This window comes from Nelusetta ayraudi, unplaced genomic scaffold (genome assembly GCF_046127955.1).
Source record: "Nelusetta ayraudi isolate G7.1 ecotype Tasmania unplaced genomic scaffold, CSIRO-AGI_Nayr_v1 ptg000153l, whole genome shotgun sequence".
NCBI classification, from domain to species: Eukaryota; Metazoa; Chordata; class Actinopteri; order Tetraodontiformes; family Monacanthidae; genus Nelusetta; species Nelusetta ayraudi.
This window is the reverse complement of record NW_027466203.1, coordinates 74029-140000: the sequence shown is the minus strand read 5'-3', so window position 1 is coordinate 140000 and position 65972 is coordinate 74029. Positions and strand designations below refer to the sequence as shown.

General features: G+C 50.8%; 4 protein-coding genes across 11 annotated transcripts; 3 read left to right on the top strand and 1 right to left on the bottom strand.

The window, feature by feature from the left end:
* The first annotated feature begins 28625 nt into the window (after positions 1-28625).
* On the top strand, positions 28626-31815 carry LOC142880034 (cilia-and flagella-associated protein 96-like). The gene is made up of 7 exons (XM_076013649.1): positions 28626-28741; positions 28820-29039; positions 29474-29611; positions 29714-29789; positions 30324-30509; positions 30587-30750; positions 30949-31815. The coding sequence occupies exons 1-7, from the start codon at positions 28642-28644 to the stop codon at positions 31001-31003; spliced, it is 939 nt and encodes a 312-aa protein (XP_075869764.1). The 5' UTR covers positions 28626-28641; the 3' UTR covers positions 31004-31815.
* A 222-nt stretch (positions 31816-32037) lies between these two features.
* Positions 32038-40371, top strand: LOC142880035 (NLR family CARD domain-containing protein 3-like). Of its 8 annotated transcripts, XM_076013655.1 has the most exons (11): positions 32039-32455; positions 32911-33279; positions 33382-33681; positions 33843-33908; positions 35236-37027; positions 37407-37577; positions 37750-37926; positions 38173-38346; positions 38627-38800; positions 38931-39104; positions 39490-40371. In XM_076013655.1, the coding sequence occupies exons 1-11, from the start codon at positions 32401-32403 to the stop codon at positions 39521-39523; spliced, it is 3486 nt and encodes a 1161-aa protein (XP_075869770.1). In that variant the 5' UTR covers positions 32039-32400; the 3' UTR covers positions 39524-40371. The 8 variants fall into 8 exon arrangements, with proteins under 8 accessions (XP_075869766.1, XP_075869765.1, XP_075869770.1 ...); XM_076013651.1 differs by lacking the exon at positions 39490-40371 and having other exon boundaries at positions 32038-32455; positions 35242-37027; positions 38931-39483; XM_076013650.1 differs by lacking the exon at positions 39490-40371 and having other exon boundaries at positions 32038-32455; positions 38931-39483.
* Positions 40372-42036: 1665 nt separating this feature from the next.
* Positions 42037-48533, bottom strand: LOC142880049 (NLR family CARD domain-containing protein 3-like). Its single transcript, XM_076013673.1, has 7 exons — positions 48300-48533; positions 47476-47844; positions 47074-47373; positions 46847-46912; positions 43728-45519; positions 43188-43358; positions 42037-42587 (listed from the first exon to the last, which is right to left on the bottom strand). The coding sequence occupies exons 1-7, from the start codon at positions 48352-48354 to the stop codon at positions 42170-42172; spliced, it is 3171 nt and encodes a 1056-aa protein (XP_075869788.1). The 5' UTR covers positions 48355-48533; the 3' UTR covers positions 42037-42169.
* Positions 48534-56345: 7812 nt separating this feature from the next.
* On the top strand, positions 56346-62537 carry emx3 (empty spiracles homeobox 3). Its single transcript, XM_076013646.1, has 3 exons — positions 56346-57187; positions 60512-60696; positions 62036-62537. The coding sequence occupies exons 1-3, from the start codon at positions 56779-56781 to the stop codon at positions 62207-62209; spliced, it is 768 nt and encodes a 255-aa protein (XP_075869761.1). The 5' UTR covers positions 56346-56778; the 3' UTR covers positions 62210-62537.
* Positions 62538-65972: the final 3435 nt, after the last annotated feature.

Sequence of the window (65972 nt, the reverse complement as noted above, 5' to 3'; positions counted from 1 at the left end):
TTGAAGTTTCACATAAAGTATCCAGTTTTTCACGTAGGATTTTATTTATTTGATCATCCAACCAACCAATGGTTAGCTTGATGCTATGAAAATGTCACTTCCGGGGTTGGCCAGCAGGGGGGGGGGGACGGCGGTGACGCAACCAGGAAATACGCCGAAGGCTGGACCGTCCCAGGTGGTGGTGACCGGGGAGGCGGGGTTTGGTCCGGGTCCTCGGAGGACGCTTCCTTCAGAAGGAGGACCCTCGGTCTGAAGGGTGCAGAACCTGGATTGAGACACAGCATGCGTCCCTATTTGGAGGATCCCCCTGCATGTGGGTCCACTGCACCCCTGACGGTGAGGAGTGCAGTGGAAGCTGGTCCTCGGAGGAAAAAAGTGCTTCCCCCCCGCTGCGGTGTACTGGTCACTGGTCCAAACGCTGCTTTCACTTCAACAACAGTCGTACCGTCGACCAATCGGCTGCGTTGGCTGTCCTTCCCCAGGTAGATCCACTTTGGAGACGCTCAGGTGCAAACAGCAGCAGAGTGAAGCTGAAGTTGTGCCGCAGAGTGGAGGAGGTGGAGGAGGAGGTGGAGGAGGAGGTGGAGGAGCAGCCGGCAAGGAGGGCAGAGCAGACTGCGAGGAATGATTGGAGGCCTGCAGGTGCTTTCATATCTTAAGGAGATCGATATCTGCGTTCACTCCAACGCCGACTGTACGGCGCCGCTCCAAATAAATAACCATAATCACAAAACGCCCCGAGATCGACTCTCCAAAGAATTATCATTCTTTTCTCTTTGGCAGATTTGGATATTGCCCCTTCAGGCTTCTCAAATGACTTTGGTGCAGTGCGTGTGTGTGTGTGTGTGTGTGTGTGTGTGTGTGTGTGTGTGTGTGTGTGTGTGTGTGTGTGTGTGTGTGCTCGCTTGTTTTTCTGCGCGTTGAGGGCATTCAGATTTCATTTATGTCAATGAACTATGTGCCTTGCATGAAGTGTGCGCAGGGGCAATCTAGTGACAGTGAATAGATTACTGTGTGTGTGTGTGTGTGTGTGTGTGTGTGTGTGTGTGTGTGTGTGTGTGTGTGTGTGTGCACTGAACAACAGGCCACAGTAATTGAATCTTCATTTGAGCCCTTAAGTCTCACCATTAGAGGAGAAAAAAAAGAAAGCAACACACACACACACACACACACACACACACACACACACACACACACACACACGTGCGCGGCTCGTTGGGTCTCATTACGGCGTCGGAACAATATCGCAGTAACTGCGGCGCCCAGCAGTGGGTTTTGCGCTTCATCATCGAGCGCTGATGGCCGACTGTGCTTCAGCCCGAGGACATCGAGAGGAAGAAGAGTGTGATGAAGAGGAGGGAGAGTGGAGGAAAAGTTGCCAGTTGATGATGGCATCCTGCCATGGATGTGTCGTGTGTGTGTGTGTGTGTGTGTGTGTGTGTGTGTGTGTGAGTCAGGGAAGATGTCCAGCAAGACCCGGCCCGGCCAGTCCCCTCGGTGGAGGTGGTGCCCTGCCTCAGGAGCAGAAGCACACAGGTCACATGACCCCCAGGCCGCCTCCTCCTGGCACTGAGGAGCACAGTGGTGGTCCGAGCAGCCCACGCCCAGGCCACGCCCTCCTAGTAAACCTCAGTGTGCGCCCATGGCTGGAGGGTCCACAGAGAACCACGCTGACCATGACATCACCTTCACATGGGGACCTGGTGGAGCAACACACCAGTAGTTTGTGGTAGTTTCACACTCACTGACTGATAGCAGGAAGGAGATCTTCAGAGGTTCCTCAGCAAAGTTCTAATCAGTCCACCAACACTCAACTGTGAGAGCTTCAACTCTGCTCCAAACTGGTCCTAACTGGTCCAAACTGGTCCAGTCATCTGAACACTGTCACTGAGGAACCATGAGGAATCAAACTACTCAACTACCAAGTGATTCAACTCTTAGCATCGCAGACTCCAGATCTGATTGGCTGTCGCCAGTGACTGTGGGCCGCTCACAGACTTAATGGAAGCTAGCAGCACAAGCTAGCTCAAATACGATTGGGTGGAAACTCTGCTGTCATGGAAGCAGCGCCACCAAGTGGATGTCATATCCTTTGTTATGATATTTACAGTCCTTTCCTCAGTACGGTGAGGCCAGCAGGGAAGCACTCGCTGGTGCTGACGGCGCCCCCCGCTGGAGTCATGAGCTGCTGACTAATACCTCTGTGGGTCAGGGCTGTCTCCTCTCTGCTCTGTAGTCACCACTGCTTTATTTAACTGTTGTCTTAATGGAAGTGTACATCCTCATCAACCTCACTCAGCAGCCCCGCCCCCCGCCCCCCCCTCCCCCCCCGCCCCCGTCTCTCTCTGCCCAATTCTAATTCAGCCCCACTCTGCACAACGCAGTGGAATGGAATTGACTGATCCCCACACAGTGCATTGCACTTCATAATTAGATATCAATAATAATAAATAAACAAGGCTGACCAGCGCCCCCTGGAGGATGCAAGAGGAGTCACAGGCTGAACTTACACTCGGCCCACTTACTGATTCTTCCTGAGGACTCACCTAAAGACAGTCAGTTGTGCAGTGGACCTCCTTCTTCATTGTTGCCCTTACTTTGACCTTGGGATCATTGAAACAGACCGCAGTGGTTGCAGAGCTACACTCGGGTTAGGGTTAGGGGTAGGGTTAGGGTTAGGTTAGGGTTAGGGTTAGGGTAGGGTTAGGGTTAGGGTAGGGTTAGGGTTAGGGTTAGGGTTAGGGTAGGGTTAGGGTTAGGGTAGGGTTAGGGTAGGGTAGGGTTAGGGTAGGGTTAGGGTAGGGTTAGGGTTAGGGTAGGGTTAGGGTAGGGTTAGGGTTAGGGTTAGGGTTAGGTTAGGGTTAGGGTTAGGGTCTGGTATGTATGAGGGTTTGAATGAGCCGCTGAGACCACTGGCCACTGTCCCAGACCAGGATGCCCCCCTCCCCCCCTGACAGTTGTTAAATCCCTCCCATCTTTACATCTCCACGCTCCCCCGGCCCCGCCCCCTGCTCCTCCTCCTTCGCTCCCCCTCTTCCCACTTTGCTCTTTGATTGGTTTTTATTGTGGCCTTAATGGCAGTGTGGTATCTGCCGGGCGGCCGGGCTGGGATGGATGGATTAAAGTTGAAAACAGGTAATGAGTTTCTGGCCGGCTGAGCACCCACCCCCCACCACCACCCCCCCACCCCACACACACACACACACACTCTCAAATTAAACAATATCAAGAGGGAAGACGCTCGTATCCGACTTCCAGCTGCGTTATTGTATTAATTAAAAGAGTCGAAGACACCAAACCAGATCAGCGGCCGAGGGCCGCGGCTCCTTCGCTGTCGGGGGAGTCGCTGTAAACAAGAAGTGCATGAAATTACAGCAACAGTCGGGGGGGGGATTAAGTGTCAACGTCAGGAGATGGGAATGAAGTCAACCATCCTGCTAACGGCCCCACCAACAGACAGCCAACAGGCAGCAGTAGTCATGCAATAATGAGCGTCGTCAGGCCGTGTGTGTACGCTCCATGTGGGAATGTATGGACAGTATTTACACAAACAGCCTCTTTTCCTCTCATCAAACATCCCAGCGAGACGTGTGGAAGCATGTGGCAAAGAACACACCTGAGAATGACTTCATCGTAATTCCAAACGTGGACATTGGTGGTCCTGATGCCTTCGGTGAGAAGCCACGCTGTCAATCATCATCAGAATCAAAGGCCGCTAGTGTACGCTGATGATGTCATGCAGTTGTGCATCATCATTGAGTGATGTTTCCACTCCTGGTGGGGGGAATTCCACTGAGCTGAGATCAGTGGCAGGACAGCTTCATGTCCTGGGTGTGGTGGTCTGGTCTGGGCTCTGGGCGCCGCCCACTGAGACTGCTGCTGGAACTCCACACTGCCTGTGTCACATGGTCTGAACCGGTCAATCAGAATCTCCCAAAGTCTTCCTGCGTGTCAGCGTCGGAGCCGGGCCTCGGCTGTGTTCTGCACTTTGACCCAAAGCATCGTGGAGCTGCTTTGGTAGCCAGTCACTTGTTAGCCCTGTGGTTGATTCAGGTTGACAAACCCCCCCCCCCAGTTTGTCGCCAACGGAAGCACAAGCGGCACTAAAGCCGCTCGTCAGTCCCAACATTCCCGCAGCACTCGGAAGTTGGCTCCGAAAGGCCTCCAATAGCAACATTCACTCGTGTTTCCTCTTCTCTTCGTCTTTGAAGAAGAGAACTGAGGGAGAAAACTCACAAACACCGCGGTGCAATAAAAGGCAAAGTGAGGGTTTGTGTTCTTCCTCCATTGGCAACTCGGTGGAGGACTGAAGCTGGAAGAATGGGACTGGGCTGGACTGTTTGCTCAGGTGGCTGCACAGGAGAACGGCTGGCAAGTGAGGCGGCGGTGGCAGACACATCACACGTGGCCGAGGGGGCGGGGCCTCCAAACGTGCTGCGCTCTTGACAGGTCCACGTGTTTTTTCCTCCGAGATCAAAACGTCACTCCTTCAAACATCCTGCGCTTCCTCTGTGTGTGTGTGTGTGTGTGTGTGTGTGTGTGTGTGTGTGCGTCCACACTTGGAGTTGGGTCTTAATCAGATTGTGGGGCTGAGTGAAATATGAGGAGCTGGTTGATTTCATGAAGCCGCAGGAGTGATGGAGCTCAGGTTCCTCTTCGTCTCTCCTCAGCATCGGTCCAACATCTCAGCTGAGAGCCGGTCTGTCCTCCACACTGTCCCTCCTCCTCCTCATCTTCCTCCTCTTCCTCTTCCTCCCCTCCTCCTCATCTTCCTCATCCTCATACTCCTCCTCCTCCTCATCCTCATACTCCTCCCCCTCCTCTTTCTCCTCCTCCTCCTCCTCTTCCTCCTACTCCTCCCCTTCCTCCTCATCTTCCTCATCCTCATACTCCTCCTCCTCATCCTCATACTCCTCCTCCTCCTCTTCCTCTTCCTCTTCCTCCTCCTCCTCCTCTTCCTCTTCCTCATCCCCATCCTCCCCCTCCTCTTCTTCCTCTTCCTCTTCCTCCTCCTCCTCCCCCTCCTCCTCATCTTCCTCCTCCTCCTCCCCCTCCTCCTCCTCTTCCTCCTCCTCCTCCTCCTCTACCTCCTACTCCTCCCCCTCCTCCTCATCTTCCTCCTCCTCCTCATCCTCATACTCCTCTTCCTCTTCCTCTTCCTCCTCCTCCTCCTCTTCCTCTTCCTCATCCCCATCCTCCCCCTCCTCTTCTTCCTCATCCCCATCCTCCTCCTCCTCTTCCTCTTCCTCATCCTCCTCATCCTCCTCATCCTCCTCCTCCTCCTCCTCCTCCTCCACCCCCTCCTCCTCCTCCTCCTCTTCCTCCTCCTCATCCTCCTCCTCCTCATCCTCCTCCTCCTCTTCCTCCTACTCCTCTTCCTCCTACTCCTCCCCCTCCTCCTCATCTTCCTCCTCCTCATACTCCTCCTCCTCCTCATCCTCATACTCCTCTTCCTCTTCCTCTTCCTCTTCCTCCTCCTCTTCCTCTTCCTCATCCCCATCCTCCCCCTCCTCTTCCTCTTCCTCATCCTCCTCCTCCTCCTCCTCTTCCTCTTCCTCCTCCTCCTCCTTCTCCCCCTCCTATCAATTCTGTTTCCTTGATAGCTTCACTGTTCTATAGGGTTTATGTCCCTCCCTGCTTTGTTTTGGCCTGTGTGCAGTCAAAGCAGAGGCCGAGCGAGTGAGCCAGCGAGCTGACGGGATGGAAGAGCGGGCGAGCGAGCGAGCGAGTGGAGAGAGAGAGAGAGAGAGAGAGAGAGAGAGAGAGAGAGAGGAGAGCAGATTATGTTTAGAAGCAGTTTATTTACTTGCTTTCGCTTGCATCATTTTCCAGAATCAAACAGTACTCCAGGAGGCTCGGCAGGCTCCCGCTTCAACGGTTAAGATACTGGAGCGCACACACACACACACACACACACACACACACACACACACACACACACACACACACACACACACACACACAGAGGCAGAGCCAAGCTGAGAGGAAGCCTGGCTGGATGACAGACTGACAGGCAGACAGTCGTGTCTGAGCAGATCAAACAACAGAGAAGGACAACAGGCTGTATGGTGGAGTTGTGGCTTTGTGTCGTCTCCTCACCAGAGGCTCCGCCTGCAGGCAAAGAGGAGCCCGGTTCTGCTCCGCCTGCAGGCAAAGAGGAGCCCGGTTCTGCTCCGTCTGCAGGCAAAGAGGAGCCCGGTTCTGCTCCGCTGCCCGGGTCCTGACACTTTCCCACTTTGGCAAAGACGCTGCGTGTGTTTCAGGCTCTTGTGTGGAGATTTTTTTTTGGGGGGGGGGGTTTGGTTTTCTGGTTTCTCCGCCGTTAATATCAGGACGGGTGCTGTCACATCATGAGCTGTGAGTCCTGGTTCAACACCACAGCAGAGTCAGCAGTGAAGGCATCACGATCAATTCCTAATGAGAGGAAGGCCTCATGAAGGTGGTCAGGGTCAGGCTCAGGGTCAGGGTCAAAGGTCACCGCAGGAGGAGGACGAGTCTCCTTGGTGTCTGTGTGGCTCTGTCATTCCTGCAGCTTCATCAAAGGTTCACAGTGTGGGAGTGAACTTCCGGGCATCCCGGTGCATTTTGTTCCTCTTCAGCCCTCTTGAGCCGAGGACGCCAGCGGAGACTTTGGCCGACGGTCACGTCCTGGAATGAACCAACGAAGAAGAAGTGCAGGTTCGTGGGCCACCGTAGTTCACTGGCAAGCTCGGGCGGGCGGCGGCGGCGGCGAAGGGGGGGGAGCGCGAGAGACGCTGCAATACGAAATGCAACCACTTGGTGTTGCCGTTTTCGTCTCACCTTTCAGCCGACGGCACCTCAGTTACAAAATGAAGAAACAAAGTCGCACAAAGTTGTCGCGCTGTCTCACACGGCCGCTATTGTGTGTAACAACCTCAGCAAAGACACTTTAGTTATTCCAAACAAGCTACACGCGTGTGTGTGTGTGTGTGTGTGTGTGTGTGTGTGTGTGTGTGTGTGTGTGTGTGTGTGTGTGTGTGTGTGCTGGCTGGGTGGGAGCAGTGAGTTGGACTCCCAGCATGAAATTGTATCGTGGTGTGGATTAGCCCCAGTGCTGCTGGCCTGCCACTGCACCTACAAAGCCCCGGGGGAATTTATTGCTATTTTCGCTGTCTTTTCTTTTCAAAGAACAACATGCTGGATAACAAAGGCGAGGAGGAAGTGAGCGGAGCCGCTCGACTCCCATCTGCTCGTCCCTGCTCCCTGTCTCTGCTGCGAACCCGCCAGTCCTCCCTCCGCACGCAGGAAGTGGACTCAGTGCTCCGCTGAGGACAGCCGAGGACGACGCACCCCCCCACAGCTCCATGCTTGAACCCGTGTGCACCTCCAGCCCCACAGTGCTGCAGTGCTGTCCGATCTGAGATCCTCACCTCCGACCCTGCAGGGTGCAGTGATTCCACTCAGTGCCGGTGTCACCGGGCCTGACACACAGTGTTGAAGCTGTTTCATAGGAAACACAGTCGTGGGGTTGTGTTGTGTTTTTTTAATTATTCTTTCTAAATCACGCCTGTTGCATATAAATGTGGCCATGGCTGCCACTCTGTCGAGTGACTGACTCAGTTTGACCCGGGGGCTCCAGCAGAAGTTGAGCAGAATGCACAGAAGCAGCATAATGAAGTGTAATGTACCTGTGAGAACTGCCAGTGCAGTGAAAAGCAGTCTTTGGATCTCCTCCTCTTTCACATCTGACTCACTTTTCCTCCCCCGAGAGGAGCGCCAGTCCACCCAGCTAGCAAATTAAGCAGCGTGGAGCCATCTCACCTCTCGCCTTATCTCAGAGTGGCCCGAGGCCGCCCCCCCGCCCCCCCGCCACGCCTCAGCTCACCTGGCCGGGCACCTGGAGGAAAGTGGGAGCAACATTACGACAATCTGCTGTGAATAAAGATCTCGCCCTCCAAATGCCTCCTCGCTAGCTCCAGGGACTCCTGCTGCCCCCCCCCCCCCACCCCCCACCCCCTCTCTGTCTACACCCAGCAACACTGCTCTGGTCCACCACTGCTCACTGGCAGCCAGCAGCTTCTCCATCGTCACAGCGTGATGGGATGGCGAGCCCTGGCGGACCTGCTCTCTGGAAGTCCAGGGTGGAGTTGGACCGAGCCGAGGTCGGACTGGGCCTGAACACTCAGGAGACCAAGTCCATCACGGACAACATGGCTCCAGAGCTGAAGAAGCTTGGGGGGGGGCTTCAGGTTCCTGAGCTCCGGGGTCCACTCCGCTCAGCCAGACCTCCAGGTGAGGAAGGCCCAGGAGGGCTCAGCCAGTGTTTGAGCTCCAACCCCCCCCCTCCCTGTACAAACCAAGCCCAGCTTGGCCGCACCCTGAAGGAAAAGTCTCAGGAATCTCCCTGGTGGTTGCTACTACCAAACAGGAGGCTGAATGAGCTAGCTGAGGCTAGCCACGGCTAGCACATGAATGTGTGCATGCACACACCCATTGTCTTCATTATGGACTCCTGTCTGCATGGGCAACCACTGCTACATATGTACACACACACACACACACACACACACACACACACACACACACACACACACACACCCCATGACATTTAAATTCCATTAGAAGTCTTTGCCTCTGATCAATAATTTAATAACCTGAAAGGACGAGTCACTGTGATCAATAAACACGTGCACGTGTGTGTCTGTGTGTGTGTGTGTGTGTGTGTGTGTGTGTGTGTGTGTGTGTGTGCTTGCGATGTGTTGAGAAGGCTGATAATGCAGTGAGAGCTCCCAGTAAATGCGAACGCTCGTAGTTTCTCATGTTCTCGGCGTGTGTGTGTGTGTGTGTGTGTGTGTGTGTGTGTGTGTGTGTGTGTGTGTGTGTGTGTGTGTGTGTGTGTGTGTGGTTTGCCACTGACCTGTGCGATGCTGTGCTGCCTGTGGTTGCACCTGGTGTGTTCTGTCCTGAGGAGGTTCTCACTGCAGTGTTCAGGTTCTGCATGTGTGTGGGGGTACTGGAGAACCCGGGTCATCCCACTTCCCTCAGTGCATGTGTGTGGGGGTACTGGAGAACCCGGGTCATCCCACTTCCCTCAGTGCATGTTGGGAAGTGTAACTTGCTTATTGCGGTTGCATGCGCTGCAGTCCACTGTGTAACAGAACATCGTGTGAGGTTCCAACCTGGAGAACCATGTGACGGCAGGCAGGTGATATGATTGATGCAGGGGGGGGGGGGGGGGACACCTGTCAATACATGCATTGATTACCCGCTGTCCCAGTCATGTGACTCTGGATGCATGATGGAGGCGCTGCTCCGAGACCATGTGACCTCAGGAGAGCGGCCGGCTCGATCCATCAGCTCCATGCAGCGCCACAGTTAAAGGTCCGGTGTTTGATGTTTGGAAACAGCGCCATCACGTGGTGACGCTCTGGATTGCAGGCACTCCCTCTAACCTCTCCTGAGCTGCCAGTGAACTACAGCGGCCTGCGCTCGCTAACCTGGATGCCTGCTCCACCTTCTTCTTCTTGGTTGGTGTATTGGAGGGGCGCCCCCTAGCGTTCAGCCTGACGACCCAACGCTCGGCTGGATTGTTCCCAGAGTTCCCAGAGTTCCCAGGGTTCCCTGCGTCCATGTTGATACCTGCAGCCGCCGCCTTCACGCACCTTCATTGTCATTGCGGCCAGAGTGAAGTGGCTTTAATGAAGTCGCAGCCTCACTCACGCTGCTCCACGTCTGTTTGGTGCTTCTTGTTGTTGTTGTTGTTGTTGTTGTTGTTGTTTTGTGTCTTTTCTTCCTTTCCTCCCCTGCCTGCTCCCCCCCCCCTCATCCCCCCCACCCACTCTGTCAGCATCTTCCTCCCTTTCTTCATTTACAATCTCCCACACACTCCCTCTGTCTCAGATTCCATTGCAGTGTCTTGCTTTGGCAGGACATGCTGAGCCGGTGCCAAGGCAATAATGAGAACTGTCAAGCGGCGACAAATGAACAGGTGAGAGAGGCGCGGGAGAAGAGGGAGAGAGAGAGAGAGAGAGAGAGAGAGAGGGGAGGTGATGGGAGGGCCAGGGAGGGACAGGAATATGAAGCACTGCCTGCCGCCGCGCTGACTGCTGACGGTTCACTCACGCGTGCACGGACACACACAACTGGCAGAGAGCAGAGAGCTTCTCCTGACTGAGGACCTGAACGACCATCTGAAAACCAGCAGGGGGCGCCGTCAGGGCCGGCAAAGGCCTTCTCTGCTGGCCTGAACATACTTTTATATATGATTATACATAAACATACTGAACGCACCACGGTCAGTGAACGCACCACGGTCAGTGAACGCACCAAAGTCATGAACGCACCACAGTCAGTGAATGCACCGCGGTCAGTGAACGCACCGCGGTCAGTGAACGCACCAAAGTCATGAACGCACCAAAGTCATGAATGCACCGCGGTCAGTGAACGCACCACAGTCAGTGAACGCACCACGGTCAGTGAACGCACCACGGTCAGTGAACGCATCGCAGACAGTGAACGCACCACAGTCATGAACGCACCACAGTCAGTTAACGCACCACGGTCAGTGAACGCACCACAGTCAGTGAACGCACCACGGTCAGTGAACGCACCAAAGTCATGAACGCACCACGGTCAGTGAACGCACCACAGTCAGTGAACGCACCACAGTCAGTGAATGCACCACGGTCAGTGAACGCACCACAGTCAGTGAATGCACCACGGTCAGTGAACGCACCACAGTCAGTGAATGCACCACGGTCAGTGAACGCACCAGTCAGTGAACGCACCACGGCTAGTTGCGCCAGCTGATGACATCAGAGAGCAGCCAGCTGCTTCACACTGAACCTCACACAGAGGCGTCCTGTGATTGGATAAGAAGCCCTGAGAACCTTTGAGACTGAGCCTGGAGGTGCAGCTGCCACCAGTGAAGCCACCGCAGCTGAAGGAGAAGATGGAGATCCAGCTGCTGAATCACCTGCAGCTCATTGCCTCCTCCACCTTCTTCCTCGTTGGTTTATCTTCAGGACCTAATGACACGTGTTGTCGGGTGGCTTGATTGTCCACAGCAGGCTTCCATAGAAACATGCTGCTGAAGGCCAGAGCAGCTCCCTTCTCAACAAGTTCACGGTTTTTACAGTTGAACTGTAAAAACACTGCGTTTGGGGGGGGGCTGTGAATTCGGAATTGCAAAAGTCCTCCACAAACTGTCGCGAAAGGTTCGGTCGCACAAAGTCACAGAGCCGTACAAGAGTCCAGAGATAAGAGGGCGAGCGTAAACAAGCCAAACACACGTTCGACAATGGCCACTAGGGGTGCAGGAGTGCGAGTTATTGAGTCCTGGCAGAAAGGAGACCCTGGAATCCATCCCTCAGACAAGCCGGCAGCAAGAGGAGGACAGAAGGAAGAGGGAGATAGGGCCAGATAATGAAGGGGAGTGCGGGATGAATGGAGTGGCAGATTAGAGAGGAGGAGAGTAAATTGAAAGTATTGAGTGGCTGGGACGGAGCGCGGGGTCGAAGAAAGAGGCTGCGGCGAGTGAGGCAAGTTGGCGGTCAAAGGAGAAATGAGAAAGCGAGAGGCGGAGGAAAGTAGGGCTCAGCTCCCAGGTGAGGAGGAAGGTTTAAAGAGGGGGAACGGCGAGGTCGAGGTGAGGGAAGAGAAGAGAAGAGAAGAGGGAGCCGGCAGAGTTCCACATCAAAGCGGAGCAGCGGAGGAGCGGAGGAGTGGTGGAGGAGGAGTGGAGGAGGATAAAGACGAGACAGAAAAAGACCCGGAGAGGGAGAGAGAGAGAGAGAGGGAGAGAGAGAGAGAGGGAGAGAGAGAGGGAGAGAGAGAGAGAGAGAGCATGTAAAGCAATCAGGTGCTTTTATTTCTACTTCTTATATCCAGAAGGAGACGACTGCAGACTCCTGAGAAATGATCAACTTCCAGACTCCTTCACTCCTTCACTCCTTCATCTTCCCCCGACTCTGAGCTCAGGGTCGGGGGGGGGGCGTGTCGGGGGGGCGGGGCAGGGCGACACCCTGTGACAAATCAACCTCCAGACACCTGCACGTGAAAAAGATTCACAAGCGACAAGCGAGTGGGTTGACTGATTGAAACCTTTATTTAAAACACCGCGAGACAACTGAAGAAAGACACGTTCCCTTCAGAATAAAGGTCCAACGGAAACGGTGTTGCCCTCCGGATGAAGTGTGTCTGGAGCTGAGTGAACGGAGAGCTGTGGGAGGATAAGTAATGATTGAAGTGGACCACAGAGATCTCATATCAGTGAGCCGCTGCTGCTGAGTCAGCGTTGGACTCCTGCAGGACACTGACTGTAAGCAGACAGTGACTGTGTCACAAGTATTGCATCATGCTAGCAGTCACACTCTAAGTGTTTGCTTGCTTGCTTGCTTAACGAGCTTGTGTGCAACTTGCACTGTACGGTGTTCGTTCTTCTTCTCTTTTCTTTTTCTTTTTCTTTTTCTGCAGAAACCTTTTTCGTCCGTTTTCCCCGGAAACATAAGTTTGTGTCAGAACGTCACGGCGGGCAAAGCCACAACATCCACAGCACAGTGACAACTGAACAAATGAAGGTACAACAACACAACAAGGAGGGGGGAGGGGGCGGGGGCGGGGCATGAAACATAGAAAGAGCAACAGCCTGAGCAGAATGGGGTCAAAAAGACAAAGAGAGGAAAAATTAAAGCAAGAGTGGAGGGAGGGCAGGTGAGGGGGGGGGGGGGGGATGATGGAGGGTCGCTGCGTGGTGGAGGGGGGGGGGCAGCCGGTGGCGATGAGAACATTATGGCGGGATAATGAAGAGGTTCCACGCTGTCAGCCAGCACCGTTCACCCTGGAACGGCTCTGACCCCAAAGTGTCAACAAGCTAAACGAGCCGGCGAGCGGCGCTTTAGCCGCCCGCCAAGCATGCACACACGTGCACGCACACACACACACACACACACACACACACACACACACACACACACATACGCACGTGCACACACACACACACACACGCACGCACGCACGTGCACGCAAAGCAAACCCACCACCACGACGGACACATCGTGTTTAAGAGGTTTCAGTGCAGTGAAGGGGCGGAGCCAGGGGGGGGGGGGTGGTGCACGCCCACAACCCCTGTGTGGGTCCAACACTGGACTCACACTGACTGTGTTGTGTTGCGTTGTGTTGCGTCGTGTCGTGTCGTGTTGTGTCGTGTCGTGCTGCACAGAGCCGAGATCCAGTTGCTTCACGGTATTCCGAGTCGGCAGAATTCCATGAAGGGAGTGAGTGGAGGTGAGAGTGACACTGATGTTCACTCACTGCAGTCTGCCCCTCAGCCTGGTCACTGTCTGTGTGTCTCACACACACACACACACACACACACACACACACTGCCCAGGCGCTGAGAGTCCACAGTGCTCTGCTTCTGTCCTCCAAAGCCCGTTTTGTCTCATTGTAACAACAAGGGGTGGGGGGGGGGGGGGGGAGTGCGGGGGGGTGGAGGGTGGGGGGGGGGTCACTGGGCTTTGTGATGTTGTGTACGTGCTGAAGGACAAGCACAGGCTGGAGCCGATGAGTTCACCTCAGTACCATCAGTGAACCAGCAGCACTGCCGTTCCACCTCTGGACCAGTGGTCCTCCCCTGGTCCAGTCCCAGGACCTACTGGTTCTCACCGTGCAGTGACCAGCAGTGACCAGCAGTGACCAACCAGCCAGTGTTCTGTCCAGTGTGCAGGGAGTGAATCACTGAATCACTGAACTGACTCGTGGGGTCCAACGGCCGGCAGAAGATCTGCACGTTAGCTCAGTCGGGACCCACGAAGTCCGAACCCGATCCCGAACACGAACACTTGTGGGTCGCGACCCGCCAGTTGGGAAACGCTGCTCCGGACCAATGGCAGGCCAGGGCTCTGATTTGAAGGTTTGCCCCGCCCAGAACGCCACAGCATGAACCTCCCACCAGTGCTGCCTCCGCTGGCCACACCACGCCAGCGCATCACTCACTGAGGCCGCCGCCCCTTTCCTTCTCCCCAGGATGACATCATCACTTCCAAGACACCCGGCATCATTAAAGTGAAATAAGAGATGATGTCATGGAGCCGCGGCGGTGCAGTGGGCGCAGGGCAGGAGTCCCAGGAGGACGCTGGCTGGACCAGCGGGGGGGGGGGAGAGGGGGGGAGGGGGGGGCCATCGGCTCTTTACAGATCCCAGAGGGAGAACTGATCATCCACCTTTTTACAGCATCACCTTCTCCTCCTTTAAAGGCTTGCAGCTCGTCCATCGTGTTGTTTATCGCTGTTGCCTGATGAGCGCCACCCAGTGGAGCTCAGCTGCAGGTTACTGCAGCCAGAGGGAGAGAGAGAGAGCAGGGACCCCCACAGGTCTTAACTGTATCCGTCTAGACCAGGTGGAGGAGGAGGGCCAACTGACTGACTGACTGCTGGGCCACAGGGGCTTCTGAAACAGAGTGACAGAGGGGGGGGTAGCGGAGCAGCAGCAGATGATGCAGTGGAAGCAATGCATGCTGGGATATCATGGAGGAAACATGGTGCTGGAGAGTCACTGGAACATGAAGCAAAGTTGCAACCAAGTCAGAGTCTGTGAAGCCCCAGCAGGGGGTTGAGCTCTTAGAACCATCCAGAACCACCCAGAACCATCCAGAACCATCCAGAACCACCCAGAACCTCCTAGAACCACCCAGAACCATCCAGAACCACCAGGGGGTTGAGCTCTTAGAACCATCCAGAACCACCCAGAACCATCCAGAACCATCCAGAACCACCCAGAACCTCCTAGAACCACCCAGAACCATCCAGAACCACCAGGGGGTTTAGCTCTTAGAACCACCAGCAACATGAGCTCAGAAGTTCCCTGGTCCACTGCAGCAGACAGTGTGGGGATGTGCTGCTGCTGCTGCTGCTGCTGCTACTGCTGCTGCTACTGCTGCTGCTGCTGCTGCTACTACTGCTACTGCTACTACTACTGCTACTGCCACTACTGCTGCTGCTACTGCTGCTGCTGCTGCTGCTACTACTGCTGCTGCTGCTGCTGCTGCTGCTACTGCTACTGCTGCTGCTGCTGCTGCTGCTGCTGCTGCTGCTGCTGCTACTACTGCTACTGCTACTACTACTGCTACTACTGCTGCTGCTGCTGCTGCTGCTGCTGCTGCTACTACTGCTACTGCTACTGCTGCTGCTGCTGCTGCTGCTGCTACTGCTGCTGCTGCTGCTACTACTGCTACTGCTACTGCTGCTGCTGCTGCTGCTGCTACTGCTGCTGCTGCTGCTACTGCTGCTGCTACTGCTACTACTGCTGCTGCTGCTGCTGCTGCTGCTGCTGCTGCTGCTACTGCTGCTGCTGCTGCTGCTGCTGCTACTGCTACTGCTACTGCTGCTGCTGCTGCTGCTGCTGCTGCTGCTACTGCTGCTGCTGCTGCTACTACTGCTGCTGCTGCTGCTGCTGCTACTGCTGCTGCTGCTGCTGCTGCTGCTGCTGCTGCTGCTACTGCTGCTGCTACTGCTAGTGCTGCTGCTGCTGCTACTGCTGCTGCTGCTGCTACTACTGCTACTGCTACTGCTGCTGCTGCTGCTGCTACTGCTGCTGCTACTGCTGCTGCTGCTGCTGCCGCTGCTACTGCTGCTGCTGCTGCTGCTGCTGCTGCTACTGCTGCCACTGCTGCTGCTGCTGCCGCTGTTGCTGCTGCTACTACTGCTGCTACTACTGCTGCTACTGCTACTGCTGCTACTGCTGCTGCCGCTGCTGCTGCTGTCTGACCACTGAACAGTTTTGTTCTTGCACGCTGCCCACGAGGCTCCTCTGGGATCTCCAGGATTTCTCTCCCTGCTTCTGTGGTGATTCACTGCAGAGCTGCGTTCCTTCCAGGCCGCGTCGCATCAACATTCCAGGTTCCAACATTCAAGAGCTGCTTTGCAGCCACTCTCTATGGTCTGAAGTGGGCGTGTCAAGGCTGCAATGAGACGGGTATGAGGCTGATCCTCATGCTCAGACTGTGCTGCTGGGTTGGTGTTTAGCAGAGGGAGACTGCCTGCAGGTGTTTGCCGGGGCTGCTTTAAATGAAAATGTTCTACAGTGGGGCCCATTTCCAAACCAGTGTTTTGATGGACAGGAGGCGTGATTGGGAGCAGAGCAGCGCCGGGACTTCCATCTTGCTGGATCAGTGGCCTCACAGGTGCTGGAATCACTTCTTCACACCTCATGTGGCGGCGCATTGAAGCCTGATAGCACACAGTCATCGCACCAATCACAGCCACACCGACACAAATCAGATTAAGAGGAAGTTGAATTCGGAATAAATCGGAAAAGCTGAAGGTGGTGTCCGATGATGCCTTCTAATGTCCCACTGCTTGGCTTGGATCTCCTCACCGTGGATCTGAGGAACGCTTGGTTGACCTGGTTAGCCTCGTGCTAACCCTGACCTTTGACCCCTCTCCCTAACACACAGACCTCTGTTCCAGTTCAAGCCAGTACGTAGCGGAGGCTGTGTTAATTAACGCTAGCTTTACACCTTAAAGGTCCAGTACCTCAAAGGTACAGCGACACCAAGAGCTTGCATTGTAGATTGCAGCGTCTTGGCTTGCCAGTGAGCTACGGCGGCCTGCGCACCCAAAGACTGGTTGCACAGACAGTGTACAGTCGCTAATGTTTCACTTTCAGGTTCTGAACGGATTGCTGGGCTCCTCATGGTACATCCAGATAATGAAGACACCAGTGTGGCATCACAACGTGTGTTCGGGTCAGTACCATGTGTTTGCTCTCAGCTTGACCAGGCAATGGAATCTTTCTACAGGCCGGCAGACTTTTATCTCTGATGTGTCGGTGACGATCCATCAGTCTGTCTCACCCTGGTACGTGTTGCTCCTGGCCCCGTGTGGAAATGTGAAGAGCGATAATACCACTGCGTGACCACCGTCACCTTCCACACCACACAGTGTCACTGAGGTCTGAAGACCGAAGGCCAGCAGCTGCCAGAAGTTCTGGACTTTCTTGGCCGATCCGCAGCTCAGCAGAAGACCACAGCACGGAAACATTTCACTGGTGAGGACGTGAACACCATGAGGTGTGTGTCCCCGAGTCCCCGCCCTCCCGTCAGACACCGTCTCTGCTCCGCCCTCCTCAGACTGGCTCCACCTCAGCTCCTCGCCGCTCTGCTCCATCTCATTCCTTCTGTGAAGCTTTGCTTTTCCTCTGGATAGAACTCTGTCATGCCACACTAACGAACCAACGAACCAAGCAAGGACCTGCAGATGCCTGATGCAGGAGTTCTCCCTCTGCTCTGCGTTCTTTCACCATTTGTCACAGTAAACACAGGAGTCTCATTGAAATGACGCACAACAGTCCAACCCCAGAGATCCGCAGTGGCTCCTTTTGAGAAATCTCTCTTTCGTTGAGTTAATCACACTTTCACTTCATGACGCACACTTCACCCGTGTCTCTGTGCAGGAGAGACCGGCCGGATGTATTTGGAATGAGCTCGTTTCCTTGAGTGGCGTCGTGACAAAAGCAGAGTGCTGCCACGGCTCCAGTGGCTCTGGCCGCAGCCTGGAGGATTAGCTGGGACTCACAACCACACGCTGACAACAACACACTGGCACTGCAAACACACCATGAGAGAAAAGACTACAACACCCTGACAGGAGGAGGACACACAGCAAACAGTCCCTGCGGGGAAATATTATATTTACACCCGTCATGCTGTACATGTACATTAAAATGAGAAAGATATACATTGGATCATGTTTCTACAGTATAGAGTGTACGCACACACACACACACACACACACACACACACAGCAGCCAGCGGATGGTTGAGAAAGACACATTTTCAGCGTCCACGCGTGTGACAGCGGCTGGAAGCATGACGCCACACTTTGACAACATTGGTCACCCCGGCGATGATTCCAGGAAGTGTCGGCCGGGCTGTTTTTAGAGCAGGACATCAAATATTTAAAGGAGCCAATCACACAGTTTAATTGAATCTGAGGCCCCTCCCTCCAGCACCGAGACAGGCTACGATCACAGCCAATTAGACACAGAGGAGGCTGACAGTAATGAGCCGCTATCTGCTCGTCCCCTGGAGAGAGAGAGAGAGAGGCGGGGGGGGGGGTGGGGGGGGGGGGGGGGTGGAGAGACTGAGAGGGAGAGAGAGAGAGAGAGAGAGAGAGAGAGAGAGAGAGAGAGATAAGGTGCAGGGTCACACACACATTTTGCATGTCCTGCTTTCTCCCCCTTCTGAACACACACACACACACACACACACACACACACACTAATGCAGACAGACAGAATCACAGGTTTGTTTGAGCTTCGGAGAAAGTAATCTGTGTGTGTGTGTGTGTGTGTGTGTGTGTGTGTGTTGCAAATCTACTATAACTTAATTATAATGTTGGTCCCCTGTGTTTTCTCATTAGAAGTGGGTGCCAGCAGGGACCAGGGGGAGAGAGACACTCAGTCAGAGAGAGAGAGAGAGAGAGAGAGAGAGAGAGAGAGAGGGAGGGTGGGAGGGAGAGAGAGAGAGAGAGAGAGGGAGGGAGGGAGAGAGAGAGAGAGAGCAGATTGAATAAAGGTTGATTGGGCTGCAAATGAATAGAAAACAGGCGAGGAAGACGTGGACGCAGAGAGATGTGTTGTTGTTGTTGTTGTTGTTGTTGCTGTTGCAGAGACACAAAAGCAGCAAACCTGATGAAAAGTGTGTGAAGTGTGACAGAGTGGCTGAGAGCCGATGTTTTTAATGCATCAGATTCAGAATTATGAGCAGAATGGCAGAACGTGCTCATGCTAGCACTGCTTCCTGAAGCTTTGGCCCTTCGTATTAAAATACGTCAAATGGAGAACAGGTCCCAAATATTCACAAATCAGTAACAGCCGATTGACTTTCAGTTAACTCAACATCAACATTGTGCAGTGATGTGAACGATGCTCACCACTGCACAAGTGAGGCAGTTGTGGACTGTCAGGGTTTCCATCCAGTGGAAGAGATGCAAGAAGAAGAACAACCGGTCCAGCTGCTTCTACTGAAGGGCTTCCTTCAACAACCGTCCTGACCAGTGCGGCCATCAACACCCTGGTGGGGGAGTTAGGTCCTGGGTGCCAGGGAGGTGGTTTGCACTGGTCCTGACCCTGACCCTGACCCTAACCCTGACCCTAACCCTAACCCTGACCCTGACCCTGACCCTGACCCTGCTCCCCAGGCAGAAGGTGGAAGGTTCTCACTGCGTCTGCAGGTCGCTCTCTGCGTTCTTTGACCTCCAAACGGTCCAAAGACAAACAGAACACAAGCTGCTGCGACTCTGACTTGCTCCATGGCGCCACCTGTCGGCAGCAGCGCCCCCTCGCCAGCCCGAGTGCAGGAGAGGCAGTGGTGCAAATGGAATTTGAAGAAGTGTGGTTCCTGAAAAGGGGAAAGTGGTTTGGCTTCAGGCTGACCTGGATGTTTGCTTTGATGTTTGTGAAGAGGCTGCTCCTCAAAGAAGTTCATCAGGACGGCAGAAGTGGTCTGCAGAAGTTCCCCTCACATCAGCGGTGGACACTGAAGCAACACAATTACTTCTCAGGGTGCGTCACAATTTTACAGCCAGCTGCTGAGAAGATCAAAGTGTGTGTGCTGTGGTGCAGTGTGGCGTCGAATGAGTGGAGCTGATCTGACTGGGAACTGCGCCTCACCAAAAGCACGCTGATGTTTATCCAATTGCACTGACTGCTTAATTATCCTGACTGCAGGAGCAGGTATACTGCCCTCTACTGGCAGAATTAGTTCAGCTATTCAACCTCAGACAATGTTCTCCGTGTAAATTCACCTGGTGTGTAGTTGGAATGTGTCTCTTTGCGCTGTGTTTAGGACCGGTGGTTCGGTCCACTGGGGGGAGGGGGGGGGGGGTCTGGGTCAAGCTTGTCCAAGTGCAGTCTGCCTCCAGTGAGAGAGGAGGACAGCCTGGACCAGCCTGAACCTCTGAGAGCTTGAAACGCTCTCAGCTCTCGGGGGTTCCTGCTGTCTCATCCCTTTTTCTTTTGTCTTCTTCGTTCACCGGACAAATGTTTTTCTTTTCTGATCAAGGTTGAAGAGAATAAGAGTTGTTCCTGACAGTGGAAGTCCTGTCACCTCTGCTCACCTCGTCCTCATCCACAACTGCGGCGTTCTTCTGCAGAAGAAACACGAGAGAAAAAAATGAACAAAACAATTTCAAAGCATTTCTCCGTGAAGGAGAGAAAATCCCACCTGCTGCTTCCCTCCTCTCCTGCTCTGCACCAGACATAAACCATTATGAAAATGTCTTTTATTTACATAATGCTTGTTGACACATTGCAATGCAGCGTGCAGTGTGCTGTGTCTGAGAACCTCAGGCGTCGCAATATGGACAACAGTGCGCTGAAGAAGGTACCATTAATAGTTTACATTGTCATTGTGTTGCCAGGATGTTGGGATGTTGGGACTGCTGCACTGTCCAGCTGGTCCCAACTGGTTCCAACTGGTCCCCACTGGTCCCCACTGGTCCCAACTGGTCCCAACTGGTCCCCACCACCTGGAAACTGGTGGCAGGTGGAGGTGCTGGGAGCTGCAGACACCAAGCACAGGTGCAACTACCACAGAGAAGTGTGTGTGTGTGTGTGTGTGTGTGTGTGTGTGTGTGTGTGTAACTGAATCAACCTGCTGACATTGGAAAACATACATGCCTAACAGATGTATATTAAATATTCTGTGCATTTTATTACTGCATAGTACTCCACTGATGAAACATTTTGAGATTCGAGGAGAAAATACTCCCCAATTAGACAAGATGTTGATGTTTATTCAAGACATCGTAATAAAATCTGTATGTCAATGAATATCTTCTTCAGTGTCTTAGATTCAAAGAACTCAATGCCTGGTTGTCATTCTGTATATCATTTCTAAGGAAGCCTGGTGTGGACAATCCAGCTGCCTGACAATAGGCCAAAGAAGAAGAAGAAGAAGAAGAAGAAGAAGGAGGTCGAGGGCTCCAGGTTTGTGTGCCAAGGCCACCGTAGTTCACTGGCAGCTCAGGAGAGGGGGGGGGGTGAGAGGGTGAGCGCTGCAGTGTAAACTGTAACCACCTGGTGTCGCTGTTTCTTCTCAACATCTCCAAATATTACACACTCGATCTTTAATGACGTGGTATTAGATTATATTCCAACCACTTCCTGTTTTGGACCACTCAAGCCAAGCTCAGTTCTGCTGCAGTACACAAGAAGAAATATGTAACGGTTGATCTTCTTCTTAAATACACGGTTAGTACCCAGACATAAAGGCTGTTTGATGAGAAGGTGCACCTGGTGTATGACTATGAGCCAGTGAAGTGTGAGGGGAAACTGCTGCTGAGTAATAACAGCAGTCAGACTGTGGAGATTTATGGCAGAGGCAGCATTCAGTAGGAAAAGCTGGGAGGTTTTTTCATTCTGGAGGGATTTATTTTCATTCCAACGCCTCCAACACATTTTACACACTCAAGTGTTGTGTTCCAGCAGAAAGACACTATTGGGTTTCCTTAATTGAAATGTTGAGTGTGATGAAATGAAGCAGAAAGCAAATGATGGCGACCATGAGGGAGCCTGTGTAACCAGATTGTAAATGATACAGATATACAAGATAAAGACAATTTGCTGCTCAGTGTCTGCAGCCTGTTCCTGCCCGCGAGACTGCGGCTCCTCCCCACTCTTCCAGGGACAGCTGGCCATTTGCTCACACAAACACAAAAGGGAAGATAACTGACTTATTATAGACTAAAAGCGACAAAGGGCCTTCTGTAAATCCCACCCTTGGGAGCGGAGATAGCGGGATCCGCGCTAGCACGGGAGAATATGCTGCGCAGTAATAGCCGGCTGGGCTCGCGGGCCGCGAGGAAGTCGCTCCAGGGCTGAACGCTTCCACTGGCACGGGAGATTCAAGTAGGGAAAGACGCACAGGGGAAAGGCTGGGGCCCGGTTATCTGCTGCCACTTCCCAGAGGAACCCTGGAGGGAGGAGCCCTGGAGGGAGGAGCGCTGGAGGGAGGAGCCCTGGAGGGAGGAGCACTGGAGGGAGGAGCCCTGGAGGGAGGAGCCCTGGAGGGAGGAGCCCTGGAGGGAGGAACCCTGGAGGGAGGAGCCCTGGAGGGAGGAGCCCTGGAGGGAGGAGCGCTGGAGGGAGGAGCGCTGGAGGAAGGAACCCTGGAGGGAGGAGCGCTGGAGGAAGGAACCCTGGAGGGAGGAGCCCTGGAGGGAGGAGCCCTGGAGGAAGGAACCCTGGAGGGAGGAGCGCTGGAGGGAGGAGCCCTGGAGGGAGGAGCCCTGGAGGTAGGAGCCCTGGAGGGAGGAGCCCTGGAGGTAGGAGCCCTGGAGGGAGGAACCCTGGAGGGAGGAGCCCTGGAGGGAGGAGCGCTGGAGGGAGGAGCACTGGAGGTAGGAGCCCTGGAGGGAGGAGCGCTGGAGGGAGGAGCCCTGGAGGTAGGAGCCCTGGAGGGAGGAACCCTGGAGGGAGGAGCCCTGGAGGGAGGAGCGCTGGAGGGAGGAGCACTGGAGGGAGAGGGCCCTGGAGGGAGGAACCCTGGAGGGAGGAGCGCTGGAGGGAGGAGCACTGGAGGGAGGAGCGCTGGAGGGAGGAGCGCTGGAGGGAGGAGCCCTGGAGGGAGGAGCGCTGGAGGGAGGAGCCCTGGAGGGAGGAGCCCTGGAGGTAGGAGCCCTGGAGGTAGGAGCCCTGGAGGGAGGAACCCTGGAGGGAGGAGCGCTGGAGGGAGGAGCCCTGGAGGGAGGAGCGCTGGAGGGAGGAGCCCTGGAGGGAGGAGCCCTGGAGGGAGGAGCGCTGGAGGGAGGAGCCCTGGAGGGAGGAGCGCTGGAGGGAGGAGCCCTGGAGGGAGGAGCCCTGGAGGTAGGAGCCCTGGAGGTAGGAGCCCTGGAGGGAGGAACCCTGGAGGGAGGAGCCCTGGAGGAAGAACCCTGGAGGTAGGAGCCCTGGAGGGAGGAACCCTGGAGGGAGGAGCCCTGGAGGGAGGAGCCCTGGAGGGAGGAGCGCTGGAGGGAGGAGCTAAATAAATGCCACTGGTGGAACACAGTAAGGACGACACGACGGTTTCAATAGCGGCTTCCTCCTGCACTCAGGCCCTGCTGGCGCTTCTGCCAGCTGCCACTGGGTGGCGGCAGGGTGACACCCTGGACCAGGAGGACCCAGCAGACACATGGAGAAGATGGAGAACCCAGCAGACACATGGAGAACCTGGAGGACCTGGAGAGAACAAGCACACTACCAGACAGGAAGGTCTCAGGGTAGGAATCGAATGGATCGATGGACCTCCATTCAGACGCCTTGGCTTTGTCTCCTGAGACTGGAGAGCTGAGGAGCTCAACGCGGCTGTGGAGGAGCCTGAATGCAGTCGGTCGTCTCAGTAGAAGCTTCTCCACGGACACCAGAGTGTCCTCACTCCTCCCTCTTCTTGTCCCGGTCACATGGCCGTGCTGGGTATTCTCATCACCACTGTGTCCAGAAGTTTGCCTGGTTCACCAGGTGGTGGCGATAAAGAGGAGGAGAGGAAGGGGCAGAGTTTCTGTGAAGGTCCAGGTTGTTAAAATGTGGCTGGAAATATTATTTATGTTGATCAAAACTCAACATTGTGCCCATAAAGACATTCATCAAAGTGTTGACCAACAGTACAATAAAAGCAATTTGCTCTTCCTACCATTAGAGCGGCTCTCATGTATAAATCTGAACCATTTTTACACTTTACACACCGGACCTTTAAAGCATCCACTGTGGTACAAATTACAGCTGTAAGTCTGTAGTTCACTGACGGTGTAACTGGTGTCTAGGTTTGTAGTCACAGCCATCAAGACTATATTATATTAGTGTGTGTGTGTGTGTGTGTGTGTGTGTGTGCGCGCGCTCATCTTCACTGTGGGCCATAGAGCTCCAATGATTAATAGGCCTTTAGGAGTGATGAAGTGACCCAACTCATACAGAAACTGCTATCTGTCCGTGTGTGTGTGTGCAGGGCGGTGGGGGGGGCAGACGGTGGGAGAGGTGGGGGGGGGGGGGGGGGGGTGTTGCGATGTCTTGATGTCTTTTATTGCCTCTGACCATGAATAAAAGATCGTCACTCAGCGTCACGCAGGTGCAACTGCTCACATTCTCAAATACAGTTTAATACACTTCACACACACACACACACACACACACACACACACATCCAATCACGCATGCACCTGAGCAGTGTGGGAGTGTGAGCTGCAGCAGTGGCTGGCGGATGATGGCGAGGTCAAAGGTCAGGAGCTTGATTGGGGTGGCGTGAAGAGTTAAGAGGTTCACTGTGGGGACAGCACTCTGGCTGATTGGTTACGCTCCCACGGGGGAGGGGCCGGCCACAGAGACATGACATCATACTCCTCCCCCAGAGAGAGAGAGAGGGGGGGGGGGGCCCAGAGAGTGTTGGATAGGGTGAGGGGTGAAGGTCAGAGCAGATGTTCGGGAGGAGCTTCTGCACCTGCTGAAAGGTCCTGCTGGGCGGCCCAGGTCCCACCTGGCAGAGCTCCTTCACAGACACTTTGATGGAGACTGGGGGGGGGGGGGGGGGGACCGAGACCTCCTCCAGACCAGGATGGAGGATGGAGATGGTGTGGTTCTGGAGGACCAACCTCCAGGACTGCAACACTGCTACTTGGCCATCAGCTCAGGCCTTGATGATTGTTGGACCTCCAGCAGTGGTTCTCAGCTGGTGGAGCCTCTGGACCAACGTTTGTTTCCTCACCATGAAGTCATGAAGTTCCTCACCCCACAGAAATAAGAGCGCCAGCCCACTTCAGTCATGACCTGTGAATAAATGATTGAAATGATTGAGTTGAATTGTTTGTCCTGCAAAATAAATGCCCAACATTTTTCTCTCTTTTTTTTTTCTCTTTTCATTTGTCTGCCTTTCACTCTCACTCCCCCTCCAGAAGTTGCCAGTGAACTACGGTGACCTGCGCAGCCAAACTTCCACACCTTCTTCTTCGTTGGTATATTTGAAGCCAGAGTCTGAGACTGACTTGTTCTGTGTTTATTCTCTTATATTCGCTACACTTTTATTGAAGTATTGAGGTTTTTGCCAGTGTAAAATGATCAATCAAGCCCAATGTGACACGCTGGACCTTTAACTCTTGTTTCTGATTCACCTCAGACCCTTTTCACCGGAAGTGATGAGCATGGAGCGGCTTTGGCTCCGGACCATCGACTGCAGCGCCGGAGACCGTGAGTGGGTTTTTTTTTCTCTTGCTTGGGACTCGTGTTGCTGGAAAATACCAATTTATTTTTGCATTGATTGTACATATGATCCCAGCACAGCACCATGAGAGCAATAGATTATCAATATTCCATTTCAACCAAAGCTGCGCTAAACTATTGATTATATCTAAATAATAATAATAATAATAATAATCAAGTAGGACCTGCAGGTGACTCTCATTAAAGGTTGTAATTAGCAGTCTGACAGCTAAGTGAGGGGGAGGGGCGTGGGGGGGGAGGGGTGACGACAAACAATATATATTGTCTACACAAACCTGCTCCATGCAGCAGGTAATTGCATCCATAATTCTCTGCTGGCCAGAAAGTGTTCATGTTTGAGAAGCTGGAGGAGCGTGTCTGATTTTTTTACTGCCGTCATTAAGCTGTAAATCTCCTCGCGTCCTCCCGCTCCACAACACAGAGAGGCGGCGGCGGCTCCGCCTCCGTTTTACCGCCCGGTCCGGAGAAAGAGAGGAGACCTCACAGAGGACGAGTGAGTGAGGAGAGGGGGGGGGGAGAGCGAGGCCACATCACACACACAGCGCAGTGAGTGTGGAGGTGGAGGAGAGAAGAAGGAGGGATCCACATCCCACTGGAGGCTTTTCACACTGCTTTCTGTGTCTCATCAAAAGCCACAATGACTCAGATTCACTGTAGTTGTCACTCAGGTGCACTGTTTAGGGACGTGCGTGTGGAAAAAAAAAAAAAAAAAAAAAACCCAAGCAGTAAAGAGTGTTGCATTGTGCAGCACGCGGCTTATTGTCCCCAGTGCGACAACTTTGTGCGACTGCAAACCACAAACTGTGGGGAGGCGACGCCATCACCAGGCGAAGAGAAGAGCTGCACGGTCTAGTTTGGGTCAGCAGTGAGTCACGTGTCGCGGCCACTTCAGGTGAGTTATTGGGCCCGCGGGCCACCGTTTGGACACCCCACCACATGAGGTTGATCTTGAGAGGCGCTGCTTGGAGGTGGAGGTAAAGAACTTTCCTGACAAACACTGTAAAACGCACGAGTGGCTGCAGGAGGAGGAAAGGTCTCAGTGTGTTGACCAACAGCGCCCCCTGGAGGGAAGGTCTCAGTGTGTTGACCAACAGCGCCCCCTGGAGGGAAGGTCTCAGTGTGTTGACCAACAGCGCCCCCTGGAGGGAAAGGTCTCAGTGTGTTGACCAACAGCGCCCCCTGGAGGGAAAGGTCTCAGTGTGTTGACCAACAGCGCCCCCTGGAGGGAAAGGTCTCAGTGTGTTGACCAACAGCGCCCCCTGGAGGGAAAGGTCTCAGTGTGTTGACCAACAGCGCCCCCTGGGGAATCTCACACGGGTGGCTTAGCTCCAGAATGACCACCGGGGGCAGCGGCAGGGTGAGTTCTACTGGTCCCGGTCCAACCGGCTCACCATGTCCAAGATGTTCAGGCAGAAGTGGCTCCAAGTCGCTCAGCCGAACACTGACAACTGGACCTTTACTGCTGGTCTCCCAGTCCGCTCCTCCACACACCAACAGAAACAGAAGCTTCCTGTCCCGTCCTCTGATGGTGCGAGTGGGACTCAGCAGCTCCTCTGGTTCATTTCTCTTTGAAGGCTGCAGCACCTTAAAGCTGCAGAGGAACTCCTCCTCCTGGCTCAGACCGGAGCCTTTGCTTGGTTTGAAGTCAGCTCTTCAGGACCCCCCAGATTAATCAGATTAATCCTCCCTCTCTGTCACTTCTTCTCAGCGTGAAGATGAAGGTGGCGCTGTGAACCCATAATGTCCCACTTCCTCTTCGCATGGTTTCAGCTTTCATTGGGGGTTTTTTTTGTGTGTGTGTGACTGATTTATTTAGAATGATCCTCGTATCTCTAAATCTCATTGCCTTTGGTTTTTCCTTCTCAAGTCAAAGCCGCTTTCTCGTGTTTTTGAAGGCCACGTTGGAGAAAATGCCATTCAATCAAATCCAGAGGTGTTTTCATTTTAGATTGAAGTTGACTTGGTTGAAACCAACACACTCTGGCATTTGACTTTGTTAGCACAGCTTCATAATTGTGTTTCAGAGTAAAAGCTCCAGGTTTGGGTTGGTTGAGGTTGGGAATACGATGCTTTCAATTGGTTAGAAATATAATGAGCATGTGTAGTAAGTCCATGAAAAGTCTGAACAAAGATGTCAAGACCAGTGTGTGTGTGCGCGTGTGCGTGTGTGTGTGTGTGTGTGTGTGTGTGTGTGAGAGAGAGAGAGAGAGAGAGAGAGAGAGGCTGTTTGCCTTCCCCTCCCAGCTGTAATCGTCACTCTCTCATTGTGTTACCAGGTGTGACTCCATCCGTCGTCACACCTTCACTTTTCCTTCTGTCTGTATTTCCACGCGTCCGTCTGTCCACTGTAGGTCTGTCTGTCACCGCCGGACACCGCTTCCTGCCGTCTCACTGCCTGCTGTAGATACATCGCTCCCCACTGCTCTGCACCGCTTCCTCCTCGAGAGCGTTCAGCGCGCTCCACAGTGGAGCGCGCCACTGTGGACTGGCTTTACTTGTAGGGAAAGGCTGCCACCTGGTGGCAGGAGAAAACACTCAGCCTTGTCAACCCCTCAACAAAGACAGTGACGTCTTAGAATTTATCCATTCGCAGAAGACTGATTGACACTTTAGTGGAGTTGTCTGAAAAATCCACTGGATGAATATATATATATATATATATATATACATATATATATATGTATATATATATATATATATATATATATATATATATATATATATATATATAATACATATATATATATATAATGAATGATACTGATCTATGTGAAGACAATGATCTCATTAATGAGTTCTCAATAATTACCAACAATGTAAACAAGGTGAAACTGAATTTTAGACGCAGCTCATCCAGTTGTGCAATTCTTCAAACAGGCCTGCGGGGGGCGACCTGCGTGGTCTCTAGGGGCGACCAGGTGTTCCTGAAGCAGGGATCTTCTTTCGGTAGAGCTGCTTCGCTCCTTTGTTGCTCCTGTGTCTCTGTCTTCAGTTGCAGTCAGGATGAACCAATAGCAGACAGAGAGTGTGTAGACGGAGCCGTCCTGCGAGCTACACCTGATCTGAACCTGCACCATATGTTGTGCCTTTAGTTTGAAGGTCCCCTGGCCTCACGTCCGGGCAAGAAGACACTCAGCTTCACACAGTGTTTGCTTCCTGTGCTCCAAGGCAACCAGCACAGACACCGTCTGACACTGTGTGTGGATCCTGTCTGTCACCTGACTAGCAGAGCCGGCGGTGGCACTGCTTACTGGTACTGGATACTGGTACTGGATACTGGTACTGGATACAGACGCGCTAGCAGAGCCGGCGGTGGGTCAAACTGCATGAACACAGTCTTGTTGGACCGGTCACATATTTCAATTACTGCATTATCCCACATCTGCTGCTGCCGTGGGGCGGGGGGGGGGGGGCGTGTGTGCCGGTGCCACGATGGTGTCGGGTGAGAAGAGCGACGACATGCAGCGTCTCGGTGTGTTCAAGGAAATGAGCTACATCAGCGTCGGAGACAGGTTCACGTCGAGCAGCAGCCGTGAGTGCTTGGTCCTCAGCACCGTCTCTCCAGCGCTTCCTTCCAGCTGCTCACCGTGCGGTGTTCTCTCCTCTCGAGGTCCCTTCAATGAGGCGGCCTATCGCGGCCGCCAGATGCAGGCAGGCGCGGCCAAACACAAGTGTGCTCTTCAGAGCGGCTTCTTCGACGCGACCTTCAGGAGGGTGTTTGAGCGCGAGGAGCAAAGTGACCCCGTGAGGTCGGAGCGACAGCACCGTCGTCAGCAGAGCAAGAGAAACCTCGGCAAGGCCTTCCTGCCCTGCGGCGGCGCCAAGAACCCGTAAGAACGTCCAGACACAAACCCCCCCAGCAGGTTCCGGAGGCGGTCTGAGACCGACTGAAGTGCTGCTGCGAGTCCCTGGAAGACCAGGGGCCGATACACATCCTGCAGGGTCACTGGTGTCAGGGGGCATCGGGTTTTATTGGCCTCAATCTCAATGGCAACACCTCTGAGTTTTAAACTCAGCTGAGTGAAGGTTTGCAGAATGGTTTGATTTGATCTCTGTTGTTCAGGCAGTCACTGAGCTTCCATGACTCACAAAATAAAAGCATTATTTGTAAAATTTCGACAAAGCACATTTGTGACTTGCAGGTGCTTCCATTGAATGGTGTGAAGATCAGACCATGACAAAAAAAAAAGCGGGTTCAATTTGAATGTTGACTGTTTTTGCATCTACCCGTTTGTTCTGTCACCTGTCACTTCCTGTCTGCCAGCTGCGGCTCAGGAACCTACCACGGCACTCTGACACAACCTATTGAAGCCATGAGTCCGCTGCTGGTTGGCCAGAAAGTTCATCGCTCACCCGGACGCAACTTCCTCACCTCGCCTCCGAAGAGAGGCAGCGGCTACAGGTGTCTGTGTGGTACTACTAGTTCTAGATGCCTTTCCTCAAACAGATCTCACAGTTATGAAGAAGCTTGTTGACGTTCTTGCGGCTGTGCTCTCTGCTGCAGCTTCCCCAACGTGACCCTGTCCAGACCTGAGCTGTACGCACCAGACCCGTATGACCGGGCCCGAGAAGTACTCAAGGTAAGACACACTTCTATCATGAGGGGCTGTAGGTTCCTGTTAGTCCATTCCTCCTGGGCCTGGACCAAGGACTGGATCCTGGATACGAGTACTTGATACTGGCACTGCATCCTGGCACTGGATACTGGTACTGAATACTAGTACTGGTACTGGATACTGGCACTGGATACTGGTACTGAATACTAGTACTGGATACTGGTACTGAATACTGGTATTGGATACTGGTACTGGATACTGGATACTGGTACTGGATACTGGCACTGGATACTGGATACTGGTACTGGTACTGGTACTGGTACTGGATACTGGATACTGGATACTGGATACTGGTACTGGATACTGGCACTGGATACTGGTACTGGATACTGGTACTGGATACTGGCCTGTCTTTGGTCCTCAGCATTGTTTCCTGTCTGTTGCTGCCTCATTAGTGCCGCAAACATTGATTATCAACACTTGATGCTAATTAGGCACAGAAGTGGATCATGTGACAATGTGTGTTTTTGTTTGTGTGTGTTTGTCTGCGTGACACAGAAGGAAGCAGCGATCCACCACTCGAGAGTTAAAAACGGCCCCTTCACTTCCAGCCTTCATCCTCGAGATTACTTTCAAAGCAATCCCTTCAGAAGCAGCAAGCCCCTCCCCCCAGCACACAAGCCCCTCCCTGCTGCACAGGCCACGCCCCCAGTTCCCTTCAAGCCTTCATCTCTGGGTAAAAAGGTCAGTATTGTTCCAGATTTGTTTTCAGATTTGCCGTTGATGCCCTCTTGACCGTCTGGTTCTCTGGATGCTTTTAGTCTGGCGGGATGAAAGCAGGGACGTTCGGTGCTTATCCTTTGCATTCTGCTGATCCATATGTGATTGGACCAGCTAAAAGAAGCCAGGCAGAGCCAGTCTTCCGTCCTGCCAATGGCCCCAAGAGCACGCCAGTGAAGAGCATCATCACTATCAACACACACAGGTGCACGGCTCACTCTGGTCTTTTTTTAATGGTCTTTGTGAAGCTTCAAGTCTCTGCACATTGTAGTTGGACTGTTAGCAGGCCCCTTGTTAATCAATTGAGTCAATGACACGGTGGTCGTGATTGAAGATATGAAGTTCCTCAGAGTTCCTCAAAGGACAATAAAACGTCTTCTCCGATGTTCATGTCTTGCTTCAGGAGTGTGAACTCTGCAAACTACACTTCAAGGATTGCAGCTGTGATGGTGTTCTGAGCAGTCGGTCCATCAACACGTCGGCTCACAGTGCATCGCCTGTTCCTCTGGTCCACGACAAATGCTTTTACTGCTGTACCATGATCAGCCACAGTGAGGAGCATCACTGCATTGAGACACAGCGGTTTCACAAGACTTCAATGGACGTTCGCCTTCCTTTTCTTTTCATTTTTCTATTCCTTCATATTTCTGTGTATTTCTGTGACATTCTGTGTGTGTCCCATTCTAAGACTCTGTTAATGGTCAGCAAGTGATTATTCACAACTGGAATTACTTGTGTGGAACTTTAAGTTGAACTCTAGAGGAAATGCTGCTCGCTGACCTCTGGTGGCAGATAAAACATATTCACAATTGTCTGATCCATGGCAAATGTATTGGAATAATTGCGTTGTCAGTGTAGTGCAGTGACCCTGGAATCCTTGGAGACAAAGGTTGGTGTTGGAAAAATAAAGATGTGGTGTATTTTATCTCATAATATGCTTAAGCTAGAAGGTGAAAAGGTACTGTGCATGCTACAAGCGAAAGTCTAATAATCACAGCTTTGCAGCAGGCACCTTGCAAAAGAAGAACAAAGAAGACTCGTGTGCTAGCAGCTAAGAAGAAGAACTTTCTGTGACCTTTTAGAGAGGAGGAGATGTGATGTCTGTGTGCTGCCTCATGCATATGTTACCCTTAGATAAACCAAACCCATGTAACCAGGGACCGCCCTAAATGATAATAAAAGAGGTTTGCAGCCGGAAGCGCTTCAGAGTGGGGTGGATGGAACGTAACTGAGGTTGCTTTCCATCACTGCTCTCCTCGCGAGAAAGATATTCTTGACTCCCGTGTGTTCCTTTCATACTTTGTGGGTTTAAACCTGACAGTTGGTGACCACCCAGCAGCTGCTGTTCAGCCTTGATAACACCAGACTTGGTCTTATCTGTTTGCACGCCTTGTTTTTTCCGGTCACATGACAGTGAGGGTGCGACGACGTCATCGTTTTACGAGGAAAAGGCGTTTTCACTGTCGAGACGGCAACGCCTCTCCAAAGATGTGACAGCGACGAAACGGCGTTGTCACATCTTCTCACTCTGGGACCCGTTTTCAAAAGAACCCGCTTCGGGGGAGCCACAACGCCGTTGCCATATGGACGACACGCCGTAACGGTGAAATACTTTACCGTTTCCACCAAAGAACCTTCCCGTGTGGACAGGACCTTAAAGGAGTCTTTAAGAGGAGGTGAAAGTGAAAGTGAAAGTCCAGCCACCACCAGTGGACACACAGACCTGGAGAGAATTCCCTCTGTGTGTCTCAGGACAGACGGAACGTAGACGGAACGCAGACGGAACGCAGACGGAACGCAGACATCACCTGCCTGGGATGTTCTTGGTCACCTCCACAGTGATGTTCCTCCAACAATGATTGTCACCTGCTTTGTGGTGCTTCTTCCCTGGTTGTGCAGCTCAGCACCAAGTAAGTTTCTAATGCCTTCACAATGCTGTCCAATATTCCTGCCGTTTGCTACAATCTGCCACTTATCACATTCACCCACTGATTATGTTTGAAGGCTCTTCTATGACAATCAACAACCTACTGCTGTGTCCAACCAATAGATGAATCTCCACTGTGAGACTGAACGAGTCATTGAATGAATTCTCTGTGTGGATTCATATTTGGCAACAACCCTGATTCAACTTCATCCAAGTCTTTTCTTTATTTTAAAGTGACAGTGTACATTGATCACATGATCAGCATCAATTGCAGCAGATTTAGTCAAAGGTTTTCCTGTGGCCTCGTCCTCTGTTAGCGCCCCCTATTGATAAACTGCAGTCTGGGGCATAAATAGATGACATCTTCTTTTCTATTGAAGAAGATTCAGGGAAGTGAGACTCTGACCATGCACAGAACTGACCACATCCTTTCCACAGCTGGAGCTGAAATCAAGCTTTCAGTCTCGTCCTTGGTCCCAGTGCGGACTGGACAATCCACCACGCTACCCTGCTGGCTCCACCCACCACAAAGTGCTGAGGCCCTTGAGGTCCAGTGGTACCGCAGTGATCAAGATAATTCCCACATCATGGTGTACATGGAGAGGATAATAGTGTATGCAGGCCAGAACACACCGTATGAGGGCCGGGTTTCATTCGGCACCAAGGACGCAGCGTCAGGTGGGCTGGCATCAGGAGACGTGAGCCTCCAACTGGTGAACGTCACTGTGGAGGACGCAGCAGACTACACCTGTTTTGTGAGAGGTGATCAGGACTTTGACATTGCAGTGATCACCCTGGCTGTCTCCAGTAGGTACTGTGAGGGAAACTAAAGCAAACCAAACACAAGAATCCTGCTGCCTTGAAGCCAAACATCTTCTGACCTTCCTCTTTCTCCACCCTGCTCCTCAGAAACTGGAGGTCCTGTGCTTCTGTCAACGGTGTGGAGCGATGGCAACACAGCGAATGTCAGCTGTGAGTCTGGAGGCTGGTATCCAGAACCCAGGCTGCAGTGGAGCAACTCTACAGGGGTTCTGACGGCAAGGAGTCTGAAACACAGCAGAGACTCCTCAGGTCTGGTGTCAGTCCACAGCTGGCTTCTGGTCTCCAGCTACTCAAAGATCTCCTGCTCAGTGGGTCTGGATGGTGAAGAGGCCAAGGAGGCCAGTGTGTACCTGGACCAATCACCCCAACCCAGTAACCTGTGGTCAGGTCTGAATGTCCTTCTCCTGGTTAGGAGCTAACTGCATCCTGTTGCTTGTACATGTGGCAGCTGATGTCATGATTTCATGTGGAAACATTTTCACAACATAGTCACATGTGAAAACAATTGTGATATATCTGTTGAATAAACACTGTTGACTTCCATCCAGCTGCAGGGGCTGTGCTGCTCATCGCCATCCTGGTTGCAGTTGGCCTGTTGTGGTTCAAGATGAGAGGTAAACCCTGATTGGACATCATATTTCTCTTGTTATAAATACAAAGTGCCCCACTCTGGAGATAATGAGTCTGGTCAGCATCTTTGCCTCCACCTTCTTTCTGTCTAGAGCTAAAGCAACATTCAAAAAGCACAGATATTGAAAGAAAAGCAGGCTGAACAAACCTCCAACATTTTCTCTCTTCGTTCCACTCCGACCGTTGGAGTCTTGGTGCTTCGGTAGTCGCTCTGCATTGTTTTTATTTCTGCGGACACTGTTTCACTGTACAGCGACGGCCACCGGCTGTGAAAGCAGGAAGTCTTTTCATTGCGTGTCGCTCCGTCCGTCCAGCTCTCCTTGAGCTTTTTCTTCGGCCACAGAGAACAGAAACGTCTGTAGTTCTTCGTTCACCCATGGTACAGTTTCATAATCTTTTCAGTTTTTAATACGTCTTAATGTAAAAATCCACACGTGGGACATTTAAAAATGGTGGTTTTGGCCTTTCGTGAAAGACTGCCTTTGGCCAATCAGTGCCCTGCACGTTTCTACGTCACCCTTATGGTCTCAGCTCTGCTCGCTTGGAACCCCAAGGAGGCAGGTACCAAGTCCTAACCCCTGGGACCGTGCTGGGGCTCGTGGAAATGCCTGAGTACCGACCCGTACCGTACCGACATGTTACCTCGAGAGCCGAAGGAAAAACGCCTTCGGGCGGCGGCAGGGGAGGGGACCGACAGAGGCTAGCAAGGTACTCAACATTAGCCGCTTAGTGCGAGCTTCTTAAATGGAGGTTTGTCAGGTTTTTCCCCTTGAGAAGCGAGACACATATTTTGTCTTTTTCCACAACAAGACATTTGCTTTGATCACTCTCCTCGTCATATTCCAAAAAGTACCGCTATGTGAGTCGTTCATTAACCTACTGCTGTGAAAGAGGGGTGACGCCACAGAACGCGAGGTGCATTTAGGTGCTGCTGCGTAAAACTAAAACTCAAATTTTCATTTGACAAAGACGAAAACAAAGGAAAATATGACTTCAATTTAAGTTCGTTTTAGTTTGTTTTCTAAACACAAAACAGTTTAAGTTAGTTATCATTTGTGTCCCGTAATTTTAGTTTTCATCTATTTCAGTTAACTAAACAGTTTTTTTCAATTTTAGTTTTCGTTATTTCGTTTGTTTTCGTTAACTATTATAAACCTGGTGAGGACCTCCAGTGAGAAGATCCACTGGAGGACATTGAGAGCAAACAGTCAGACAATCACACAACAGCTTCACCACATCAGCTTCAAGTCGTGGACAGGAAATGATGCTCACACTGTCACACTGATGTTTTCTTCTCCAACCTTCTCTCAGCTCCAGAGGTTGATGATGGTCTGCAGGAGCTTCTCCAGCAGCAGAAGATCAGTCTGGAGAGGAGATGTGAACATGTGACTGAAGGTGAAGAAGCAGGAAGTCAAACCCTCCTCAACAGCATCTACACTGAGGTCTACATCACTGAGGGACTGAGTGAGGAGGTCAACAGACAGCATGAGGTCTGGCAGCTGGAGACCAAGAAGAACCTCCAGGACCGTCCAATCGGGTGCAGCCAGATCTTTGAAGCCTCACCTGAGCAGCAGGGACTCAGAGTCAGAGTGGTGCTGACCAACGGCGTCGCTGGGGTTGGAAAAACCTTCTCAGTGCAGAAGTTCACTCTGGACTGGGCCCAGGGCCTGGAGAACCAGGACCTTCATCTGGTGCTTCCTCTCTCATTCAGGGAGCTCAACTTGGTCAAAGAGCAGCACTACAGTCTTCTGGAGCTGCTCCATGTTTTCCATCCAACGTTAGAGAAGCTCACAGCAGAGCAGCTGCATGTCGGCAAACTTCTCTTCATCTTGGACGGCCTGGATGAAAGCAGACTGGCTCTGGACTTTAAGAAGAAGCAGGTGGTGACTGACGTCACTCAGAAGAAGTCAGTCAGAGTCCTGCTGACAAACCTGATCAGAGGAGATCTGCTTCCCTCGGCTCTGCTGTGGATCACTTCCAGACCTGCAGCAGCCAATCGCATCCCTCCGTCATGTGTGGACAGGCTGACAGAAGTACGAGGCTTCACCGATGACCAGAAGGAGGAGTATTTCAGGAGGAGGTTCAGAGATAGAGGAGATGTGTCCAGCAGGATCATCTCCCACATCAAGGCCTCCAGGAGCCTCCACATCATGTGTCAGATCCCGGTCTTCTGCTGGATCACTGCCACAGTTCTGGAGAGCATGTTGAGCTCAGAGCAGAGAGGAGAGCTGCCCAAGACCCTGACTGACATGTACTCACACTTCCTGCTGGTCCAGACCAAGAGGAAGCAGCACAAGTATGGAGGAGAGCATCAGACCACAGGTCCACAGGAGCTGACGGAGGCTGACAGGGAGCTTCTTCTGAAGCTGGGCCAGCTGGCATTTGAACATCTGGAGAGTGGAAACATCATGTTCTACAGTGAAGACCTGGAGAAGTGTGGTCTCAGTGTGACTGACGCCTCTGTGTACTCAGGAGTTTGTACAGAGATCTTCAGAAGAGAGAGTGTGATCTTCCACAAAACCATCTACTGCTTCGTTCATCTGAGCGTCCAGGAGTTTCTGGCTGCAGTCTACTGCTTCCACTGTCACACCAAGAGGAAGAGGAAAGAAGATGGTCACTCTGGAGAATCCCTGGATCAGTTCCTGAAGAGGAGGATGGAGGACTCCCTGCAGAGTCCAAACGGTCACCTGGACTTGTTTGTTCGCTTTCTCCATGGACTCAGTCTGGAATCCAACCAGAGACTCTTAGGAGGCCTGCTGGGTCTCACTGACAACCATCCAGGAACCTTAGAGAAGGTCATCAACAACCCGAAGAAGATGAAGACTGGTGGTGTTTCTCCTGACAGAAGCATCAACATCTTCCACTGTCTGCTGGAGGTGAAGGATCAGTCAGTGCATCAGGAGGTCCAAGAGTTCCTGCAGTCAGAGAACAGATCAGAGAAGGAACTCTCAGCCATCCAGTGTTCAGCTCTGGCCTACGTGCTGCAGATGTCAGAGGAGGTTCTGGAGGAGTTGGACCTCAGGAAGTACAAGACAACCTGGGAGGGAAGATTGAGACTGATTCCAGCTGTGAGGAACTGCAGGAAGGCTGTGATATGGTTAGGGTAAGTAAACACTGTGTGTGTGTGTGTGTGTGTGTGTGTGTGTGTGTGTGTGTGTGTGTGTGTGTGTGTGTGTGTGTGCTCTTGGTGTTAGCCACCCTGCTACATCAGCAGCTCCTCCAGTCACAGGGTGGATCAACATTAAACACAACTGAGCATCATGTTGAGTTGAAGCAGCAGAACAGAGCAACACTGTCAGTCACAACAGGACGTGTTGACACTCAGTGGCTGGAACACACTGCAGTGTGAAGCTGCACTGAGTTCCCTGCTTGAGGAGACTGCAGTGGAGACACTGAGGACCTGCTGATGGAGATGATGGTGGTGGTGGTGGTGATGATGATGATGGAAGCAGCAACTTCTCACTCTGCTCTCTTCCTTGCAGATATCCCACTGTACTCTCAGAGCCTCAGTGGGCAGTGGTGTCTTCAGCTCTGCAGTCCAGCCCCTCCCACCTCAGAGAGTTGGACCTCACTGGCACCACCCTGAGGGATCCTGGAGTGAAGCTGCTCTGTGCTGGACTGCAGAGTCCAAACTGCAGACTGGAAGTTCTCAGGTCAGTTCCTGCTTTCTACTGGTGGACAGTGTGTGTCAGCAGATGACAACTGGTGTGTAACGCTGCTCAGTGTGAAGACTTTGAAGCAGATATTAAAGACTCATCGAGACAAAGTGGATGTTGTTGATATTTTCATGTCAACAATCAATTCAAAGATTTCTTCTCTGTTCAGGTTGGAGGGCTGCAGGTTGTCAGAGCTCAGCTGTTCTCTGCTGCTCTCAGCTCTGAAGTCCAACCCCTCCCACCTCAGACTCCTGGACCTGGGTCAGAACTACCACCTGGAGGATTCATCAGTGGAGGTGCTGAGTGGTTTCCTGCAGAGTCCAGACTGTAAACTGGAGGTTCTGGGGTCAGTTCACCCTCTTCACTCTACAACTGCTGCAGTGATTGCTGTCATGACTTTGAATTGACTTTGTTGGAATTCACTTTGGTTACATTGGAACTGTATAAACCTGGATTTAAATTACACACACACACGCACACACACACATGCACACACACACACATGCACACAGACACAAACACACACACACACACACACACACACACACACACAACTGTGAATGTCACTCTCCATCATTTCTTCTTTATTCAGGTTGGAGAGGTGCTGGTTGTCAGAGCTCAGCTGTTCTCTGCTGCTCTCAGCTCTGAAGTCCAACCCCTCCCACCTCAGAGACCTGGACCTGGGTCAGAACCAGCTGCAGGATTCATCAGTGGAGGTGCTGAGTGGTTTCCTGCAGAGTCCAGACTGTAAACTGGAGACTCTGAGGTCAGTTCACCCTCTTCACTCTACAACTTCTATCACTCTTGTTGTTGTTGTCATGACTTTCACTTCACTGATGTTGGAAATTCAATTTGCAGTCACTAGTTTGTGATAGTAATGAATGAAACTGGACTTGAAGGTACAGTGGGTAAAATCCTCCCATCTAGTGGTCAGATTTCAGATTGCAGATTGCTTTTTAGTTGCAGATTCTGAAGTCAACATTTCACTTTGATGTTCAGAGTGATGACACCCTGGAAAACCTCTCCATCATTTCTTCTCTATTCAGGTTGGAGAGGTGCTGGTTGTCAGAGCTCAGCTGGGATTGGCTGCTCTCAGCTCTGAAGTCCAACCCCTCCCACCTCAGAGAGCTGGACCTGAGTCAGAACCAGCTGGAGGATTCATCAGTGGAGGTGCTGAGTGGTTTCCTGCAGAGTCCAGACTGTAAACTGGAGGCTCTGGGGTCAGTACTGGTTTGGAACCAGTGGATGATGGTTTCAGCACCAAACACACTTCATCACACATGTTGAATAAACATTGAACTGAAGGTTGATTCATATCAAAATGACATCCAGAAAATCTTCTACATTCAGGTTGGGGGGCTGCAGTTTGTCAGAGCTCAGCTGTGATTGGCTGCTCTCAGCTCTGAAGTCCAACCCCTCCCACCTCAGACTCCTGGACCTGAGAGGGAACCACCTGAAGGCTTCATCAGTGAAGCCACTGATGGATCTTGTCCACAGCAGAGACTATCAACTGGAGACTCTATGGTCAGTACTGGTTTGGAAGCAGTGGATGATGGTTCCAGCACCAAAGCCAGTTGATCCCACAGCAGAGGTCCAGTGTTCCCAGTCACAGTGTGAGAGGAGGATGGTGACGTCCAGCTGCTCCTCATTCATCCAACATCTGCTGCCAAACTGCTTCTTCTCTCAGTTCACCACTCAATTATTGATCAGTTCATCTTCATCAGGCCTCAGTATCAGTCCAACACTCCATGGTCACATGACCTTCTGATGTTCCACACTTGACATGTGACTGAGAGTCTGCTTCTTCTCACCAGTCACTCCATCGTCTCCATCAACAGTCAACGTCTCTGTGATGATGCCTTCAAGGACCCTGAGTCCTGACTGCTGCTGTCTCTTCTTCTCTCTACAGGTGGGAGGAGGAGGAGGAGGAGGAGGAGGAGTAGGAGGAGGAGAGTGAAGAGCAGAGCTCCATCTAGTGGTGGCTGTCAGAACTACAACCAGTGGAGCTAAACAGCAAGCTGCTGGGCGTGTCACGACCTTTGACCCCAGTGCAGCCTGCTGGCTGGCGGACTGCTTCTCCCTACCAGCTGCTGTGGTTACTGGGAGAGACGTCCCAGAAGCCACTGGTGGAGCTGAATCCTCAGTGGAAGAAGCAGGACTTGGAGCAGCTGCTCAGTGAAGGCAGCAGCAACACAACCACTGCTTCTGCTCTCATCATCCACGGCTGGAACATCTCAGTATGAAGGTTCCACACATCAACAACACACTGCTCTGCTCTCACTTCAGAGTTCTAGAACATCTACATTTTGGAGGTGAAAAATACTTTTCAAGAGACTTTAATTCTGGTTCCTGATCTTAAATAAGGAAATCATGTGAAACAAAGTGATTCCCAACAACTGTGATGGGAACTCCAAGGAATATTGAATTATAAATAAGACAAAAATAATAAAATAATTGCTGGTTTTGATGCTTGCCAGATGTTTGTGTGGAGATTTCAGAAGGACGTCAATGAATCAGAAGGAAACCACATCATTTATTTTGCTCTTCTCCCTCTCAGGTCTTTTCTGGCAACACGTCTGTTTGTTCATTTGTCAAAACATTCATTCACTTTTCTTCTCACACTCATGTATGTGATTATGTTCTATCATCATTCTAACTTTGTTACTAGCAAAATACCTTCACTAATTCTGTCTTAGTTATTAAAACTGAGCTCAAACATTATATTTCAATGATTCAATATTGTGACAATAAAAGCCATCACAACCTCTGACCTGTGTGACCTTGACCTCAACTGACCTTTATGATTTTATGATTTATGATTATATATCTTCTAAAGTCTTGCCACGGGGATTCTCCATATCTTAATAACTTGTGTACTGGAACCTTCTATAGGCCACGCCCCACTAGGTCTCAACATAAACCACATGAATCAATGAAAATAAATCTCACTTTTACAAACAAATCCAATTCAGTTCAAATATAATTGAAATAAAATAAATACTACATTATAATTAATCAGCAACAGATAAATCAATGCTGGATATGAGGTGGTTTGCCCTCTCTGGGTCGGTGGGGAGGCCCTGCCTCAGGGGGAGGAGTTCCAGCATCTCGGGGTCTTGTTTGGGACGCCTCCCTGGGGAGGTGTTCCTGGCATGTCCCACCAGGAGGAGACCCTGCTGGAGGGACCAGGTCTCTGGGCTGGACTGGGAAGCCTTGGGGTTCCACTGGAGGAGCTGGAGGAGGTGACAGGGTCCAGGGAAGTCTGGGGGTCTCTGCTGAGGCTGATGCCCCTGAGACCTGACTCCGGATCAGTAGAGGATGGATGGATGGATGGATAGATAGATAGATGGATGGATGGATATCAGGTGATAGAACATTTCATAAAAACAGACTCTGCATTATAACTTCTATTCCACTCTACATAACTCACTCCAATAGAACTGCACTCGTCCTTCTCTCACATTACATTGGATCACAATGACCAAACAACACAACAAAGACAATGATGCCACTGTGCTGCCACGTCCAGACTCAGTGTAGGTCTGGAGGCCTCTTGGACCTTCATGTGAACCACTGTGTGTTGACTGGAGGTGAAACATGGCTGACTGCTGTCCTCCTCCCTGGACAATGCAATCTCACTTTCAATCTCACAGCCACTAAAAGACCTGATTGTGATTGAGAGGTCCTCAGCAGCCAATCACTGTTGGGAGTCCAGCCTTCAAACACTCCTCCTGAATCCACAGTCACATCTGTGAGCATCTGGAACTTTGGCCCTGAGCCTCCACACCACACAACTTGGGATGACGGCGCCACCTACCTGTATCCTTTCAGCAGCCAGTCCATGTTCTGACCCGTTTCCACTGTGGCCTGTTGGCTCATCTGGACCAAAGTCTGGATCATCAGTGTCCAGGTTCATGGAATGTGTCAGTGTGCCGCCGTCCTGTGATGTCATGATAGAGAATCACTCTGTTTATACCGATGTGCAGAACCACTGGAGTGTGGAAGCAGACAGTCACCATAATCCCAATGAAAGAGCAACAGCAGAAATGCTTTTTCATTTTAAGAACGTGGCTGCATTACTTGACTCATGAATAAAATCATCAATAAGTCCATTATGGTCCGAGTATGTTTTGGTCTTTGGATTTTTTGTTCAGAAGCGAGTATTGAAAAACCAAAAACGGACGCTAATTGGTTTTTCGTTTTACAATGAAAAAAACAAATATGAAATATGAGACGTTTCTCCTTTTAACTCTTGATATTAAGTACAAGAACATTTGAAAATGGCTTGATTCTATTTTTATAGTTTGAAGAACAAAAAATAAAATCACTAAAACACAAAGACAGAGTTGTTTAGCTTGCTGTTTAGCTCCACTGGTTGTAGTTCTGACAGCCACCACTAGATGGAGCTCTGCTCTTCACTCTCCTCCTCCTCCTCCTCCTCCTCCCACCTGCAGAAAGAAGAAGAGACAGCAGCAGTCAGGACTCAGGGTCCTTGAAGGCATCATCACAGAGACGTTGACTGTTGATGGAGACGATGGAGTGACTGGTGAGAAGAAGCAGACTCTCAGTCACATGTCAAGTGTGGAACATCAGAAGGTCATGTGACCATGGAGTGTTGGACTGATACTGAGGCCTGATGAAGATGAACTGATCAATAATTGAGTGGTGAACTGAGAGAAGAAGCAGTTTGGCAGCAGATGTTGGATGAATGAGGAGCAGCTGGACGTCACCATCCTCCTCTCACACTGTGACTGGGAACACTGGACCTCTGCTGTGGGATCAACTGGCTTTGGTGCTGGAACCATCATCCACTGCTTCCAAACCAGTACTGACCATAGAGTCTCCAGTTGATAGTCTCTGCTGTGGACAAGATCCATCAGTGGCTTCACTGATGAAGCCTTCAGCTGGTTCCCTCTCAGGTCCAGGAGTCTGAGGTGGGAGGGGTTGGACTTCAGAGCTGAGAGCAGCCAATCCCAGCTGAGCTGTGACAAACTGCAGCCCCCCAACCTGAATAGAGAATGAATCTTTGATTTCTTCCATGGTGTAAATGTCATATTCAGAGTCATTTCTCCCTGTTGATGATCCAGATGTGCAGCTGTTGGGATCACTGAGTCATTCCCTCAAAGGAGTCATTGTGCCAGTGTGTTGTCAACACAATAACAAGAGCAGTGTGTCAGTCAGTGTGCAGCCAATCAGCAGTGAAGATGGAAAATAATCAGTGAGTCCTTTGTGTGCTTGTGGCTGTTTTCAGTCATCAGAGTCTCGTTACAAGTCAAACACATTCAAAGGACAAGATGAAGAAATCCTGCTGCACTATTAATCTGCCTCTAATATTTCTTCACAGGATCTTCTGCTCAGTCATGTGACCTTCATCACCAATCAACAACTTCCATTGAGCTCCAAAGTGACTGGAGACATTTTCCACACTTTCTTCCACCATCCAAAGTCTTTTCTGGCTGCAGATTGTTGACATGAAAATATCAACAACATCCACTTTGTCTCGATGAGTCTTTAATATCTGCTTCAAAGTCTTCACACTGAGCAGCGTTACACACCAGTTGTCATCTGCTGACACACACTGTCCACCAGTAGAAAGCAGGAACTGACCTGAGAACTTCCAGTCTGCAGTTTGGACTCTGCAGTCCAGCACAGAGCAGCTTCACTCCAGGATCCCTCAGGGTGGTGCCAGTGAGGTCCAACTCTCTGAGGTGGGAGGGGCTGGACTGCAGAGCTGAAGACACCACTGCACACTGAGGCTCTGAGAGTACAGTGGGATATCTGCAAGGAAGAGAGCAGAGTGAGAAGTTGCTGCTTCCATCATCATCATCACCACCACCACCACCATCATCTCCATCAGCAGGTCCTCAGTGTCTCCACTGCAGTCTCCTCAAGCAGGGAACTCAGTGCAGCTTCACACTGCAGTGTGTTCCAGCCACTGAGTGTCAACACGTCCTGTTGTGACTGACAGTGTTGCTCTGTTCTGCTGCTTCAACTCAACATGATGCTCAGTTGTGTTTAATGTTGATCCACCCTGTGACTGGAGGAGCTGCTGATGTAGCAGGGTGGCTAACACCAAGAGCACACACACACACACACACACACACACACACACACACACACACACACACACACACAGTGTTTACTTACCCTAACCATATCACAGCCTTCCTGCAGTTCCTCACAGCTGGAATCAGTCTCAATCTTCCCTCCCAGGTTGTCTTGTACTTCCTGAGGTCCAACTCCTCCAGAACCTCCTCTGACATCTGCAGCATGTAGGCCAGAGCTGAACACTGGATGGCTGAGAGTTGCTTCTCTGATCTGTTCTCTGACTGCAGGAACTCTTGGACCTCCTGATGCACTGACTGATCCTTCACCTCCAGCAGACAGTGGAAGATGTTGATGCTTCTGTCAGGAGAAACACCACCAGTCTTCATCTCCTTCAGGTTGTTGATGACCTTCTCTAAGGTTCCTGGATGGTTGTCAGTGAGAACCAGCAGGCCTCCTAAGAGTCTCTGGTTGGATTCCAGACTGAGTCCATGGAGAAAGCGAACAAACAAGTCCAGGTGACCGTTTGGACTCTGCAGGGAGTCCTCCATCCTCCTCTTCAGGAACTGATCCAGGGATTCTCCAGAGTGACCATCTTCTTTCCTCTTCCTCTTGGTGTGACAGTGGAAGCAGTAGACTGCAGCCAGAAACTCCTGGACGCTCAGATGAATGAAGCAGTAGATGGTTTTGTGGAAGATCACACTCTCTCTTCTGAAGATCTCTGTACAAACTCCTGAGTACACAGAGGCGTCAGTCACACTGAGACCACACTTCTCCAGGTCTTCACTGTAGAACATGATGTTTCCACTCTCCAGATGTTCAAATGCCAGCTGGCCCAGCTTCAGAAGAAGCTCCCTGTCAGCCTCCGTCAGCTCCTGTGGACCTGTGGTCTGATGCTCTCCTCCATACTTGTGCTGCTTCCTCTTGGTCTGGACCAGCAGGAAGTGTGAGTACATGTCAGTCAGGGTCTTGGGCAGCTCTCCTCTCTGCTCTGAGCTCAACATGCTCTCCAGAACTGTGGCAGTGATCCAGCAGAAGACCGGGATCTGACACATGATGTGGAGGCTCCTGGAGGCCTTGATGTGGGAGATGATCCTGCTGGACACATCTCCTCTATCTCTGAACCTCCTCCTGAAATACTCCTCCTTCTGGTCATCGGTGAAGCCTCGTACTTCTGTCAGCCTGTCCACACATGACGGAGGGATGTGATTGGCTGCTGCAGGTCTGGAAGTGATCCACAGCAGAGCCGAGGGAAGCAGATCTCCTCTGATCAGGTTTGTCAGCAGGACTCTGACTGACTTCTTCTGAGTGACGTCAGTCACCACCTGCTTCTTCTTAAAGTCCAGAGCCAGTCTGCTTTCATCCAGGCCGTCCAAGATGAAGAGAAGTTTGCCGACATGCAGCTGCTCTGCTGTGAGCTTCTCTAACGTTGGATGGAAAACATGGAGCAGCTCCAGAAGACTGTAGTGCTGCTCTTTGACCAAGTTGAGCTCCCTGAATGAGAGAGGAAGCACCAGATGAAGGTCCTGGTTCTCCAGGCCCTGGGCCCAGTCCAGAGTGAACTTCTGCACTGAGAAGGTTTTTCCAACCCCAGCGACGCCGTTGGTCAGCACCACTCTGAGTCTGAGTCCCTGCTGCTCAGGTGAGGCTTCAAAGATCTGGCTGCACCTGATTGGACGGTCCTGGAGGTTCTTCTTGGTCTCCAGCTGCCAGACCTCATGCTCTCTGTTGACCTCCTCACTCAGTCCCTCAGTGATGTAGACCTCAGTGTAGATGCTGTTGAGGAGGGTTTGACTTCCTGCTTCTTCACCTTCAGTCACACGTTCACATCTCCTCTCCAGACTGATCTTCTGCTGCTGGAGAAGCTCCTGCAGACCATCATCAAACTCTGGAGCTGAGAGAAGGTTGGAGAAGAAAACATCAGTGTGACAGTGTGAGCATCATTTCCTGTCCACGACTTGAAGCTGATGTGGTGAAGCTGTTGTGTGATTGTCTGACTGTTTGCTCTCAATGTCCTCCAGTGGATCTTCTCACTGGAGGTCCTCACCAGGTTTATAATAGTTAACGAAAACAAACGAAATAACGAAAACTAAAATTGAAAAAAACTGTTTAGTTAACTGAAATAGATGAAAACTAAAATTACGGGACACAAATGATAACTAACTTAAACTGTTTTGTGTTTAGAAAACAAACTAAAACGAACTTAAATTGAAGTCATATTTTCCTTTGTTTTCGTCTTTGTCAAATGAAAATTTGAGTTTTAGTTTTACGCAGCAGCACCTAAATGCACCTCGCGTTCTGTGGCGTCACCCCTCTTTCACAGCAGTAGGTTAATGAACGACTCACATAGCGGTACTTTTTGGAATATGACGAGGAGAGTGATCAAAGCAAATGTCTTGTTGTGGAAAAAGACAAAATATGTGTCTCGCTTCTCAAGGGGAAAAACCTGACAAACCTCCATTTAAGAAGCTCGCACTAAGCGGCTAATGTTGAGTACCTTGCTAGCCTCTGTCGGTCCCCTCCCCTGCCGCCGCCCGAAGGCGTTTTTCCTTCGGCTCTCGAGGTAACATGTCGGTACGGTACGGGTCGGTACTCAGGCATTTCCACGAGCCCCAGCACGGTCCCAGGGGTTAGGACTTGGTACCTGCCTCCTTGGGGTTCCAAGCGAGCAGAGCTGAGACCATAAGGGTGACGTAGAAACGTGCAGGGCACTGATTGGCCAAAGGCAGTCTTTCACGAAAGGCCAAAACCACCATTTTTAAATGTCCCACGTGTGGATTTTTACATTAAGACGTATTAAAAACTGAAAAGATTATGAAACTGTACCATGGGTGAACGAAGAACTACAGACGTTTCTGTTCTCTGTGGCCGAAGAAAAAGCTCAAGGAGAGCTGGACGGACGGAGCGACACGCAATGAAAAGACTTCCTGCTTTCACAGCCGGTGGCCGTCGCTGTACAGTGAAACAGTGTCCGCAGAAATAAAAACAATGCAGAGCGACTACCGAAGCACCAAGACTCCAACGGTCGGAGTGGAACGAAGAGAGAAAATGTTGGAGGTTTGTTCAGCCTGCTTTTCTTTCAATATCTGTGCTTTTTGAATGTTGCTTTAGCTCTAGACAGAAAGAAGGTGGAGGCAAAGATGCTGACCAGACTCATTATCTCCAGAGTGGGGCACTTTGTATTTATAACAAGAGAAATATGATGTCCAATCAGGGTTTACCTCTCATCTTGAACCACAACAGGCCAACTGCAACCAGGATGGCGATGAGCAGCACAGCCCCTGCAGCTGGATGGAAGTCAACAGTGTTTATTCAACAGATATATCACAACTGTTTTCACATGTGACTATGTTGTGAAAATGTTTCCACATGAAATCATGACATCAGCTGCCACATGTACAAGCAACAGGATGCAGTTAGCTCCTAACCAGGAGAAGGACATTCAGACCTGACCACAGGTTACTGGGTTGGGGTGATTGGTCCAGGTACACACTGGCCTCCTTGGCCTCTTCACCATCCACACCCACTGAGCAGGAGATCTTTGAGTAGCTGGAGACCAGAAGCCAGCTGTGGACTGACACCAGACCTGAGGAGTCTCTGCTGTGTTTCAGACTCCTTGCCGTCAGAACCCCTGTAGAGCTGCTCCACTGCAGCCTGGGTTCTGGATACCAGCCTCCAGACTCACAGCTGACATTCGCTGTGTTGCCATCGCTCCACACCGTTGACAGAAGCACAGGACCTCCAGTTTCTGAGGAGCAGGGTGGAGAAAGAGGAAGGTCAGAAGATGTTTGGCTTCAAGGCAGCAGGATTCTTGTGTTTGGTTTGCTTTAGTTTCCCTCACAGTACCTACTGGAGACAGCCAGGGTGATCACTGCAATGTCAAAGTCCTGATCACCTCTCACAAAACATCTGTAGTCTGCTGCGTCCTCCACAGTGACGTTCACCAGTTGGAGGCTCACGTCTCCTGATGCCAGCCCACCTGACGCTGCGTCCTTGGTGCCAAATGAAACCCGGCCCTCATACGGTGTGTTCTGGCCTGCATACACTATTATCCTCTCCATGTACACCATGATGTGGGAATTATCTTGATCACTGCGGTACCACTGGACCTCAAGGGCCTCAGCACTTTGTGGTGGGTGGAGCCAGCAGGGTAGCGTGGTGGATTGTCCAGTCCGCACTGGGACCAAGGACGAGACTGAAAGCTTGATTTCAGCTCCAGCTGTGGAAAGGATGTGGTCAGTTCTGTGCATGGTCAGAGTCTCACTTCCCTGAATCTTCTTCAATAGAAAAGAAGATGTCATCTATTTATGCCCCAGACTGCAGTTTATCAATAGGGGGCGCTAACAGAGGACGAGGCCACAGGAAAACCTTTGACTAAATCTGCTGCAATTGATGCTGATCATGTGATCAATGTACACTGTCACTTTAAAATAAAGAAAAGACTTGGATGAAGTTGAATCAGGGTTGTTGCCAAATATGAATCCACACAGAGAATTCATTCAATGACTCGTTCAGTCTCACAGTGGAGATTCATCTATTGGTTGGACACAGCAGTAGGTTGTTGATTGTCATAGAAGAGCCTTCAAACATAATCAGTGGGTGAATGTGATAAGTGGCAGATTGTAGCAAACGGCAGGAATATTGGACAGCATTGTGAAGGCATTAGAAACTTACTTGGTGCTGAGCTGCACAACCAGGGAAGAAGCACCACAAAGCAGGTGACAATCATTGTTGGAGGAACATCACTGTGGAGGTGACCAAGAACATCCCAGGCAGGTGATGTCTGCGTTCCGTCTGCGTTCCGTCTGCGTTCCGTCTACGTTCCGTCTGTCCTGAGACACACAGAGGGAATTCTCTCCAGGTCTGTGTGTCCACTGGTGGTGGCTGGACTTTCACTTTCACTTTCACCTCCTCTTCACCTTCCTCTCATGTTCGGGTCAAATCTGATTGATTTACAAGTTAAAACACTCATAAATATTGTGTTTTACATCTGATTGCCTCAAGGCCTTATGATATCTCCACACTATGCACCTGAACATATAAAATTAATTTTGACCTCTTTCATTGAATTTTGAGTGTTTTAACGAACTTGGTCACACCTGTGGTGTTCCCGGTCAAAAGTGACCGCCATAGGAAATGAATGGGTATCCAGACTCTGTTCATCCATCAGACAGAAAACATCCCCATACACACCACCCCAACTCCTTCACTCACCAATTCACTCCCTCAGACTGTGTTTCAGACTGAACAAAGTCTTTTGCAGGTCAAAATCTCTTTCCCGCGCTTGCGTGCCGATCCTCCCACGTGAACTAACCTCCTGATGAAACAATGAATCATTTCTGATCGTTCATTCATCATCCATACCCGCTTGGTCATGGTCTCCACAGCACATCTCATGTGCCCCCCCTCCAACCTTCCAGTATATGGATTGTTGGTTGTGGTCTACCAACACTCCGAGCCTATGATCTGCGACTGTGGCACTACCTTTAAAAACTGGTCTCCCCTGTCCCCTCGTTGCCAGATTATACGTTTTGCTGTGTGCCAGTAATCCAGCGTCTATCTCCTTGTTGTTCTGCTCCTTGGTTCTCCCGTTGACAACGGACCGTCTTCGACCCTGCCTTCGCCACCGTTTGCACCGGCTCTCCACCTTGGACTATCCGACTTCCCTGCCTTAATAAACACCTAAAAGTGCATCAGTGTTTGTCGTGCATTTGAGTCCACCAACACCTGACATGCTTCTTCCCAAGTTTAGGGTCACACACACACACACACACACACACACACACACACACTTTATGGTCTTTGGTTTTCCATTCAAGTTACATTACATGTTCTTTTTTGTAATACATTTTCAGTGCCTGTTTGTATTTTGACTGCATTTATTTTATGTCTACTTCTACAAATTCATGTTAAACACTACTTTGAGACTTTGTTAACAGCTAAAGAATGTTGGATAAAAATTTGGTGGTGAAAAATGTTTTTTGTGATAATTTAAGAGCAGTTAAAACCGACCGGTCAATTTTGACCGGGAACACCAAAGTGAAGGGCGGGGATGAACACGACCGCAGAGTTAATTTGGGCGTGTTGGACTTTGAGCTACTGTTTTATGATTTCAGGTTCTCTGATAGTGTTTCCACAGGAAGTGTTGCCTGAAATGACAGCACACTCTGGAAAAAGGTTTAAAAACAGTCAGTCATCATGTGTAACCAATACGCAGCTGGTAAAATCAGAGGAGAAGTTTGTCTCGAGGAGGTGATGGTACACACACACAATATTTCCTTTGCGGCTGACACCACATATTAATGGAATATATTGTGCAATATATATACAGTGAAATAAACAGAACAGAATCCAAAAAACAAGAATAACAATATTCACAACCAAGATTAGTTATGCGCCGCATGTCATAGTTCGCATACATTAACAGTTAATTCCTCAGCCATGCTATGGAAATCCAACTCGAATGCAAAGCTGCTGCTACCAATGGCTGAGGGTGTGTCTATGTATGGGTGTATTTGTGTGTGTAAAAAAAAAAAAGAAGAGAGAAAAGAGAAAATCTGGAAAAGACACAGAAGGTGAGAACATGGCTGCCAGAACCTCCTACCAGAACAGAAGAGGATTCTGGCCCGTTGTTTGGCTTGCACTAGCCGTCAGTCGGGGCCGACTTTCGACCGGAACCCTGGCCTGTATAAACAGAACCTCCTCAATACAATTGCAAGCATTGCATGAGCAATATGTTCATATATTCAGTGTAGACACTATTTTAGTGGGGAAATAACAATTCAAGACTGAATAAGAAAAGAAAACAACAAAAACATTTCTCTAAATGCATTTACATCAACACACGCACAATGACAGTTATAAGTCTTCCCCCCCCACTCATTACATGCATCAAACAACATTCACTACAATAACCAAAAAATAAACAAGTCTCACCAATTCCACCAATCCCGGGAGATATATCTATATATCTATATCTATCTATATAGATAGATATAGATATATTGTGACAACCCCAAGTGGGTGGGGTTGTTGTTCGTGTGTGCACAAAGTCTTTCTCTCTCTCTCTCTCTCTCTCTCTCTCTCTCTCTCTCTCTCTCTCTCGTTTGCAGCCTGATTGTTCATGCGCTCCTGGTGTGCGTACTTCCGAGAGGGCGGGGCCATGTGAAAGCAAATACCTCCAGAGCTCACCTGTTTTCTCTCGACCTCTGCACCTCACTACTCTTTTAAAATAAATATTCGTTCTTAGCTGCATTCCCTCGTTGCTTTTTGGTTGTCAGAGAGTTGAGCCAGCTCTGACAATATATATACATATATATAAATATATATATATATATACTCAGTGGCTCAAGGATTGGCCAGTTCCACATCCCAGCTGAGCAGAGCCACCCACAGGAGGACGATCACACTCGCAACACAGTCACTGAGTCTCCAGTGGAGTGAAGCAGACTCTGGTCCACCTCTCACCGACCCTGTTGACTGGCATCACATTTAATGTGGAGCATTGAGTCAGTGAGGACTCACCCTGCTGCTGCTGCTGCTGCTGCTGCTGCTGCTGCTGGCGCTCCTGCTGCTGCTGCTCCTGCTGCTCCTGCTGCTCCTGCTGCTGCTGCTGCTGCTGCTCCTGCTGCTGCTGCTGCTGCTGCTGCTACTGCTGCTGCTGCTGCTGCTGCTGCTGCTGCTGCTGCTGCTGCTGCTGCTGGCGCTCCTGCTGCTGCTGCTCCTGCTGCTCCTGCTGCTGCTCCTGCTGCTCCTGCTGCTGCTGCTGCTGCTGCTGCTGGCGCTCCTGCTGCTGCTGCTGCTGCTGCTGCTGCTGCTGCTGCTGCTGCTGGCGCTCCTGCTGCTGCTGCTCCTGCTGCTCCTGCTGCTCCTGCTGCTGCTGCTCCTGCTGCTCCTGCTGCTGCTGCTGCTGCTGCTGCTGCTGCTGCTGCTGCTGCTGCCTCCTCTCAACAGGGAGCCTGACGGAGAACAACGTGGACTTTGAGCCGCTCTCTGGATATTATATGATACTTAGGTTCTCTGATAAGTGATTCTCCTCCCAGTGACCTCACATCACAGGACACTGTGAATGATTGATTGATTGATTGATTGATTGATTGATTGATTGAGTGAGTGAGTGAGGGAATGAGTGATTGAGGATTTTTCTGTGTTCTTTTGTCAGCGGGCAGCTCAGTGGGCAGCTCAGGGGTCCTCAACCACCTGCTGTGCTACCTGATGTCTGCATGGAGGACTTGTGCTGCTTCAGTCGAGATCTTCAAGCTGTTCAAATCGTGTCCAGACTCGCTCTCTAACTTTTCTAACTTTGCACTCTTTAGTCTGACGTCAGTCACCGTCACAGTCATGATGTCACTGATGAGTTTGTTCAAAAAAATAAATAAATAAATAAATAAATAAAAACAAAACAGGCTTTGGTTGAGAACTGAAGCCAGGACCTCCTGCACCACAGTCAGGCTGGGCTTCCTGCAGCCTGAGCTCTCTGTGCTGAGGAGATGATGCTTCATCTTCTGGCCCTTCTCTCTCACAAGTGCAACACAACAAGTGGAGCTGAAGCCTTTTACATCCCATAATGACTGAAAGAACTCTCCTCACTCTTTTAAATTGAATTCAAACAGAGTTTGAAAAGAAGGAAGGGGGAGCTAGCTCGCCAGCTAGCTCCACTCACCTGCTTGCTGCTTCCTGTTGATCTCACTTGAAGGAAATTCCAAATGCTGGGAGGTTGAAATGCTCGCAAATTCCACGACGCAACGCAACGCAACGCAACGCAAGTTTTGGTTCTTTTGTTGGTTTTAGGTTTGGTTTTGATTTTTGTTGGTTTAGTTTTGACACACCCACACACACACACACACAGACACACACTCCAGTGTTGTACCTCTGGTCCACGCTGGATTCGATCCTGTGACCTCAGAGTTGGGAGTCAGCGGTGCTCCCCACAAGACCGTCTTCAGCGCTGAGGAGCAGAGAACCAGAAAGACCTCAGAGCTTCACCTGACACACACTGAGAGCAGCTACACACACACACACATAAAAAATCAAATGAAACAAAGGACAATCAGTCACCAAAATAAAATATCTTCAACTCATTTCCTCCAAAGTTATGACTCCACCAGTAGTTATCATCATAGATCACCATCAAATCAAGAAGATGTAATTATAGAGGTACATTAGAGACAGGTCACTGTATGCTGTGATGAAATCAGTGTGTTTGTCATAACCAGAGAGGCCTGAGGAAACTACTGAAAACAATTCATTCATTCATCTTCCAAACCCGCTTCCTCCTGAGTTGGAAATAAAAAAACCCTCAACATACATGTTGTTTATTTATGGTTTTCAGACATGTGGAAACTTTGTGTTGTATCGCTGCGTCTCCAGCTAAACTCTGATAGGACGGTGGTTCTGGTGAGTTTGGGCAGAGGAAGCCCGTCAGTCAGCAAACGGCTCAGTCACTAAAAGGACTGACTCTGAATCCCAAGGTTGGTGGTTCAAGTCCCACCATGGACAGAGATCCATTTTGACACAAAAATGAGAGATCGTTGTGCCAGTGGATGAACTTGACTGTGGTTGGAGGTTCCGGTCCAACAACAGCCGGAGTTGCATCTTAAAGTCCAAAGTGAGCCACAATTTTGAAATCATTTGAATCAACTCTGTCTTCACTGATCAGAAGGTTTTTGCAGCTTTGGAATCAAAATGTTTTAACTGCAGGAATCATAAAATCGTCTCATCAGTGACGTCAGAGATTTAAATATGTGCTGAACAGACGAACGGAGGAGGTGTAAGAGGCCTGTGTGGCCAGCAGGGGGCAGCAGAGGAGCGACGGCCGCAGGTTCCTCCTCAGAGAGGCCTGAGAAGGTTCTGCACCTTCAGCTCTTCACTCACAGTATGAAGCTTGCAGCCAGGGGGCGCTGCAGCTCACTCAACACCTACAAGCTTTGAAAAGGAAAGTGAGCGGAATTCATCTGGAATGAAGAGAAAAGCACAACTACGGCAGAAGAAGTGAACACAAAGACGCACAAAGTTTGAACTACACACTGATTTTCTTTTTCGTCTGTCGATTCAAATGAATTTGACGGAAATGATGTCTGAAAAAATAGAAACCAAATGTTAAATTTCTATATTTAAAAAAAAAAAGCACAGATTCATTTCCACCCAGGAAGATAAGAAGATATTTAGCTCTCAGCCAATTAGAGCTGCTGCTGCTGTGTGTGTGTGTGTGTGTGTGTGTGTGACACCTCTGACCTGTACTTTAAGAGGTGCTACTCTCAGTGTGTGTGTGTGTGTGTGTGTGTGTGTGTGTGTGTGTGTGTGTGTGTGTGTTGGAAGCACTGAGCGGATGTAAAGGGATCACTATTTCAGTCGATGTTTGACAAGCTGAGACAATACCTGAGACCCTCCTGTGTGTGTGTGTGTGTGTGTGTGCGTGTGCGCGCGCGCGTGTGTGTGTGTGTTAGCCACGGGTCACAGCCTCGGCCGTCATGTCACGCCGTTCCCATGGCACTTCACAGCCACCTGGAAACACCTGAAGCCTGCAGCGCTCAGCGTGTGAGCCAATGGCGAGCCGTCGAGCGGCGGCGGGAAGAAAAACAACAACAACACAACTGTGACGGTGACGGTGACAGCTGGATAAACAACAAGCCACTGTTGCAACAGTCACTCAGCCAGCGAGCTAATCGCTGCTACCGCTAACTACCGTAGCAAAGCTTTGTTTGTGTTTCTTTCTTTTCAACCTTCCAACCGCCAGCTGCTAATGTAGCTAGCTGCTAGTGTAGCCAGCTGCTAATGTAGCTAGCTGCTGCTAATGTAGCCAGCTGCTAAAGTAGCTAGCTGCTAAAGTAGCTAGCTGCTGCTAATGTTTGCGCTGCGTTCGCTGCAGTCAGTTCAGTGCTAAGGCCCTGGAGCCTCTAACCCAGGCATGGGCAAACTACGGCTCGGGGGCCATATGTGGCCCGTTGAAGCTTTTCAATCCGGCCGTTCAGATGAAGAAATAATAATAAATAAACAGTGAGTCATCAAACTGCTGCATCTCCTCCAGGTGTGCAGTGTTTCCACAGGCATTTCAATAAAGAGCTCAACACCCTGCTGGTTCTGGGTGGCTCTGGATGGTTCTGGGTGGTTCTAGGTGGTTCTGGGTGGTTCTAAGAGCTCAACACCCTGGAGGTTCTGGGTGGTTCTGGGTGGTTCTGGGTGGTTCTAAGAGCTCAACCCCCTGGTGGGGCTTCTCAGACTCTGACTTGGTTGCAACTTTGCTTCATGTTCCAGTGACTCTCCAGCACCATGTTTCCTCCATGATGTCCCAGCATGCATTGCTTCCACTGCATCATCTGCTGCTGCTCCGCTACCCCCCTCTGGCACTGTAGACCCCAGTGTGGCCCAGCAGTCAGCCAGTCAGACATAGTCAATGCTCGCTGTTCCTCAGCCTTCTTCCACCCAATCAGACGTTCGCAGCTGATGACTCAAAGAGTGCAGTGAGCCACCAACAGGAAGTGTTCTGCGCTGCCGCTAGCCCAGCGCTAGCCCAGCGCTAGCCCAGCGCTAGCCCAGCGCTAGCGGCGGCCCTCTTGAGGAAGGGCAGTGTTTGGCCGCTTCACTTTCCTCCCACTGATGTCAAGTGGCCTCTTCACCCGCGGCAGGATTAGCAGGAGAAATGCACTCATTTCCTGTTAATACGCCGCCGCCGCCACCGGGGGGCTAATGAGCGCTGAGCCCCCCCCCCCACCTCCCCCCCTGCAGGCTGCAACACAATCATCAGTGAGCTGGGGCCTCGCACCCCAGCAGGACAATGACTCACACTGCTTAATCCACCCCCCCACCCCCCCGTCCCCCAACTACCCCCCCATACACACACACACACACACACACACACAATTCAGTACTACAAAAAAAAAAAAACCCGCCTCAGGCACAATTAATGGATGCTAATGGGCTCGTCCAATCAAAGCTGAGCACCATCCAACACTGCTGCTGCCGCTGCTGCGGAGGGGGCGGAGCCGCAGGAGAAAGAGCCTGGCTGGTTCACACGGGCCTCGGCAGGGCCGCCATTCGGGGGGGGCCGCGGGGGGGCTTTGTGGGGCCTGGCGGGCCGTAATTAGCGGCCAATGAATGGCTGCCGTTTGTCCCCCGAAGTCCAAAAGCTGCCGAGGGACGGACGGACGGACGGACGGACGGATTCACGCCCACTTCGGCGTCCGGCCGTGTGTGAAAACTGAGAAATGTACACACATGCATACTTATGTATGTGTATACATACATAAATATGTGTGTGTGTGTGTGTGTGTGTGAATAAAACAGTTGTGTTTGTGCTGCGGGGCTCCGCCTCCACAGGAAGTGGGCGTGTCCAGACGGCAGACACGTTGCTGATCACATGCATTGAACCTGTTAAGAACACAAACAGGCTTAGCGCCGCTTCCTGTGACCTTTGACCCCCCGGGGGGCAGCAGTCTCTCCCTCTCTCTCTCACACACACACACACACACACACACACCACAGTGGACTGAAGTGAATTCTGTTCTTTCTGTAATGGGTGAATGTGATTGGTCGGTTTCTTCTCCAGCTTGTGATCCTCCATCAGTTCAAACACCTGCCGTCATTCCTCCTCCTCCTCCTCCTCCTCCTCCTCCTCCTTTCAGCGAGTGTGAAAGGGCCCCTTTGCGCATGCGCGGCGCACCTCAGCCGGGCGGGGCGGGGCGGGGCGGGGCGGGGAGGGCAGGTAGAGGCGGTGCGGTGCGGTGCGGTGCGGGACTTCAGTCCGGACTGAGGGCGCGATGCGGCGGCAGGAGGCGCCCAGAGGAGCCCGTCAGCAGTGAGCCGAACCCGGCCAGGCACGCAGCGGACCGGAACCTCCGCACTTTTTTACCCCGAGCTTCTCCTCTCTTCAAAACTGTTTGTTTGTTTTGTTTTTCCTTCTTCTTCGTTTCTTCTTCTTTTTTTTCTTCTTCTTCTTCTTCTTCTTCTTCGGGAGCGAGACGCGTGCACGGCGAGCCCTGTGGAGCGCGCTCAGGTGAACGCGGCGGCCAGGTGACCCGAGGACCGGACCGGACTGGGTGATGTCGATTCGGACGGCCTGAGCCGCTGCGGCTGTGACCCGCTTCAACACGTTCTGCACGGTGCACGTCCGACCCGAACCGAACCGAGCCGAGCCGAGCCGAGCCGCCGCGTGACGATGTTCCAGCAGCACGGCGGCTCCAAGAAGATCTTCACCATCGAGTCCCTGGTGGGGAAAGAGGCGGGCGGCGGCTCCTCAGGGGACGAGCCCATCCGGCCCACGGCGCTCCGCTTCCCGGACTCCCTGCACCCCGCAGCGGCGGCGGCCGCTGCTGCCGCCGCCGCTGCGGGCGTCTTCGGCTCCCGCTTCCCGCCCGGACCGGAACACCACCTGCTGCTGCAGCAGCTCCAGGAGGCGCCCGGTGCCGGCGGGCTGCACCCGCTGCACCCGCTGCACCTCGGCGGCCCGCACAGCATGTTCGGGCCGCAGCAGCAGCAGCAGCAGCAGCAGCAGCAGCACCGGGACCCGCTGGGCTTCTACCCGGGCTGGCTGCTGCGGGGCCGCTACCTGGGACACCGGTACCAAGGTGAGCCCGCGGACCGCCGGTAGCTGCTCACACACCCGGTGGAATAATAACAATAATAATAATAATAATAATAATAATAATAATAATAATAATAATAATAATCTGGGTAAAATGTATTTTTCCTCCAGTATTTGGTGAAAGCAAGTTGTTATTTTCCTTCAATATTATTATAATATACAACATATAATACCATGTATTTTGTTCATCATTGTTTCCTTATTATTATATCATTATAGATTATTAAAACGTAAATACATTAATTATTTTGTTTGCTTTTTTAAATACAAATTTTATACAAATAATTTCATCGTTTTAAAATTGTTTTGGAGATGAAAATGATTTTTATTTTTTCTGCCTGTTTAAATTGCTTGAGTGACGCCGCAGAAATGACAACAATTCAAAAGCATTCAAACAAAAACAAATAAATGTGTTTTCTCCATCCGGCCTTTGATTTTCACTCGCTAAAGAAAATGAGAAAAAATATTAAATTTGAGTAATTTATTTCAAATGTTTTTTATTTTTAACGCTTTCCCTTTTTAAACATTTGATTTATTTTGTTTAAATGCAAAGATTGAAAAAAAAAAAAAAAAAAAAAAGCAGGACAGAAAACAAATTGTGAGGCGCAGATCAGAAAGAAAACGGAGAAATTCAACAAAATGACGTCAGAGGGAGAAAAACAACAACAATAGTAACAATAAAAATAATGCTGTTCAGATTTTATTGAATAAATGAAAATTACTCCTGTTTAATAATTTCTCTCTATTATGTTATTACTTAATATTGAGAAATTATTTTTAAAATGGCACAAAGCAAAAAAAAAATGTATTAAAGCAAAATAGAAAAATGCAAAAAAGAAAAATGAAATTCATCTCATGGGGACAATTTATAAAATAAATGTGATATATAATGGACTTATATTTGGTTAAAAACTGTGATGGTTATAATCTTTATGTTGCTGTTTTTGGAAAAAAACAAAACACGCATTTTTTTCAGCTCTGAACTGAAAACAGAATCAAACAATTAAAAATGTTTACGTTAAATTAAGAAAAAAGATTTGAAGGTTTGTTTGTTTTTTTTAAAATCCCCGCAGCAAAAAGAGAAAAGAGTTTTCACACGAGGGACGGAGGTCCATCAGCTGACCAGCAGCCAGCACACACACACACACACACACACACACACACACACACACACACACACACACACACACACACACACACACAAACACCTGAACTTCTACACTCAGAAAGTAGGTTTCTTTTTTAATAAATTTTTCACTTTTATTCTGAAAATCAAAGGTGGATTTTTATTTTTTTTTTAACTCTGCGAGGAGTTCTTTTTTGATAGAAAGGAAAATACCTGGTGGCAAATCCGTGAGCTGTGATTGGCTGCCGTTCTTCTGACTCTTCCTGTCAGCTGGAGATGAACTGATTTACGACTCATGATTGATGACTGGTGATTGATGACTGGTGATTGACAGGTCAGAGGTGATGAAACTCTTAATATGAAAGTCTTGCAGGAAGTGTCAATGCTGGCCGAGGTAAAAACAGAGGAGAACCTGGAAACTCACCTGTGCGCATCATTAACACACACACACACACACACACACACACACACGCTCGGGCAGGTCTGGACCTGCTGAAGGTTCCAGGGGAACACCATGTTCCACCTGCTGCTCCTGACAGGAAGCCTCCGTCAACAACTTCCTGTTTCTTCTTCGGTGGTGGCTGACAGGAAGTTTTTGCTGAGTGTCTTTTTTCGCATCAAGGACTTTAGTGTTGTTGTTGTTGTTGTTGTTGTTGTTGTTTTAGTGAGTTGTGTTTCCTGCTGGCGTGGAGATGCGTAGACAAACTAGTCCCTCCACCTGCTGTGGACAGCCAGGTGTGATGCTGCTCCACCTGCTCCATCACACACACACACCCACACACACACACACACCCACACACACACACACACACACACACACAGTAACGGTCTCCATTTCATTTGTTTCATTTGTCTGAGAGCATCGCCGACCTTTGACCCCACCCTCCCTGCGTGCCTCGCCACATTAAAGTCGCAAATTTGCAAAATGATTTGCGCCTCGTCTTTCAAACAAAAACTAAAAGTCCCACAATCCTCCAGGAGTCACGGTCGCTCCGATTGGCCGCTTTGCATGTGAATGTCGCCGTTTAGCCGCTAACGCTCGATAAAAAGCGAGGCGGCTCGCACGCCATCATTGTCCCGCTCGCCGCCGCCGACCAACCGACCCCTTTGCGTGCGGCATGTCGGCGGGCGGCAGCTTTTCAGCGGCGGCCGTTGACAAAAAGTCAGGCGCAAAAAAATTTGCTTCTATGTAAAACGGGAAAAATCTCGGTGCAATTTTCATAAACGGTCGGAAAAAAGAAAAGAAACAAAGCGCAAAGAGAAACTTTTTCCCACCGCCGCAGAGGCCCCGCCCCCACACGGCGGCTAAACAAATGAGCTGCTGCTGCTGCTGCTGCTGCTGCGGTCTGACTGGACAGACGTGGTCACATGACGGCGAGAGGGAAAGTTTTGCAACCAGGTTTGAAAAACTGAAACTGAAGATTTTAAATTTTTTTTAGCTGAAGCGACTTTAAATGAGAAAGAAAGTCTCTTCACGTCAAAGCTGTGTCAGTTCCAGAGGCGACCACAAGGGAGGCGGTGTTCCCATTAGGCACTGGGCTGTCTGTCTGTCTGTCTGTCTGTCTGGTTGCAGCTCCGTGTTGGCCGATGTGCCAATGTGATGATAAGGAGAGTTTTTCTCTCTTTTTTTTTCACAATTGTTGAATGTTAGCGCTAGCGGGGCGGCTGGCGGGGCGTCGACGACAGGTCACGTGGGTGGTTTGACAAAAAACAGGAAGCTAAAGTCAGTCCTGCTGCCACTGCATTAGCCTCCAGCTAACATTAGCCACTCACGTCAGAATTTAGAAAAAAGCTTTTATTTTGAAAAATTGAAAGCAGGGTGTTGTCGTGTGACGGAGTCCAGTGATGAATAAACACACACACACACACACACACACACACTTTGGAAGCCGCGTCCTCACTTTGCAGGTTGAAAATGTAGCATTGTCCTCTAAAGGCGGATATACAAGAACACTCAACCCACACACGCCAACATTGTCCTCATAATTAAAAATGTCCTCATGGTACAAGTATGCGCGCACACACACACACACACACACACACACACACACACACATTGTGCAACAGTATGTGAGTCACTTCCTGTCAACGACAAACTATCTGCTTTATTTTGTAAAAAAAAATAAAAACCCCTAAATGAAGTGACTGACCTGTGTGTGTCTCCCTCCCCCTGCTGGCCAGGTGAGGACGGCGGTCCGGAGAGCCTGCTGCTCCACGCTCCCTTCTCCAGGAAGCCCAAACGGATCCGCACTGCCTTCTCTCCCTCGCAGCTGCTGCGGCTGGAGCGGGCCTTCGAGAAGAACCACTACGTGGTCGGTGCCGAGAGGAAGCAGCTGGCCAGCGGCCTGTGCCTGACCGAGACCCAGGTGGGCGGGGCCAGAGGGTCTGGAGGGGGGGTCGTGGGAGGGCGTGACATTGAGAGTCAGGGAAAGGAAAAGAAATGACTGAGACTGAAATGATCCAGAGTAAAAATGAAAAAAATAATAAATAATAATGCTAAAGCTGAGCTAGGCTAGGCTAAGCTAAGCTAACCGCGCCCTCTCTCTCTATTTTTCATTGACAAACACAGAATGAACATAAACAGAAAACAGAAAAGCACCTCCACAAAACAAACAATAAAATCACAGCAACTGAACTGGGAGTCAGTGTTCCTACCAGTGGTTCCAGTGGTTCCAGTGTTGGACCAGTTCACTGGGACCAACATTAAGGCTTTCAAACAGCAGCGTGTTGCTGCAGCTCCACAACAAAGAGATCCGGGTTTTGCCAGATTTCTTCCTGTGTTTGTGAAATTCTGCCACAGCATCAGAACCAAAACAACAAACATCAACATCAAGTTTCCTACAAAATAAATGCATGAAAATATGCTTTTTCTAGTGAAATAATTCCTGATGCAACACATGGATAAAACAGCTGATGAATTGTTTTCCCTCATGGGTCACACCAGATCAATAATAATAATATTGGATCTATTCCACTGGTTCCGCTGGTTCCGCTGGTTCTGCTGGTCGCAGTCTCAGGACCAGGAGCACTTCCTGTCACGTCTCCATAAAATAGAGATGATCAATTATTAAATATAAATGATTGAAATGATTGAATTGGATTGTGAGTCCTGCAAAATAAAAGACAAACATTTCCTTTCTAAATAAATATTGATATTTTATTTTTTATTTTTTTAAAAAAGAAAAGAAAAAGGGCAAACTGCCCAGGCAGCGACCCAATCAAAGAATCTCCGCAATCCACTTTTGGGTCCGCGAGCCACCAGTTGAGAAACACAATGGCTTTCTTACCTCAGGCTTCCTGTCACTTCCTGTCGGCTTCCTCCCGCTACTTCCGTTTAGTGACTTCCTGGCAGTGACCTCACTTCCTGTCAGTGACTTCCTGGCAGTGACCTCACTTCCTGTTGGTGACTTCCTGGCAGTGACCTCACTTCCTGTCAGTGACTTCCTGGCAGTGACCTCACTTCCTGTTGGTGACTTCCTGGCAGTGACCTCACTTCCTGTCAGTGACTTCCTGGCAGTGACCTCACTTCCTGGCAGTGACTTCCTGGCAGTGACCTCACTTCCTGGCAGTGACCTCACTTCCTGTCGGCGTCTTTTGTGAAAGAAAATACACATTCGCTCCCGCCACTTCCTGCCAGTGAATTCCCGTCGACCTTACCTCAGGGTATCAACTTCCTGTCAGTGAGCTCCCACTTCCTGTCTGCAGGTGAAGGTGTGGTTCCAGAACCGGCGCACCAAGCACAAGCGGCAGAAGCTGGAGGAGGAGTCGCCAGAGTCGGGACAGAAGAGGAAGAACAGCAGCCAGCACGTCAGCCGCTGGAGGGCGGCCACCCTGCAGCCAGCAGGGGGCGACGAGGTGGACGTCATCAGCGACGACTAGCGGCGCCCGCAGCACACACACACACACACACACACACACACACACACGCTGGGGGTGTCGCTGTCACTCACAAACAAACATGTAACAGGAAGAAAACCTGAGTCAAGAGCCAATCAGCTGAGGGGGCGGAGCTTAGGACGTCACTTCCTGTTGGACGACTGAAGGAAAAGTCGAGCGACTTTGCAGGATTTTATTTTTTTGTTGTTGTGGTTGTGCCAAACTGGACAGGAAATGAGGCGATTTGAAGCAGGAAGTCAATGGGACTGACACTTCCTGTTGGGACGCAGCGGACAGGAAGTTACGTTTTTGTTTTTGTTTTCTCCTTCAGGAAAAAAACTTTGAGTCCGACTTCCTTTCGAAGGAGCATCGTTTGTTTGTTTGTTTGTTCTGGGGGCCAAATTTAGTGTGTGTGTGTGTGTGTGTGTGTGTGTGTGTGTGTGTGTGTGTGTGTGTGTGTTGTTGTTTTGTTTGTTTTTCCTGCAGTTTGTGTGTTACAATATTTTATTGTTTGTTTGTGTGAATAATCTTCGACCAACAGGAAACTGTAGAATCAGTGTTTTTGTTCACTGACGTTCCAGCGCAGCCGCCAGGGATTTTCAAAGTAAGAGTCAAGTCGGCCGAAGCCCTTTTCTGCCAGAAAAAAAACACAAAATAAAAGTCAAATATTTGTTATCCCTCCCCCCCCGGAAGAAAGCAGTTTAAAGTAAACGTCAAATTAAAATCCCACAAATTCAGGTGAAATGTTGAAGATCATAAACATCCTGTCAGAAAATGACTCAGCTTATGATTGGCTGCTGTCTGGGTTTGGGCTTCCTGCTGTCGGGCCGCGTCCCATTCAGCCGGAGCTTTTCTATGCACCTGCTGTCAACGATCAGGGCCGAGACTTTAACCAATAGGGACGAAGCTGCTGCTGCTGCTGCTGCTGCTGCTGCTGCTGCTGCCGTCACAGTTACCTCACTTCCTGGATGTAGCACTTCTCCTCCTCGCTTCCCCCATCATTCTCCTCCTCTTCTCCTCCTCTCCCAGCTCCTCCTTCTCTTCTGCTTCTTTCCTCCTCCTCCCCCTCCTTCTCCTTCCTCCTCCAGTCAGATCTATTTTTTCATGCTTTTAGGATCGATGCACTAACTGTAAAATGAATGAAATGATTAATGAGAAGATTTGTACTTCCTGTGTTCAGGTTTGTAAAATGAATAAATGAGAATAAAGAAGAAGGTTTGTGTTAAATATTCGTCTCATCCTTTCAAAATAAGAAATCATCATCCTCATCGAAACACTTTCATTTCTGTTCCAGAGGGAATCGAGCCGCTTCGCTTTACAGAAGAATAAAAGATCAAAAAGCAGGAAAATGATTTCAGTTTACAGCTTCAAGTTTTCTCTTGAAAATCTGATTTACTCCAAAAGAAGTGAAGAAGAAGTGTTGCTTCATCCCTTCATTTTATTCATAATAATAATAATAATAATAATAATAATAATAATAATAATAATAATAATCGTCATATTTTTCTTTTTTATTATTATTATTATTATTATTTTGAAAGGATGTCGGCTGGTGACTGAAGAATTTTACATTTTACACGTGGGGCCACAGCTTCAGGAGCAGCGGACAGGAAGTGAGCTCACCCTTAGCCTAGCCACCCACCCACCCCGTGCCGAGCTAGCACGCCGTGGCTAGCGCGCTAGCGACTCGCTCCTCCGCCTCCTGCCGCTGAACTTTATTGACTGAGTCACTGCCACAGCATTCAGCTCGCAAACACGTCGTCGCTCCACTCAGGCCGAGTCGGAAGTATTTACTGAAGTATTCACTGAAGTACTTATTGAAGTATTTATTGAAGTATTTATTGAAGTATTTATCTGCGTGCTGAGTGACCAGGGCGCTTTGATTGACAGCTCTGCAGTGGAAGCAGTGCAGGGTTTGGAGTGTGTTTTGAAGCCAGGCCTCAGCTCCTTCAATCAGTAGCGTGCTGCTGTTAGCAACAACCCTGCATTAGCTCGGCAGGCGGCCAATCAGCACGGCCGCTCGGACCCACCGAGCCGCAATTAGCGTATTTACGCCGAGGACGCGAGTCGAGAGCGGCGCAGCGGCCAAACCTGCAATCAGCCACGTAGACATCGTTAGCATGCAGCGCCGCCTGGCTAACCACGCTAACAGCGCTAATGGCGTGGCGCTGGAGGCGGTCACGTGACCACAACACGTTTTGTCTTGACAGCAGAGCCCAAGTTTGAAACACCGGCCTGGTTCACACACACACGTGTGTGTGTGTGTGTGTGTGTGTGTGGTGGCACAGATGGCGTCAGGGTTTGACGGAGGGGATTTCCATCTTTCACCCCCGTTCAGCCATTCACTTTTTTTTAACACACACACATTAGCATTAAAATACCTTGCTGGCTTTTTATGGCTGAAGCTCGGTTCCAGTTTAGCAGGTGTGAACGTCTGCTGCAGGTGATGACTGACAAGCCCCGCCCACCACATTAGCTCCACTAATGGCGGCGCAGTAACGCGGCTGATTGATAGTCTGTCAGCCGTCAGTTAGCCGTCTGCGGCTAACCCCTCAGTTAGCTGTCAGGCGCTCAGTCCTCAGCTCTCTGCTGTCAATCTTCAGTTAGCCGCCGGATGCTAAGCCCTCAGTTAGCTTTCTGCAGCTAGCCTCAGGGCTGTGACTGGGTACCTGCCCCGCCCCCCCCCCCCCAGCCCCTCCCCCGCAGTAAAAGTCATAGCTGCTGATTTATGGAGGCCATGAAGAAGTAATGAGGGGGTTCTGGCTCCGCCCCCTCCGACCGGAGGAGCTGGAGCTGCGGCAGCTGCTGAGTCACGGTGACAGGAAGTGAATCAACAGTTTGACGAGACAGCCGCGTTAGCGTTAGCGTCGCCATGGAGACAATGCTAACAGAGGGCGCGTTGGGGAAACAATGTCTCACAAATTCATCCGTTACATCATCGGCCTGATTCAGCCGATACTCTGTGTGTGTGTGTGTGTGTGTGTGTGCGTGTGTGTGTGTGTGTGTGTGCGCGCGCGTGTGTGTGTGTGTGTGCGCGTGCGTGTGTGTGCGTGTGTGTGTGTGTGTGTGTGTGTGTGTGAGGACATCGCGCACTCGTCAGAGTGAGTCGCAACTCGTTAAAAACTCCGCTTGTTTGGAAAACAAACAGAAACAGCGGCGGCCGCTCCAAGCTGCAGTCAACCACAGGCAGCTGCCGATTGGCCGCTTGCCCAAGGCCCGCCCCCTCCCCAACCGCCAGCGCCGAGGCAACAGGAAGTACTACGACAATCGAGGAAATTATCACAGATTCTCAATTCAAAGTCCCAGAAGCTTTCAGCCAATCATAAAGAAGCATTGTGGGTGAGGGGGCGTGGCTTCCTGTTTTACGTCTGAAAGAATTTTTGTGGAAGGTGGCAGCCAATCACAGCCCAGCGAAACAGAAACAAAACTAGCCTCCCTGCTGCCCCCTGGTGGCCGGCTGCAGTACCAGCACACAGGCCCCTCCCCCTCCCTACTCATGCTTCTTTGTGAGTAGGGCCTCTGAGACCGAAGGAGGAAACCGAACCGCCTGATTGGACAGCATCCCCAGCCCCGGCTGGCCACGCCCACCACCAGCCCTTTGGTCGGCTGCCGTGGTGCGAGTCAGAGCAGGCGGTGGCGGGGCCGCCGCTGCTGCTGCTGCTGCTGCTGCTGCTGCTGCGGGGTGTTTGTGGTCGCCTTGTTGTGGTTTCTCAATTCAGGGAAAAAGAAGGGGGGGGTGAGGGGGTAACGTGGAAGTGGGCGGGGC

Excerpts from the sequence above, each read along its gene's own strand:
- LOC142880034 (XM_076013649.1), top strand. The coding sequence starts at position 28,642 with ATGGTGTCGGGTGAGAAGAGCGACGACATGCAGCGTCTCGGTGTGTTC. Across the intron at positions 29,612-29,713 it reads AAGAGAGGCAGCGGCTACAG|CTTCCCCAACGTGACCCTGT; the intron begins GTGTCTGTGTGG and ends TCTCTGCTGCAG. Across the intron at positions 30,751-30,948 it reads ATCACTATCAACACACACAG|GAGTGTGAACTCTGCAAACT; the intron begins GTGCACGGCTCA and ends GTCTTGCTTCAG.
- LOC142880035 (XM_076013650.1), top strand. The coding sequence starts at position 32,401 with ATGATTGTCACCTGCTTTGTGGTGCTTCTTCCCTGGTTGTGCAGCTCA. Across the intron at positions 33,682-33,842 it reads ACCCAGTAACCTGTGGTCAG|CTGCAGGGGCTGTGCTGCTC; the intron begins GTCTGAATGTCC and ends ACTTCCATCCAG. Across the intron at positions 37,927-38,172 it reads TGTAAACTGGAGGTTCTGGG|GTTGGAGAGGTGCTGGTTGT; the intron begins GTCAGTTCACCC and ends TTCTTTATTCAG.
- LOC142880049 (XM_076013673.1), bottom strand. The coding sequence starts at position 48,354 with ATGATTGTCACCTGCTTTGTGGTGCTTCTTCCCTGGTTGTGCAGCTCA. Across the intron at positions 47,845-48,299 it reads GTTGTGCAGCTCAGCACCAA|CTGGAGCTGAAATCAAGCTT; the intron begins GTAAGTTTCTAA and ends TCCTTTCCACAG. Across the intron at positions 45,520-46,846 it reads GTTGTGGTTCAAGATGAGAG|CTCCAGAGTTTGATGATGGT; the intron begins GTAAACCCTGAT and ends ACCTTCTCTCAG.
- emx3 (XM_076013646.1), top strand. The coding sequence starts at position 56,779 with ATGTTCCAGCAGCACGGCGGCTCCAAGAAGATCTTCACCATCGAGTCC. Across the intron at positions 57,188-60,511 it reads CCTGGGACACCGGTACCAAG|GTGAGGACGGCGGTCCGGAG; the intron begins GTGAGCCCGCGG and ends CCTGCTGGCCAG. Across the intron at positions 60,697-62,035 it reads TGTGCCTGACCGAGACCCAG|GTGAAGGTGTGGTTCCAGAA; the intron begins GTGGGCGGGGCC and ends TCCTGTCTGCAG.